This window comes from Heterodontus francisci, unplaced genomic scaffold (assembly GCF_036365525.1).
Source record: "Heterodontus francisci isolate sHetFra1 unplaced genomic scaffold, sHetFra1.hap1 HAP1_SCAFFOLD_43, whole genome shotgun sequence".
NCBI lineage: Eukaryota > Metazoa > Chordata > Chondrichthyes > Heterodontiformes > Heterodontidae > Heterodontus > Heterodontus francisci.
In genome coordinates, this window is record NW_027141852.1 from 19,076,527 (window position 1) to 19,148,615 (window position 72,089).

The window sequence follows — 72,089 nt, forward strand, 5'->3', positions numbered from 1 at the left end:
TTATCATTTACATGCTGCTCGAAGATTTTTGGGTTTCCTTTCATGTTGACTGTCAGTCCATTCTCATAGAAATAGAGAATAAGCAAATATAGAAGATGTAAGTATTTCTCATCCTTGATGAGGTGGAACTTTCTTATGTTGTGGGTGGTAATGACTTGGCCCACGAGTGTGGTGGAAGCAGAGACAATCAATGATTTGAAAAGGAAATTAGATGGATACTTGAAGGAAAGAAACTTGCAGGAGGAAAGGGATCGAGCTGGTGAGTGGAACTGACTAGATTGCTCCGGGGAGAGCCAGCATGGACGTGATAGGCCAAACGACCACCTTCGATGCTGTAAATTACTCTGTGTTGTTTCTCAAATTCAATCCACTGGTGCTTGGGAAATAATCTCAAAATAAATTGTGCAACTGGAAAATCAGAACCAAGGCAAGGGACGCATCAGGAAGCAAAATTGCTGAAACCCGGAATTGAAACTGGAACCTTCAGATCTTCAGTTCAACGCTCTCCCAACTGAGCTATTTCAGCCCTACATTAACAGTGGCTTGTTGTCCTTGTTTTAGAAGGAAATACATACATTCAAGTTTTCCAAAAAATTAAAGAACACAACATGTGAGTAATATTCCCCATTGCTTTCTCAGTACTGATGGATTGTGAAGCGGGAGACAGCCAGAAGTGCCACTGAGCCGCACAGACCCCGAGCCGAGAATGAAATGAGATCAAATTCAATCTTTCATAGTGAGATGTTGCTGAGAGGTAAGAGTCCTGAATCAAAGCGAGACTTGCTCATTTCAAACACTCCCTGTGCTCTCTGCTCATGAAGCCTTAAAAAAGGGAAAAACAGAATGGCACTCAAACTCACAACCCTGCCATTAAAAGTCTCATATTCGACTGACAGAACTGTCACTTCTATTCGGTCTCTTATTGGATGGATGCAACTCCAACGCAGGGGTGGCATTCAAATCCTCCCATGGGTCCACATGTCAGACTGAGTTCCATGTTGTAGACTCAAGTAAAGGAAATCTGCTCACTTCCAAAACTATCAGCGAATTGAAGCTGATTACAATCAACATCATCAGAGGTCAGAACTACCTGGTGAAAGAAGACACCCTGAAGAAGGATCCACAATTATTCAAAGGCATCGACAAAGTGAAAAACAAGAAAATCGATGAGTCAATGCAAGCCAAACAACAGAAACACTGAAGAATTCTTTTCCATTCCAGTCCAGAACCCAGTCCTGTTGTTTTTGGAGTCAGGTCACAATTGCAGCAACAACTTTATATTCCCACTTGGCCATCTGGACATTTAGTTAATTGCAATTTTGTCGACAAGCTCTTTGAATCCAGTTGTCTGGTCCTTCAGCCAGCTCCGGATGGAAGTCAATTCCACCTTCTGCAAGGCTGAAACCAATAGATAACCTTAATCTAAAAACGCCAGCAGACCAGGGCTCGTCCGGGACTTGAACCCCGTATCGCTTGCATGTTAATTAACCATACCCCCGAAGCAAGAATCATACCCCTAGACCAACGAGCCACTGACAAGTCAGGCTTTATTAGCTGCTGTGGAATTTCACTGGAACCCCCCAGCCAATCATCCATTTTTTTTCAGATCAAAGCAACATCCTGCAAATGCTGAAATAAAAACAGAAAGTGCTGGAAATGTTCAGCAGCTCTGGCAGCATCTGTGCTGTGAGAAACACAGTTAATGTTTCACGGCACCCACCTTTTGTTTCAGCCAACCTTTCAGACTGCTTCTGTCCATCCAATCTCACTTTCTATTCTATCCACATTCTAACCATTCACTACGTTACTACATTTTTCATGAATTCCTCATTTCTTTTATTAAAGACAATTTTGTATTTCTGGCCTTTGCTTCAGACACCACCACAAGTGGAATCATGTCTCCATCTACCCAATCAAACCACTTCGCTGTCTCATCACATTGCAATGTTTCTTTAACCCTGACAGACTGTGGAGTTTCTGCTGCTTGATTGCAGTTCTTGCTTCCCGCCAGCAGATGTCACCTCACTCCAATACAGTGAAGTTTACAAATGTGAGAGAGACACAACAGGAAATAATTGTTCACATTATAGTGAATGTGTGGGATTTAGAAATACTAGGAGTGGAGACGAGTTATTATTGCACTCTGCTATTACATCTTTTATAATGGACTCCAGCATTTTCCCCACGACTGATGTCAGGCTAACCGGTATATAATTCGCTGTTTTCTTTCTGCCTCTTTTTTTAAATAATGGAGGTACATTAACTACCGTCCAATCCATTGGAACTGTTCCAGAGTCGATAGAATTTTGAAAAAAGACCAGAAATGCATCTGCTATTTCAAGGGCCACTTCCTTAAATACTCTGGGATGTAGATTATCAGGCCCTGGGGATTTATCGGCCTTCAATCCCATCAATTTCCCAAACATTCCCTACTAATACTGATTTCATACAGTTCCTCCTTCTCACTAGACCCTATGTTCCCCAACATTTCTGGGAGATTATTTGTATCCTCCTTTGTGAAGACAGATCCAAAGTATGTATTTAATTGGTCTGCCATTTCTTTGTTCCCCATTATAAATTCCCCCGTTTCTGACTGTAAGGGGCCCACATTTGTCTTCACTAATCTTTTTCTCTGCACATAGCTATAGAAGCTTTTACAGTCAGTTTTTATGTTCTCTGCTAGCTTACTCTCATACTCTATTTCCCCCTTCTTAATCAATCCTTTTGTCCTCCTCTGCTAAATTCCAAACTGCTCACAATCTTCAGGTTTGCTGCTTGTTCTGGCCATTTTATATTTCTCCTCCTTGGATCTAATACTTTCCTTAATTTCTTTTGTAAGCCACTGTTGAGCCACCTGTTTTACTATTGCACAGACAGGAATGAACAATTGTTGTAATTCATCCATGCGCTCTTTAAATGCTAGCCATTGCCTATCCACTGTCAACCCTTTAAGTAACGTTCCCCAATCTATCATAGCCAACTCCCGCCTCATACCTTTATAGTTTCCTTTGTTTAGATTCAGGACCCGAGTCTCGGAATCAACTCTCTCACTCTCCATCTTAATGAAGAATTTTATCATATTATGGGCGCACTTCCCCAAGGGACCCCACACAACAAGATTGTTAACTAATCCTTTCTCATTACACAATACCCAGTCCAGGATGGCCTGTTCTCTAGAGTTGTTATACACCTCTATCAATTCTCCACTCAATCTCCTTTGAGAAAGGCAGAATAATCCTAGCTTTTCCAACCTAACCTTGTAACTAAAATCCCCCATCCCTGGATCCATTCTGGTAAATCGCCTCTGCGTCCTCTCAAGGACCCTCACATTCTTTCCAAAGTCTGCTGAGCAGAACTGGAAGCAACACTCCAATTGGGGCCTAACCAGAGTTTTATAATGGTTCAGCATAACTTCCCTGCTTTTGTACTCAATGCCTCTATTTATAAAGCCCAAGATCCCATATGCTTTGCGAACCACTCTCGCAATATGACTTGCCTCCTTCAAAGATTGATGCACATGAACCCCAAGTCCCTCTATTCCAGTACACTCTTTAGAACTGTGCCATTAGGTATATATTGCCTCTCCCTATTCCTTATGCCAAAATACATCACCTCACACTTGTCACTATTAAATTCCATCTGCCACCTGTCTGCCCATTCTGCTAGCCTATCACTGTCCTGTTGCAGGCAGTTCATATCATCCTCACTGTTTGCCACTCCTCCAAGTTTGGTGTCATCGGCATATTTTGAGATTCTACTCTGTATTCCAAGAGCCAAGTCAATTACCTTGAGCAAAAAAAGCAGTGGTTCTAGCACTGACCCTTGGGGAACACCACTGCCGACTATCCTCCAGTCTGACAAAGAACCATTTAATAAGACTCGCTGTTTTCTGTCCTTAAACCAATTTTCTATCCAATTGGACACTGACCCTCCTGTACCACGAACCTCAATTTTGTTAACCGCCCTTTTATGTGGAACCTTGTCAAACATTTCCTTAAAATCCATATAAACAACATTCACTGCATTCCCTTCATCAACCTGCTCTGTTAGTTCATCAAAAAATGCAGTTAGATTAGTCAAGCATGAACTCCCATTTATAAATCCGTGCTCACTCTCCTTAATTAACTCGAACCTCTCCAAGTGACTGTTGGTTTTTTACCCTGATTATTCTTTCTAAAACCTTACCCACCGCTGCTGTTAATCTAACTAGCCTGTAGTTACCCGGACTGTCCTTACACACTTTCTTGAATAAGGGTGTCGCATTTGCCACTGTTTAATCCTCTGGCACCTCCCCCGTATCCAGGGAAGATTGGAAGATTATAGCAAGCCCTTCCGTTATCTGCATCCGCATTTCCTTTCGCAACCTGGGATGTGAGCCATCCGGACCAGGTGATTTATCTTCCCTAAGCACAGCCAGCCTTTTTAGCACCTCCCTCTCCTAATTTGTACTCTCTCCATTGCCTCTACTTCCTTCACTTCAACTGATATTTTGTCAAATTCCACTTCCTTAGTGATCACTGATGCAAAGTACTCATTAAGTAGATTAACATTGCCCTGCACCTCTAAGCTTATATTATCCTTTTTGTCCCTAATAGGCCCGACTCAACCTCTTACTACCCACTTATCATTTACATGCTGCTCGAAGATTTTTGGGTTTCCTTTCATGTTGACTGCCAGTCTATTCTCATAGAAATAGAGAATAAGCAAATAGAGAAGATGTAAGTATTTCCCATCCTTGATGAGGTGGAATTTTTTATGTTGTGGGTGGTAATGACTTGGCCCACGAGTGTGGTGGAAGCAGAGACAATCAATGATTTGAAAAGGAAATTGGATGGATACTTGAAGGAAAGAAACTTGCAGGAGGAAAGGGATCGAGCTGGTGAGTGGAACTGACTAGATTGCTCCGGGGAGAGCCAGCATGGACGTGATAGGCCAAATGACCACCTTCTGTGTTGCAAATGACTCTGTGTTGTTTCTCAAATTCAATCCACTGGTGCTTGGTAAATAATCTCAAAGTAAATTGTGCAACTGGAAAATCAGAACCAAGGCAAGGGACGCATAACGAAACAAAATTGCTGTAACCCGAAATTGAACCAGGAACCTTCAGATTTTCAGTTGAACGCTCTCCCAACTGAGCTATTTCATCCCTACATGAACAGAGGCTTGGTGTCCCTGTTTTGGAAGAAAATTCATACATTCAAGTTTTCCAAAAAATTAAAGAACACGACATGTGTGTAATATTCCCCATTGCTTTCTCAGTACTGATGGATTGTGAAGCGGGAGACAGCCAGAAGTGCCACTGAGCCGCACAGACACCGAACTGAGAATGAAATGAGATCAAATTCAATCTTTCATAGTGAGATGTTGCTGAGAGGTAAGACTCCTGAATCAAAGCGAGACTTGCTCATTTCAAACACTCCCTGTGCTCTCTGCTCATGAAGCCTTAAAAAAGGGAAAAACAGAATGGCACTCAAACTCACAACCCTGCCATTAAAAGTCTCATATTCGACTGACAGAACTGTCACTTCTATTCGGTCTCTTATTGGATGGATGCAACTCCAACGCAGGGGTGGCATTCAAATCCTCCCATGGGTCCACATGTCAGACTGAGTTCCATGTTGTAGACTCAAGTAAAGGAAATCTGCTCACTTCCAAAACTATCAGCGAATTGAAGCTGATTACAATTAACATCATCAGAGGTCAGAACTACCTGGTGAAAGAAGACACCCTGAAGAAGGATCCACAATTATTCAAAGGCATCGACAAAGTGAAAAACAAGAAAATCGATGAGTCAATGCAAGCCAAACAACAGAAACACTGAAGAATTCCTTTCCATTCCAGTCCAGAACCCAGTCCTGTTGTTTTTGGAGTCAGGTCACAATTGCAGCAACAACTTTATATTCCCACTTGGCCATCTGGACATTTAGTTAATTGCAATTTTGTCGACAAGCTCTTTGAATCCAGTTGTCTGGTCCTTCAGCCAGCTCCGGATGGAAGTCAATTCCACCTTCTGCAAGGCTGAAACCAATAGATAACCTTAATCTAAAAACGGCAGCAGACCAGGGCTCGTCCGGGACTTGAACGCCGGATCTCTTGCATGTTAATTAACCATACCCCCGAAGCAAGAATCATACCCCTAGACCAACGAGCCACTGATTAGTCAGGCTTTATTAGCTGCTGTGGAATTTCACTGGAACCCCCCAGCCAATCATCCATTTTTTTTCAGATCAAAGCAACATCCTGCAAATGCTGAAATAAAAACAGAAAGTGCTGGAAATGTTCAGCAGCACTGGCAGCATCTGTGCTGTGAGAAACACAGTTAATGTTTCACGGCACTCACCTTTTGTTTCAGCCAACCTTTCAGACTGCTTCTGTCCATCCAATCTCACTTTCTATTCTATCCACATTCTAACCATTCACTACGTTACTACATTTTTCATGAATTCCTCATTTCTTTTATTAATGACAATTTTGTATTTCTGGCCTTTGCTTCAGACACCACCACAAGTGGAATCATGTCTCCATCTACCCAATCAAACCACTTCGCTGTCTCATCACATTGCAATGTTTCTTTAACCCTGACAGACTGTGGAGTTTCTGCTGCTTGATTGCAGTTCTTGCTTCCCGCCAGTAGATGTCACCTCACTCCAATACAGTGAAGTTTACAAATGTGAGAGAGACACAACAGGAAATAATTGTTCACATTATAGTGAATGTGTGGGATTTAGAAATACTAGGAGTGGAGACGAGTTATTATTGCACTCTGCTATTACATATTTTATTACGGACTCCAGCATTTTCCCCACGACTGATGTCAGGCTAACCGGTATATAATTCGCTGTTTTCTTTCTGCCTCTTTTTTTAAATAATGGAGGTACATTAACTACCGTCCAATCCATTGGAACTGTTCCAGAGTCGATAGAATTTTGAAAAAAGACCAGAAATGCATCTGCTATTTCAAGAGCCACTTCCTTAAGTACTCTGGGATGTAGATTATCAGGCCCTGGGGATTTATCGGCCTTCAATCCCATCAATTTCCCAAACATTCCCTACTAATACTGATTTCATACAGTTCCTCCTTCTCACTAGACCCTATGTTCCCCAACATTTCTGGGAGATTATTTGTATCCTCCTTTGTGAAGACAGATCCAAAGTATGTATTTAATTGGTCTGCCATTTCTTTGTTCCCCATTATAAATTCCCCCGTTTCTGAATGTAAGGGGCCCACATTTGTCTTCACTAATCTTTTTCTCTGCACATAGCTATAGAAGCTTTTACAGTCAGTTTTTATGTTCTCTGCTAGCTTACTCTCATACTCTATTTCCCCCTTCTTAATCAATCCTTTTGTCCTCCTCTGCTAAATTCCAAACTGCTCACAATCTTCAGGTTTGCTGCTTGTTCTGGCCATTTTATATTTCTCCTCCTTGGATCTAATACTTTCCTTAATTTCTTTTGTAAGCCACAGTTGAGCCACCTGTTTTACTTTTGCACAGACAGGAATGAACAATTGTTGTAATTCATCCATGGGCTCTTTAAATGCTAGCCATTGCCTATCCACTGTCAACCCTTTAAGTAACGTTCCCCAATCTATCATAGCCAACTCCCGCCTCATACCTTCATAGTTTCCTTTGTTTAGATTCAGGACCCTAGTCTCGGAATCAACTCTCTCACTCTCCATCTTAATGAAGAATTTTATCATATTATGGGCGCACTTCCCCAAGGGACCCCACACAACAAGATTGTTAACTAATCCTTTCTCATTACACAATACCCAGTCCAGGTTGGCCTGTTCTCTAGAGGTGTTATACACCTCTATCAATTCTCCACTCAATCTCCTTTCAGAAAGGCAGAATAATCCTAGCTTTTCCAACCTAACCTTGTCACTAAAATCCCCCATCCCTGGATCCATTCTGGTAAATCGCCTCTGCGTCCTCTCAAGGACCCTCACATTCTTTCTAAAGTCTGCTGAGCAGAACTGGAAGCAACACTCCAATTGGGGCCTAACCAGAGTTTTATAATGGCTAAGCATAACTTCCCTGCTTTTGTACTCAATGCCTCTATTTATAAAGCCCAAGATCCCATATGCTTTGCGAACCACTCTCGCAATATGACTTGCCTCCTTCAAAGATTGATGCACATGTACCCCAAGTCCCTCTATTCCAGTACACTCTTTAGAACTGTGCCATTAAGTATATATTGCCTCTCCCTATTCCTTATGCCAAAATACATCACCTCACACTTGTCACTCTTAAATTCCATCTGCCACCTGTCTGCCCATTCTGCTAGCCTATCACTGTACTGTTGCAGGCAGTTCATATCATCCTCACTGTTTGCCGCTCCTCCAGGTTTGGTGTCATCGGCATATTTTGAGATTCTACTCTGTATTCCAAGAGCCAAATCAATTACCTTGAGCAAAAAAAGCAGTGGTACTAGCACTGACCCTTGGGGAACACCACTGTCGACTATGCTCCAGTCTGACAAAGAACCATTTAATAAGACTCGCTGTTTTCTGTCCTTAAACCAATTTTCTATCCAATTGGACACTGACCCTCCTATACCAAGAACCTAAATTTTGTTAACCGCCCTTTTATGTGGTACCTTGTCAAACATTTCCTTAAAATCCATATAAACAACATGCACTGCATTCCCTTCATCAACCTGCTCTGTTAGTTCATCAAAAAATGCAGTTAGATTAGTCAAGCATGAACTCCCATTTATAAATCCATGCTCACTCTCCTTAATTAACTCGAACCTCTCCAAGTGACTGTTGATTTTTTACCCTGATTATTCTTTCTAAAACCTTACCCACCGCTGCTGTTAATCTAACTAGCCTGTAGTTACCCGGAATGTCCTTACACCCTTTCTTGAATAAGGGTGTCGCATTTTCCACTGTTTAATCCTCTGGCACCTCCTTCGTATCCAGGGAAGATTGGAAGATTATAGCAAGCCCTTCCGTTATCTGCATCCGCATTTCCTTTCGCAACCTGGGATGTGAGCCATCCGGACCAGGTGATTTATCTTCCCTAAGCACAGCCAGCCTTTTTAGTACCTCCCTCTCCTAATTTGTACTCTCTCCATTGCCTCTACTTTCTTCATTTCAACTGACATTTTGTCAAATTCCACTTCCTTAGTGATCACTGATGCAAAGTACTCATTAAGTAGATTAACATTGCCCTGCACCTCTAAGCTTATATTATCCTTTTTGTCCCTAATAGGCCCGACTCAACCTCTTACTACCCACTTATCATTTACATGCTGCTCGAAGATTTTTGGGTTTCCTTTCATGTTGACTGCCAGTCTATTCTCATAGAAATAGAGAATAAGCAAATATAGAAGATGTAAGTATTTCCCATCCTTGATGAGGTGGAATATTTTATGTTGTGGGTGGTAATGTCTTGGCCCACGAGTGTGGTGGAAGCAGAGACAATCAATGATTTGAAAAGGAAATTGGATGGATACTTGAAGGAAAGAAACTTGCAGGAGGAAAGGGATCGAGCTGGTGAGTGGAACTGACGAGATTGCTCCGGGGAGAGCCAGCATGGACGTGAAAGGCCAAATGACCACCTTCTGTGTTGCAAATGACTCTGTGTTGTTTCTCAAATTCAATCCACTGGTGCTTGGGAAATAATCTCAAAGTAAATTGTGCAACTGGAAAATCAGAACCAAGGCAAGGGACGCAAAAAGAAGCGAAATTGCTGAAACCCGGGATTGAACCAGGGACCTTTAGATCTTCAGTCTTACGCTCTCCCAACTGTGCTATTTCAGCCCTACATTAACAACGGCTTGGTGTCCTTGTTTTGGAAGAAAATACATACATTCAAGTTTTCCAAAAAATTAAAGAACACGACATGTGAGTAATATTCCCCATTGCTTTCTCAGTACTGATGGATTGTGAAGCGGGAGACAGCCAGAAGTGCCACTGAGCCGCACAGACCCCGAGCTGAGAATGAAATGAGATCAAATTCAATCTTTCATAGTGAGATGCTGCTGAGAGGTAAGAGTCCTGAATCAAAGCGAGACTTGCTCATTTCAAACACTCCCTGTACTCTCTGCTCATGAAGCCTTAAAAAAGGGAAAAACAGAATGGCACTCAAACTCACAACCCTGCCATTAAAAGTCTCATATTCGACTGACAGAACTGTCACTTCTACTCGGTCTCTTATTGGATGGATGCAACTCCAACGCAGGGATGGCATTCAAATCCTCCCATGGGTCCACATGTCAGACTGAGTTCCATGTTGTAGACTCAAGCAAAGGAAATCTGCTCACTTCCAAAACTATCAGCGAATTGAAGCTGATTACAATCAACATCATCAGAGGTCAGAACTACCTGGTGAAAGAAGACACCCTGAAGAAGGATCCACAATTATTCAAAGGCATCGACAAAGTGAAAAACAAGAAAATCGATGAGTCAATGCAAGCCAAACAACAGAAACACTGAAGAATTCCATTCCATTCCAGTCCAGAACCCAGTCCTGTTGTTTTTGGAGTCAGGTCACAATTACAGCAACAACTTTATGTTCCCACTTGGCTAGCTGTGCATTCAGTTAATTGCAATTTTGTCGACAAGCTCTTTGAATCCAGATGTCTGGTCCTCATGCCAGCTCTGTTTGGAAGTCAATTCCACCTTCTGCAAGGCTGAAACCAATAGATAACCTTAATCTAAAAATGCCAGCAGGCCAGGGCTCATCTGGGATTAGAACCCTGGATTTCTTACATGTTAATCAATCACATTCCCTAAGCGAGAATCATGCCCCTAGACCAACGAGCCACTGACCAGTCTGGTTTCTTTAGCTGCTGTGGAATTTCACTGGAACCCCCCAGCCAATCATCCATTTTTTTTTCAGATCAAAGCAACATCCTGCATATGCTGAAAGAAAAACAGAAAGTGCTGGAAATGTTCAGCAGCTCTGGCAGCATCTGTGCTGAGAGAAACACAGTTAACGTTTCAGGGCACTCACTTTTTGTTTCAGCCATCCTTTCAGACTGCTTCTGTCCATCCAATCTCACTTTCTATGCTATCCACATTCTAACCATTCACTACGTTACTACATTTTTCATGAATTCCTCATTTCTTTTATTAATGACAATTTTGTATTTCTGGCCTTTGCTTCAGACACCACCACAAGTGGAATCATGTCTCCATCTACCCAATCAAACCACTTCGCTGTATCCTCACATTGCAATGTTTCTTTAACCCTGACAGACTGTGGAGTTTCTGCTGCTTGATTGCAGTTCTTGCTTCCCGCCAGTAGATGTCACCTCACTCCAATACAGTGAAGTTTACAAATCTGAGAGAGACACAACAGGAAATAATTGTTCACATTATAGTGAATGTGTGGGATTTAGAAATACTAGGAGTGGAGACGAGTTATTATTGCACTCTGCTATTACATCTTTTATAATGGACTCCAGCATTTTCCCCACGACTGATGTCAGGCTAACCGGTATATAATTCGCTGTTTTCTTTCAGCCTCTTTTTTTTAAATAGTGGAGTTACATTAACTACCGTCCAATCCATTGGAACTGTTCCAGAGTCTACAGAATTTTGAAAAAAGACCAGAAATGCATCTGCTATTTCAAGGGCCACCTCCTTAAGTACTCTGGGATGCAGATTATCAGGCCTTGGGGATTTATCGGCCTTCAATCCCATCAATTTCCCAAACATTCCCTACTAATACTGATTTCATACAGTTCCTCCTTCTCATTAGACCCTATGTTCCCCAACATTTCTGGGAGGTAATTTGTATCGTCCTTTGTGAAGACAGAACCAAAGTATGTATTTAATTGGTCTGCCATTTCTTTGTTCCCCATTATAAATTCCCCCGTTTCTGACTGTAAGGGACCCACATTTGTCTTCACTAATCTTTTTCTCGACACATATCTAGAGAAGCTTTTACAGTCAGTTTTTATGTTCTCTGCTAGCTTACTCTCATACTCTATTTCCCCCTTCTTAATCAATCCTTTTGTCCTCCTCTGCTAGATTCCAAATTGCTCACAATCTTCAGGTTTGCTGCTTGTTCTGGCCATTTTATATTTCTCCTCCTTGGATCTAATACTTTCCTTAATTTCATTTGTAAGCCACAGTTGAGCCACCCTTCCTGTTTTACTTTTGCACAGACAGGAATGAACAATTGTTGTAATTCATCCATGCGCTCTTTAAATGCTAGCCATTGCCTATCCACTGTCAACCCTTTAAGTAACGTTCCCCAATCTATCATCGCCAACTCCCGCCTCATACCTTCATAGTTTCCTTTGTTTAGATTCAGGACCCTAGTCTCGGAATCAACTCTCTCACTCTCCATCTTAATGAAGAATTTTATCATATTATGGGCGCACTTCCCCAAGGGACCCCACACAACAAGATTGTTAACTAATCCTTTCTCATTACACAATACCCAGTCTCGGATGGCCTGTTCTCTAGAGGTGTTATACACCTCTATCAATTCTCCACTCAATCTCCTTTGAGAAAGGCAGAATAATCCTAGCTTTTCCAACCTAACCTTGTAACTAAAATCCCCCATCCCTGGATCCTTTCTGGTAAATCGCCTCTGCATCCTCTCAAGGACCCTCACATTCTTTCTAAAGTCTGCTGAGCAGAACTGGAAGCAACACTCCAATTGGGGCCTAACCAGAGTTTTATAATGGTTCAGCATAACAACCCTGCTTTTGTACTCAATGCCTCTATTTATAAAGCCCAAGATCCCATATGCTTTGCTAACCACTCTCGCAATATGTCTTGCCACCTTCAAAGATCAGTGCACATGAACCCCAAGTCTCTCTATTCCAGCACACTCGTTATAACTGTGCCATTAAGTATATATTGCCTCTCCCTATTCCTTATGCCAAAATACATCACCTCACACTTGTCACTATTAAATTCCATCTGCCACCTGTCTGCCCATTCTGCTAGCCTATCACTGTCCTGTTGCAGGCAGTTCATATCATCCTCACTGTTTGCCACTCCTCCAAGTTTGGTGTCATCGGCATATTTTGAGATTCTACTCTGTATTCCAAGATCCAAGTCACTTACCTTTAGCAAAAAAAGCAGTGGTTCTGGCACTGACCCTTGGGGAACACCACTGTCGACTATCCTCCGGTCTGACCAAGAACCATTTAATATGACTCGCTGTTTTCAGTCTTTAAAACAATTTACTATCCAAATGGACACTGACCCTCCTAATCCATGAACCCCAATTTTGTTAACCACCCTTTTATGTGGTACTTTATAAAATGCTTTCGTAATATCCATATAAACAACATCCACTGCATTCCCTTCATCAGTATTCTCAGATAGTTTATCAACAAATGCAGTTAGATTCGTCAAGCATGAACTCCCATTGATAAATCCATGCCCACTCTCCTGAATTAACTCAAACATCTCCAAAGGACTTGATTTTTTTCCCTGACCTGTTGATCTCATGCTGATTGCAAGCTCACCATCGAACATGTATTTGGCAATGTGACCGTCATCCATTTGGCCCAGTCAACAGAGTCACCGCTGACTCAAGAGGGCAAACATGCTGCGGATCCCTGCACGCTGGTGTACTTCCGCATTCGGCACTCTGTCCTGCCAGGAGATGCCCAGTATCCATCTGAGGCAGTGGAGGTGGAAGCTGTTCAGCCGCTTTTTGTGGCTTGTATAAGTTGTTGATGCTTCTCTACTATAAAGGAGGGTGCTGAGAACACAAGCCTGGTACACGTGGAGCTTTGTATTTTCGGTCAGTTTGCTGTCGGTTCACACTTGTCTTCTCAACTTTGACATGACAGCTGCAGCATTGGCAATCCTGGTGCTGATTTCAGCATCAAGGGCCAGATTGCTGGTGATTGTTGATTGAAGGTATGTGAAGCTGTTGACAACCTCCAAAGTTAGGTTGTCGATGTTGATGGAAGGTGGAGTCTCTCCGTCCTGGCCCGTAACTTTCATCTTCCTGATGCTGATTGTCAGTCCAAACTCTTTGCAGGCCAGTGGAGAACCGATCTACAAGCTGCTGTGACTGAACTTCATTATGGGATGTCAGCACAGCATCATCAGCAGATAGCAATTCACAGACTAGGAATTTACCCACTTTGGTCTTGGCGCACAGTCTTGCCAAGTTGAACAGCTTGTCGTCAGCTCTGATGTGCAGGTGAACACCTATATCTGAGTAATTGAAAGTGTACAATAGCAGCATGGAGAAGAATATGCCAATTATAAAGGATGTGATAACTAGACAGTTCGAAAATGATGACATGATTGAGCAGAGTCAACATAGATTTATGAAAAGGAAAACAGGTTTGAAAAACCTGTTGAGATTTTTGAGGATGTTACCTGTAGAACAGATAAAGGAGAACCAGTGGATGTGTGGTATTTGTATTTTCCTTTGGTAAGGTCCCACACAGGAGGTGAGTAAACAAAATTAGAGCACATAGGCTTGGGGATAATATACTGATATGGATTGAGAATTGGTTAACAGACCGAAAAAAGAGAGCGGGAATAACGGGTCCTTCTCAGGATGGCAGGCTGTTACTATTGGGGTACTGCAAGGATCAGTGTTGGAGCCACAGCTGTTAACAACCTATATAAATGATTTGGATGTGGGGATTAAATGTAATATTTCCAAGTTTGCAGATGACACAAAGCTCGGTGAAGTGTGAGTTGTGAGGAGGGTGCAGAGAGGCTTCCAGGGGACCTGGAGAGGCTAAGTGAATGGGCAAGAACATGGAATATAATGTGAATAAGTGTGAAGTTATTCACTTTGGTAGAATAAACAGAAAGACAGAGTATTTCTTAAATGGTGAGAGGTTGGGAAGTGTCGATGTCCAAAGGGACCTGGGTGTCCTTGTTCCTGAGACACTAAAAGCTCTTGTGCAGGTGCAGCAATCAATTAGGAAGGCAAATGGTATGTTGTACCCACACGAGGGGTCATGAGTACAGGAGTAAAGATGTCTTGCTGCAATTGTATGGAGCCTTGGTGAATCCGCACTGGAGTATTGTGTACAGTTTAGTCTCATCTTATGAAGGATACACTTGCCAGAGAGGGGGTGAAACAGAGGGTCAACAGACTAATCTTTTTTTTGCATTTATTTCATTTCATCTCAGTTTGTTCAGTTTGCTTACCTACTGTTTTTTTTCAGGTTTGTACTTCCTGCTGTTCAATATTCAGTCCATTAACACCTAATCTGTACGAATGCTTTGTCTTTCAACACACCATTAACATATTGTTTGCCTTTGCTGCATGACCTTTTGGTCAGCTATGTGGCCTTGTCCAATCTACACCTTCTCCTTTGTTATCTCCTGCCCCACCCCCACCCCACTTGCTTATAACCTGTGACTTTTCTAATATATGTCAGTTCCGAAGATGGGTCACTGACCTGAAACGTTAACTCTGCTTCTCTTTTCACAGATGCTGCCAGACCTGCTGAGTGGTTCCAGTATTTCTTGTTTTTATGTCACCAGACTAATCCCTGGGATGGTGGGATTGTCTAATGAGGAAACTGGGCCTGTATTCCTTAAAGTTTCGAAGAATGAGAGGTGATCTGATTGAAACTGACAAAATTCTTACAGGGCGTGACAGTGTGGATGTAGACAGGATGTTTGCCCTGGTTGGTGAGTCTAAAACCAAAGGACATCGTCTCAGAATAAGGAGTAGGCCATTTAAAACTGAGATGGGTGGCATTTCTTCACTCAGACGGTGGTGAATCATTGGAATACTGTGCCCCAGAGGGCTGTGGCAGCTCAATCATTGAGCATGTTCAAGACAGAAATTGATAGAAATCTTGATACTCATGACATCAAGGGATATGGGGATAGCATGGGAAAGGGGCTTTGAGGTAGGTGATCAGCCATGATCGAATTGAATGACAGAGCAGGCTCGACGGGCTGAATAGCTTACTCCTATGTTCCTCTGTTCCTAAGAGAGTTGGCGCCAGCGCGCAGCCCTGCTTTACCCCACTGCTGATCTTGAAAGCGTCTGATGTTGCTCCATTGTAACTGATGGAACTGTGCATGTTCTCGTGGAAAGAAGAGATGATGCCCAAGAGGTCAGGAGGGCAGCCGATGTTCCATTGCAGTTTGAAGAGGCCGTCTCTGCTGACAATATCAAAGGCCTTAGTGATGTTAATAAAAATGTGTGAGGCTCTGTGGCGCAATGGATAGCGTGTTAGAGCAGGGGAAAAAAAATCGAGGAGTGACGTCACAATGGAGAGTGAGAGCAGGGAAACAGAGAGCCGCTGGGGTGAGGATACAGGATTTGGTTCTTTCTTCGGTGCAGTGGAAGGAGCTGTTTGGTGAGGATCTGGTAAGCTGTGACATCACAGGCAAGCAGGTAGTTGATTGGTTTGGAAGAACCGACCTGCTTGATGCGCATCTGGTAAGTGATTAAGAACCATTTTAGTCCTAACGTTTAAAATAGTAAACAAACTAGTGGTAAGTTTAATAAAATATGCAATAAAATGAATAATTGAATAAAATATTTAAGTAGTTAATTGAAACACGTTAAGGATGACAGGATAGGTGATGTGTCACAGCTGCAGCATGTGGGAGTTCCTGGATGCCAGTGTGATCCAGGGCAAACACGTCTGCAGTAAGTGTTTGTGGCTCAAAGAGGGAGAAAAAAGGAATGTAGTGGTAGTAGGGGACAGTATAGTAAGGTGGATTGACTCTGTTCTCTGCAGCAAAAGCAAGAGTCCAGACGGCTGTGTTGCCTGCCGGTGCCAGGATTCAGGACATCTGCTCAGGGCTGGAGCGAAACATACAATGGGAGGGGGAGGATCCAGTCGTCGTGGTCCATGTCAGTACCAAAGACATAGGCAGGACAAGGATAGAGGTTCTGCAAAGTCAGTATGAGGAACTAGGCACCAAATTAAGAAGCAGAACCTCAAAGTTAATCATCTCTGGATTATTACCTGAGCCATGTGCAAATTGGCATCGGACAAATAAGATTAGAGAAAGTAATGTGCGGCTGAAAGACTGGTGTGGTAGTAGTGGGTTCTGGTTTGTGGGGCATTGGCACCAGTACTGGGGAAAGAGGTGGCTGTACCGTTGGGACGGTCTACACCTGAACCGTGCTGGTGCCGGTGTTCCAGCGAGCCACATAACGAGGGACGTAGAGACGGTTTTAAACTGAATAGTGGGGGCAAGGGATCAAATTTGGGAAGATATGGTGAATCAAGGAGGAGAGACAAGGCAAGAGAGAAAGGTATAAATATGGGAAATGATAAACAGACTGTGACAGGAAGGGACAGAATGTACAAATCTAAGAGTAAATCGACAGATAAGGCTAGAGGTGACAAAAATAATAAAAGGACAAAACTAAATGCTCTGTATCTGAATGTATGGAGCATTTGAAACAAAACAGATGAACTGGGAGCACAAATAGAATAAATAAGTACGATCTGATAGTCATTACAGAGACATGGCTGCAGGGCGACATAGATTGGGTTGAGAATATTGGAGGTGACATGGCATTTTGGAAGGACAGGAAGCGAGGAAAAGGTGGCGGGGTAGCTCTGTTAATTAATGATGGTATTAGCGTAATAGAGAGGGAAGACCTGAGTTCTGGAGATCAGGATGCAGAAGCAGTTTGAGTACAAATGAGAAATCATAAAGGCAAGAAGTCACTTGTGGGAGTGGTGTACAGGCCACCTAACATTAACCACACTGTCGGATGGGAGATAAAGGAAGAAATAATGGCAGCTTGTCAGAAAGGTACTGTGATAATTATGGGGGATTTTAATCTACATATAGATTGGAAAATTCAGATGGGCAGAGGTAGCCTAGATGAGGAATACATAGAATGTTTTGGGGATAATTTCTTGGAACAATACATTCTGGAGCCAACCAGAGAGCAGGCTATACTAGACCTGGCATTGTGCAACGAGATAGGATTAATTAATGACCTCATAGTTAAGGTGCCCCTAGGTAGTAGCGATTATAATATGATTGAATTTTACATTCAGTTTGAGGGAGAGGAGAGTGGGTCCCAGACTAGTATTTTAAATTTAAATAAGGGCAATTATAAGGTCATGAAAGCAGAGCTAGCTAAAGTGAACTGGCAAATTAGGTTAAGGGATAAGTCAATAGAGATGCAGTGGCAGACATTTAAGGGGATATTTCAGAATACACAGAATAGATACATTTCAACGAGAAAGAAAAGTTCCAAAGGTGGGACTCACCATCCATGGTTCACGAAAACAGTTAAAGATACTATCAAACTTAAAGAAAAAGCCCATAATTGTGCAAAGGTGGGAGGCAGGTCAGAAGATTGGACAGAATATAAAAAAAACAGCAAAGAATGACTAAAAGATTGATAAGGAAGGTAAAATTAGAGTATGAGAGAAAGCTCGCAAGAAATTTCAAGACAACTAGTAAGAGTTTCGATAGATATTTTAAAAAGAAAAGAGTTAACAAAGCGACTGTTGGTCCAATAGAAAGTGTGTCTGGGGAATTAATAATGGATAATTAAGAGATGGCAGATGAATTGAACAGATACTTTGCATCGGTCTTCACTATTGAGTATACAAATAACATCCCAGTATTAGCCGTATATCAGGAAATTGAAGGGATGGAGGAACTCAAGAAAATTACAATCACCAGGGAAGTGGTACTAAACAAATTGTTGGAGCTGCGGGTTGACAAGTCGCCAGGTCCTGAATTGGCTAGTGAGATAGTTGATGCGCTGGTTTTAATATTCCAAAATTCCCTAGATTCGAGAAGGTTCCGTTAGATTGGAAAAGAGTGAATGTAACTCATTTATTCAAAAAGGGAGGGAGACAGAAAGCAGGAAACGACAGGCCAGTTAGCTTAACATTTGTCTGAGGGAAAATGTTTGGAGCTATTACAGAGGATGTTATAGCAGGGCATTTAGAAAAAATTAAGGTAATCAGGCAGAGTCAACATGGTTTTTTGAAAGGGAAATCATGTTTAACCAATTTATTGGAGTTCTTTGAGGGAGTTACATGTGCTGTGGATAAAGGGGAACCAGTGGATGTATTGTATTTTGATTTCCAGAAGGATAAGGTGCCATATCAAAGGTTATTGCAGAAAATAAAAGCTCATGGTGTCGGGGGTAACATATTGGCATGGATAGAAGATTGGCTAGCTGACAGGAAACAGAGAGTCAGCATAATTGGGTCATTTTCTGGTTGGCAAAAAGTAACGAGTGGTGTGCCACAGGGATCTGTGCTGGGGCCTCAACTTTTTACAATTTATATAAATGACTTAGATGAAGGGACCGAAGGTATTGTTGCTAAATTTGCTGATCACAAAGATTGGTAGGAAAGTAGGTTGTGAAGAGGACATAAGGGGGCTACAAAGGGATATAAATAGGTTAAGTGATTGGGCAAAGACCTGGCAAATGGAGTATAATGTGGGAAAGTCGGAAATTGTCCACTATGGCAGGAAGAATAAAAAAGCATATTATCTAAATGGTGAGAGATTGCAGAGCTCTGAGATGCAGAGGGATCTGGGTGTCCGAGGGCATGAATTGCAAAAGGTTAGTATGCAGGTCCAGCACGTAATTAGGAAAGCTAATCGAATGTTATCATTTATCACCATGGGAATTGAGTACAAGAGTAGGGAGGTTATGCTTCACCTATGCAGGACATTGGTGAGACCTCTTCTGCAGTACTGAGTACTGTACTGGTCTCCTTATTTGCGGAAGGATGTAAATGCATTGGAGGTAGTACAGAGAAAGTTTACGAGACTAATACATGGAATGGGTGGGCTGTCTTACGAGGAAAGATTGGACAAGCTAGGCTTGTCTCCGCCAGAGTTTAGAAGAGAAAGAGGCGACATGATTTGTTATTTAATTTATTAATTAACAAATTAGCTATCCTCCAGTCTTCCGGTACCTCACCCGTGGCTAACGATGATACAAAAATCTCTGCCAGCGCCCCAGCAATCTCCTCCCTTGCTTCCCATAGCATCCTAGGATACATCTGATCAGGCCCTGGGGATTTATCCACCTTAATGCGCTTCAAAACCTCCAACACCTCCTCCTTTGTAATGTTGATATGCTGCAGGATATCGCTGTTCCTTCCTTGAACTCACTAGCTTCCATGACCTTCTCCACGGTAAATACAGACGAGAAATATTAATTTAAGACCTCGCCCATTTCGCGTGGCTTCACACATAGATTGCCACACTGATCCTTAAGGGGACCTACACTCTCCCTAGCTACCCTTTTACTCTTAATACACTTATAGAATCTTTTAGGATTCTCCTTTATCTTATCTGCCAGGGAAATCTCATGGCCCCTTTTCGCCCTCCTAATTTCCTTCTTAAGTATACTCCTATATCCCCTATACTTCTCGAGGGACTCGCTCGATCCCAGCTGCCTATACCTGACGTATGCCTCCTTCTTTGTCCTGACCAGACCCTCAATATCCCTCGTCAACCAAGGTTCCCTAAACTTGCCAGCCTTGCCCTTCCATCTAACAGGAACATGCTGGCCCTGAACTCTTCCTATCTCACTTTTAAAAGCCTCCCACTTGCCAGACGTCCCTTTACCTGTAAACAGCCTCTCCCATTCAACTTTTGAGAGTTCCTGTCTGATGCCATGGAAATTAGCCTTCCCCCAATTTAGGACTTCAACCTGAGGACCAGTCCTATTCTTTTTCATAACTATCTTGAAGCTAATAGAGTTATGGTCACTGGTCCCAAAGTGCTCCCCCACTGCCATATCAACCACCTGCCCATCCTCATTTCCTAAGAGGAGATCGAGTGTAGCCCCTTCTCTAGTCGGGCCATCCACGTACTGCTTCAGAAAACTATCCTGGACTCACTTAACAAATTCTTCCCCATCTGATCCCTTAGCACTAAGGCAGTCCCAGTCAATATTAGGGAAGTTAAAATCACCTACTATTACAACCCTATAATTCCTATACCTATCTGTGATTTCCCTACATATATGCTCCTCCACTTCCCTCTGACTATTGGGGGGCCTATAGTATAATCCCATCAAAGGGATCACCCTTTTATTATTTCTAAGTTCTACCAGTATGGCCTCACTGGACATTCACCCCGGGATATCCTCTCTAAGTACTGCCGTGATGTCCTCCCTAATCAATAGTGCAACTCCCCCTCCTCTCTTACCTCCACCTCTGTCACGCCGGAAGGATCGGTACCGCGGAACATTGAGCTGCCAGTCCTGCCCATCTCTCAACCACGTTTCCGTAATAGCTACAATACCACAATCCCATGTACCGATCCATGCTCTGAGTTAATCTGCCTTACCTGTAAGGATACTTGCATTAAAGTAAATGCAGTTTAGCCCACCAGACCTTCCACGCTCCCTGTCCTGCCCCTGCCTGGCCTGCCTACTGGACTTGCTTGCTTTAACCTCTCCATTTGCCTCAACTACCTCATCGGAGAGACTACTACTTTGGATCCCACCCCCGCTGCAAGACTAGTTTAAACCCTCCAGTGTATTGCTATAAAATCTCCCAACAAGGATATTGGTCCCCTTCCAGTTCAGATGCAACCCGTCCCTCTTGTACAGGTCACCTCTGCACCAGAAGAGATCCCAATGATCCAAGTACCTGAAGCCCTCCCGCCTTCGCCAGTCTTCAGCAATGCATTCATTTGCCGAATCCTCCTATTCCTACCCGCACTAGCACGTGTCACAGGGAGTAATCCTGAGATTACAACCCTAGAGGTCCTGCTCTTTAACCTTTTGCCTAACTCCCCATATTCACTTTGCAGAACCTCCTCTCTCTTCCTGCCTATGTCGTTCGTACCAATATGGACCACGATCTCTGGCTGCACACCCTCCCCTTTCAGAATTTCCGGCAGCTGCTCCGAAACATCCTTGACCCGAGTATTAGGGAGGCAACATACCATCCTGGAGTCTCGTTTGCGGCCACAGAAACGCCTATCTGCACCCCTTATGATAGAATCCCCTATCACAATAGCTCTACCACCCCTTTTCCTCCCCTGCTGTGCAGCAGAGCCCTCCGTTGTGGCACGGACCGCGCTGTTGCTCTTTTCCCCTGGGAGGTCTTCCCCCCAACAGGAACCAAAGCGGTGTATCTGTTTGAGAGGGGGATGGCCACAGGGGACTCCTGCACTACCTGCCTGCTCCTACTATTCCATCTGGTGGTCACCCATCCCTTTTCTGCCTGTGCATCCATTACTTGCGGTGCGACCACCTCACTAAACATGCTATCCATGACACCCTCAGCTTCGTGGATGCTCCACAGTGAAACCACCCGCAGTTCCAGCTCCATAATGCGAGTAGCCAGTAGCTGCAGCTGGATACACTTCCTGCACACATGGTCGTCATGGAGACTGGGAGGGTTCCTGAATCCCCACATAGCGCAGGAGGAGCATATCACGGGGCTGAGCTCTCCTGCCATGACTTACCCTTAGATTAATTGGTTACTCCCTTAATTAAAAAATACTAATGACACTAGGGGCCTTGTTCTACCCACTACAATCTAAAGTCCTTCATAAGCTACACTGAATAAAAAAACACTTTAGTAGTACTCATCTTATCAGCAGAGGTTTTTTTTCAAGTAAAAAACTTTGCCCTTTTCTTCAAGATATTTAAATACACTAACAGCAGTGACTCACCAAACAATCACCTTGCAGCTCTCCTCTGACATCACAGTTGGCTTCTTTTTTTTCAAAACTCCAGCACACTGGAAGATCTCCACTCCACTCCTGGAAGGTAAGAGACTGGGCCTCGATCCTCGGATTGGATTTATAGGCTCCGCTCTCAACATTCTCCTCATATCGGTCCATATAGGTCTGCTCCGCTCCGCTCCTCTCCGCTCCCGGAAGGTAATTCACCAGCTTTTGCAGAAAAGTAGGTCTTCAGCTGTTGCAGTACCTGTTAGAAAGATAGTCTAAGCTATTCTGAAGTCATCTTAAAATGTCATCTACATGGAAGCAGGATTTTAAAGGATAAGATGTAGTTTTTAAAAGTCACTTCAATCTTGTTAATAAAAAGTCAGATGTAAATTTAAGAACTCTGATCAGGCTATGCTAAAAAGTTACATACAATTAAGAAATAAAATACAACATTTAAAATGTCTGAACTCCCTCTGAAAGTTGACAACTGCTGCTGCCGGAGTCTTCCTGGAATAGTGGAGCTGTTGTGTCAAAAGAAAAGTCCTTCCCGAGCAGCCCTGAGCCTGTTGGTACCGGCTTTAATCCAACCCAGGTAAAAATCAGGGTACATTGTGGGCAATGAGCCCAAATTGCTGAACTACAGGTCCCTGTCACTTTAAAGAGTGGGCTGGTGCGATTATGATCAGAGGCTCCTTCTAAGCACATTTCTCACCACCACAACTTCCAGATGCTGGTGTTAGTGTGTGCATGTACTAGCAGTTGCAGTGCTGTTCAGACCTCAATAGCAGTGAAAGTCTCAGAGTTCACCGCTATTGGGGCTGTAAAATCCAGGCCAATATCTCACAGTCCTGTTAGATTTGCTCTCCCTCTGTACAAAATCAAACTCCACACATTGTCTTTCACTCACTCCTGTTTCCAGCCCTGATGGTGCAGAAATCCCCTCTCAAAGGTACACAATCCAGTTGATTTCTGATCAAATACCTCCTTCCTCATTCAATAGAGGAAACAGAGACATGAACAGGAGTCAGGTGCAAGAAAGTTTCACCAACAGAGCAAAGAAAGGCACCAACAAAAGTCACACCTACTTTCCAAATCATTTCATTGGAATATTCTTTCACTTGTTTTGTCGGATGACTGCAATAAATCTGAAAATGAGCACCATGAGGTTTGTGTTCACTCGTCACTTGTTCTCCTGTGTTTGTCTGTCAGGTTTGTAATTCAGTTTGTATTGGATATTGAAGAGCATCTCTTTTCAAGATGATTACACATTGTACTGTGTTTAAAGCAACCAACTTGGAAAATGGCAGAAAATGAATGTTTCAATACCTGTGTGACCAGATTCTTCCAATGCTTTTCAACAGTTAGATTGATGATTCTTGTAATCTGTATCCTGTGGAGAATGGGAGAGGAGAATAAAAACATGGTGCATGAACAGGACAGACTGTGTAAAATGGGAGCACAGAAATACTGCCACCTCATTGAAAGTTAATGAGATTTATTCGAAGTCAGACACCTGTCCACAATGAACAAGTGAATACATTAATTGTCCACTTTCAATCTAAATGGGACTGAGGTTCCAACAGAGAAGTTTTCTGGAAAATACCTGCTGCAGTTTTAAAACTGATGAACTGGAACATCTCATACTAACTTTCAAATAACTGTCGTGATTGTATAGTTCCCATAGTGGAAAGAAGGAGTTGTTTATAAATATAAGCAGAAAGACACATTTGTGGATTGGCGAATGAACTTTATCTTTCTGAAATGTATTTGTCCATTGGTTGCAGGTCACTGGAAATTCTTTTTTACATTTCAATTGCAGCAGCAGTTAGCAGCAAAATGTCTGATTAATCAGAGTAGTGGGTCTGGGAAACACTTAAACAGCCGTGACCCTGTAAAACAGAACTCCAAGTAATAGTTTAAATAAGGCACTGAACTGACAGAGCAGTAAAGGCCTGCTCAGGTCAGGAAAAAAAACCCGACACGAACCTGACAGAACCACATTGGACCCGAGCCTGACCCGGCCCGAGTATCTCCATTTATTCCCACGCCCAAACTAACCCGAGCCTTACCCGACCACCGGAATGTTCACTTTATCTACCTCCCGATTCCGTATCTGCAGGAAGCTGCAGCTTGAGCGCAATGACGTCATAGAGATGCTCACTTGCTCACTGCGCAGACTCAGAGTTTCCCTCCTTAATGACCCGGACTCCCGGCTTTGGTTGGCTTTTCAACTTTTGACACTTATTAAACTCAACTTCCCAGCAAAGTTAAATGTAATTCTTACTGTGTGTGTCCGACACGGACTCAGACCAACCTGGACCCAGCCTGACCTGAACCTGACCCAACCTGACCCGAGCCCGAAAGCCAGAACCGGAAGAGCGACCCGACATGACCCGAACCCGACACAGGTCGTCGGGTTCAGGTCGGATTGCAGGCCTTCACAGTGTGGAGGTCAGATGAGGATTGAATTAATTTCAATCACTGAATCTAAACAAGAAGTAAATCTGTCAGGAATGGAACACTTTGCTTTATCTGTGAGCTTGTGGCACAACGGTAGCGCGTCTGACTCCAGATCAGAAGGTTGCGTGTTCAAATCACGTCAGGCTCAGTTGTGTTTTACAGCAGCTCAAGTTCCTGGATTTTATATCAGAAGAGAGTTCGATCGATTGGAATGTTCAGTGAATGGTTGAATTTCAAGATCAACTTTAATAGATTAAAGTCCTGATTTCTGGTTCCGTTCCATTTCCATGCTCAGTTCTTATTTCACACTGTTTTATATCAGAACAATGTTTCAGGGATGTGATGTGTCCATTGTTTGTACAATCGCTCTGTCACCCAGTGTGAGAAATAAAACACAAACCGCCCAGCGTGCAGCTCAAACCCATACCTGGCTCTGTCTATAGGCCGCTTAGTTCAGTTGGTTAGGACGCAGTGTTGGTAACAACAAGGCTGTGGATTTGATCCCCATGTGCGCTGTCACATGGTCAGTCAATAATTTGACACATTTTTGTTACACTTAAAATCCAACTTTTGGATGCAAACAAGTTTACATAAAATGTCAAAGGGAATTTATTTTGAATAACATCCATTGTATCTTTGTCACTGATCTGGAGTAACACAGAATTCTTTCCAATTATCTTCCGTTTGCTGATAAACGTTGAACTCGTGGCCTGTTCTCGTTAATGGTCACGAGCAACAAAAACAGACAGAGCAAGTCTGACCACCCAGAGATGTGGAAAAGGCTTCAGTTTGGGGCAAATGCAGCAAATCAAATGTTCACCCGGCCCCGAAAGATTCAAAAACTGGGGAAAAGGACACAGGGAGATAGACAATAAGCTAAATCAGACAATGTAAATATTTCCCATCCTTGATATCTCTCTATTCCAATCCAACCTTCAGAGTTGGGTAAATAATTTCAGTGTAAATTGTGCAGCTCAAGAGTCAAAACCAAAGGGTGATGCAGAATAAAGGAGAACTGCCAAAACCCCAGATTGAACCAGGGATCTTCAGTCTAACACACTCCCAACTGAGCTATTTCAGTCTCACAGGCTTGGGATGATAAGTGGCAAGTAACATTCGCACCACACAAGTGCCAGGCAATGACCATCTCCAACAAGAGAGAATCTAACCATCTCCCCTTGACATTCAATAGCATTACAATCACTGAATCCCCCACCATCAACATCATGGAGGTTACCATGGGTAGCCATACAAATAACGTGACAAGAAGAGCAGGTCAGAGGCTTGGAATCCTGAGGTGAGTAATTACAGTGCACCTGTTGGCTCCACCCCAGGGGCTGAATTTGTTCTGTAAACCATGAAGCAGCTTCCTCTCAAATCCCAGGTTTATGAATAAATCCTCTTACAAAAGCCCCAAAGTGTGATATATTCCTCTCACTCATCCATGACTCCTGACTCCCCAAAGCATGTCCACCATCCACAAGGCACAAGTCAAGAGTGTGATGGAATATTCTCCACTTGCCTGGATGGGTGCAATTCCAACTCAAGAATCTCAGCACCGCCAGGACAAAGCAGCCCGCTTGATTGGCACCCCATCTGCAAACATTCACTCCCTCCACCATCGGAACACAGTTGCAGAGTCTGTACCGTCTACAAAATCCACTGCAGCAATGCACCACAACTCCTTAGACAGCACCTTCCAAACCAGTGACCTTTACCACCTAGAAGGGCAAGGGCAGCAAATACAGGGGATACCACCACATGCAAGTTCCCCACCAAGCCACACACCATCCTGACTTGGAACTATATCGCCGTTCCTTCACTGTCGCTGGGTCAAAATCCTGGAACTCCCTTTCTCACAGCACTGTGGGTGTACCTACCCCACATGGACTGCAATGGTTCAAGAAGGCAGCTAACCACCACCTTCTCAGGGGCAATAAATGCTGGCCTAGCCAGCGATGCCCACATCGCATGAATGAATGAATAAAAAAGTGAAGTATCCCTTGTGTCATTGTTTTGGTATAAAATATAACCCTGGTGGAATTGCCCCTCCCAATCACACCTCACTTCATAGAACATAGAAAATGGAGAAAATTTATGGCACAGACTGAGACAATTTAGCAATCGTGTCTGTGCCAGCTGAAAAAGAGCGATCCAGCCCAATCCCACTTTCCAGGTCTTGGGAATGGGATCTGAACAGATCTCAGAGCTCACATTATGTGAATGTTCTGTTGAAGTATTGGTGAGCTGATATACCAGGGGAGATTCACACTGTTAGACACAGTGTGAAATACATTCAAGTATTTATAAAACATTACAACATGTGAGTAATATTCCCCATTGATTTCTCAGCACTGATGGATTGTGAAGTGGGAGACAGCCAGAAGTCCCAGTGATCCACACTGACCATGAGCTGAGAATGAAATGAGATAAAGTTCAATCTTCAGCAGCGAGATGCTGCAGAGAGGTAAGAGTCCTGAATCAAGGAGAGACTTTCTCATACTGCTGTTGAATCTCATTTCAAACACTCCTTGAACTCTCTGCCGAGGAATTCAGAGCTGGAGAATGGCTGTAAAATCAGCCTAAAAAGGAAATAAAAGACACCCACCGTGAGGCTCAAACTCAAAAACTTGAGATTCAGAGTTTCATGCTTTCATCGACTGAGCTCACCAGGCCTGAGACAGTGTCCCCATCCTGTCTGTTATTGGACGGTGCAGCTGTTTGCTCCACTCCAGGGACTGAATTTTTTCTGTAAACCATGAACCAGCTTCCTCTCAAATCCCAGGTTTATCAGTAAATCCTCTTAAAAAGCCCCAGAGTGTGATATATTCCTCTCACTCAACCAGAATAAAAGTTGCATCTTTTGCTCTTTTTACCTTCCAAACATTGACTTCTATTTTTCTCAGCATTTATTTCTCTCTCTTTTTTATATTGTGCATTTCCTAATAAACATTTCATTTCAATTATTTATGAGGGATGAAATGAACAGAAGAGATTTTCTGCAATGGTACCAGGGGTGTGGGACAGAGTGAGTGGTTTGGATCTGGAATACACTGCCTGAGAGTGTGCTGGAGGCAGATTCAATCGTGGCTTTCAAAAGGGAATTGGATAAACACCTGAATAGAGAAAATTTGCAGGGTTGCAATGAAAGGGCAGAGGAGTGGAATTAGCTGATTTGCTCTTGCAAAGAGCTGTCATGGACATGATGGACTGAATGGTCTCCTTCTGTACTGTAACCATTTGATTCCTTGATTCTAACTCTGTCAAAGTTGTTCTGAACTTGCTCTGCTCCAAGGAGAACAACCCCATCTTTTCCAGTCTCTGCACATAACTGAAGTTATGAGGAACCATGGGGAACCCACTGTAAACCTTCCTCCAGACAGAAATACAACTGTTCACCACCACACTGTGACCCAGCTGTTCACAATATATATCAATGATTCGGAGGTGGGAACCAAATGTCGTATTTCCAAGTTCGCAGATGACACAAAAGTAGGTGGGAAAGTGTGTTGTGAGAAAGATGCAAAGCAGCTTCAAGGGGATTTGGACAGACTTAGTGAGTGGACAAGAAAGTGGCACATGGAATATAAAGTGTAAAAATGTGAGGTTATCCACTTTGGTAGGAGAAACAGATGTGCAGATTATTTCTTAAATGGTAAGAGTGTGAATGTACAAAGGGGCCTGGGTGTCCTTGTCAATAAGCGACTGAAAGCTAACATGCAGGTGCAGCAAGCAATTCAGAAGACGAATGATATGTTCGCCTCTATCACAAGACGATTTGAGTACAGGAGTAGTGAAATCTTGCTTCAATTGTATATAACCTTGGTTGGACTGCACTTTGGAATACTGTGTGCAGTTTTGGTCCCCTTACCTGAGGAAGGATATCATTGCCATCGAGGGAGTGCAATGAAGGTTCACCAGACCTGTTCCCGGGATGGCAGGACTGTCCTATGAAGAGAGATTGGAGAAACTGGGACTGTATTCTCTAGAGTTTCAAAGAATGAGAGGTGATCTCATTGAAACTTACAAAATATTTAAAGGGATAGACAGGGTAGATGAAGTTTTTCCTCCGGTTGAGGAATCTAGAACCAGGGGACACAATTTCAACATAAGGGGAAAGCCACTGAGGACAGAGACGAGGAGAAATTTCTTTACTCAGAGGGTTGTGAATCTTTGGAATTCTCTACACCAGAGAGCTGTGGAAGCTCAGTCATTGAGTATGTTTAAAGCAGAGATTGACAGATTTCTAAATACAAATGACATAAGGGATATGGAGATAGTGTGCGAAAAAGGCATTGAAGTGGATGATCAGTTATCATCATATTGAATGGTGGGGTGGTCTCGATGGGCTGAATGGCCTACTCCTGCTTCCATGTTCCTATCAGTCTGCAAACTTCATATGCATGCTGTCATTGTCTCTTTTCTTCCATGGGCTTCAGTTTTACTGGCAGTCTAGTATGTGACATCATCAAGAAGGTTTTCAATAAGTTAAATAAGGAGAAATTGTTTCCAGTGGCAAAAGGGTCAGTAACCAGAGGATGTATTTATCAGGTAATTGAGAAAAGAACCAGAGGCGAAATGAGGAATGATTTTTTATACAGTGATGTGTTGTGATCTGGAATGCACTGTCTGATCAGGACTTGAAAGCAGATTCAGTCGTAACTTTGAAAAGCAATTGGGATAAATACTGGAAGGAAAAATGCACAGATTACAGGAAAAAGCTGAGCAGCAGTTCTAATTGGATAACATAACCAAAGAGACAGCACTGACACAATGGACCAAATGGTCTCCTTCTTTGGGTATCATTCTATGGTTTTATGAACATAATGTTGATACAATTCGCTGAGTTGGAAGGGAAGTGAACCCAGATTCCGGGTATTCTGAACACCAGACCCAAACCAACTGAACAAGCCTGTTGTTTAATCTCTGTTTTTCACACCAGCTTCTCCTCGCTCTTTATGTGTTTCCTGCCTGGTCTGTTCCTCTGACCTTCATTCCTGACACTCTATTGAGAATGGCCAACTCACTGCACCTCTCACTCACACCATCACTCCACCCCTTCACCCACTTCCAAACCTCTCTGTTGAACAGCAACTCACCTCTGCTCCATTAATATAACAGGAAAACATTTTCAAACAGACATTTCCAGACAGTGAACGTTCCAGTAAGACAAGGTAAAGAGCAGATTCATTCACTTTGAACACAGAGAGAGCAGCTCTCCCTGTTCAGGCTAAGGAGCAGATGTAGTTTCACTCCCATTAGTCTTAGAGATATGGGCCAGAATTTTAAGGGACCGTTGGAGACGGAAATGGAGGCTGGGAAGGGGGAGGGGGGGGGTGTATAAAATAGGGATGGAAGACGTCGGACCGGATTTTTCTGTCGGCGGCTGACATGGAGGGCAGACTTCGCACATCCACTCGGCAAGAAGGCATTTAAAGTATTTATGAGTCCAATTGTCAGCAATTTTATTCACTGGATCCAATTGAACTAATTGTGCACGGGAACCACGGGGCTTCAGAGCCTCGCCTGGTTAAAGGAGGTGACTGGGAGGTGGGAGCTGAGTGTTGGCTTCACTGGGAAGCAATCGGGTGAGGCAGCGTAACTTGGCATTAAGGGTGGAGGGGGAAAGGGCATCGGGAAACACTGTCAGGAGTGGGGGCCAATGTGCCAGCTCTGCAGGGGGAGCCACACCAGGGTACCTTTGGGGCAGTGCCACCTCATTGAGGGAGACAAGTGAGGTAAATGTGGCTGGGTGTTGTTTACTGTGAAGGCCTTGCACTCAGGGAGGGGCAACCTGTCATGGACCTCATTCAAGGCTCACATTGAGGAGGAGGAGGAATAGAGAGGAAGGGAGGGAGGCGCAGGCACCAGCAGGGGCACCACAGCAGCTTGGGGGCCCACAGGAAGGCCAGCCTCGAACAGGAGGCTGGAGAAGGAGGCAGAGGAACACGTCAGCTGAGGTTCAACTACCTGCAGATGTCCGAGTGACAGTGTCTCCACAGACTGCGCCTCTGCACGGAGGTCGTCACTGATCTCTCTGCCATGATGCAGCTGTGCCCCATGGGACTTGGTGGGCACCTGATACCAGTGTCACTGAAGGTCACTGTGCCACTGAACTTCTGCACCAGCAGATCATTGCAGGGATCCACTGGAGATATGTGTGGAATCTCACAGTCTTTGGTGAATCAGTGCATCAAGGAGGTCACCAATGTCCTGTTCAGGAGGGCCGGTGACTATGTGCACAGCGATCCAAACAGTCAAGCTGAGAGGACTATAGGATTCGGGGCCATCACTGGATTCCCCCAGGTGTAGGGTGTCACCCCATGTGACCATCAAGGCTCCTGCAGACCAGCCAGCAGCCTTCAACAGGAAGGGATTCCACTTGCTCAGTGTGCAATTGGTCTGCAACCACTGCAAATGGATCCCATAGGTGTGTGCACAAATCCCGGGAAGCAGCCACAACGCCTGCATACCAAGGCACTCCCAGGTGCCAGAACCTTTCCGCGGCCCCATCCGCTTTCAGAGATGGATCCTTGGAGAGAAGGGCTACCCACTGAGGACATGACTACTGACGTCGGTGAAGAACCCACGCACGGATGCAGAGGAGAGGTACAACACCTGCTGCGGGTCAACCCGAGCGACCATCAAGGAGGCCATTGGTCTCCTGAAGATGAGATTCAGGTGCCTAGATCGATCCAGTGGAGCCCTTCAGTATGTCCCGGCGAGGGTCTCACATATCGTGGTGGTTTGCTGTGCACAGCACAATCTGGCATTACAGAGGGGTGAGGTGTTGACAAGTGAGGATATCGTGGAGTGTGATGTCTCCTCTGATGATGAGGATGTGGAGGAGGATGCTGCCCAAGCAGTGCCTGATGAAGAACCTCAGGCACAGCAGGAAAGGGGCAATGAGATACACACAAGGGAGACATGAGACACCCTTATACATTCAAGTTTCCTTTGAGGCTTACCACCTTCTGGAACCACAGCAATAAAGTCTTAGCTTTAAGCAGCCCTGTTGTCACGTGCTTCCTTCTGCACTGCAGCATCCAGGTACACATCGCACAGTGACAAGACCGAAGCTTTGTGAACTCAGGGCTTGGTCCCTCACTTCCAGCCCCTTGGGAGGAAGGGTTTAAATGAAGTCCCAAAGGGCATCAACAATAGGAAGGAGACATAGTGAGAGAACATCATTTCTTTCTTCCGTGTGACAACAAATGCAACCCGATCCATCTGGAATGCACATTCACCATGAACCCAAGTGAATCTAGGTGCTCTTCTGAAATCTTTTCCGCATGCTCCTACGTGGTGCTCCCCCTGCTCTGTCAGCTGAGGTGGAGACAGGCTGCTGACCTTGCTGCCCCATGGCTTGGGATGACATTGGTTGCCGTCCTCTTGCTGCCTGAGGCCTGGAGGGCCCCGGCACACTGAGGGCCTCCTGCACAGGTACAGGGACCCCCCCTCTGTCATCGAGGGTGATGGAGGCAGGCACTGGCATCACTTGTGTCACTCGCAGAGTGGCTTTGGAGCTACTGTCCACACCAGGAGCACCCTGAGAGGAGACCCCAGATGTAGCAGCCAGCTGCTCCTCCCCCTTATAAGACACACTTGTACCTCGCTACTGACCTGAGAGGGATGTGGACCTGGTGAAGAGTTCAGGTGCCTCGTCCCCCCTCTCGCCTTGTCACCGCTGGATGGAGCTCATGGACAAAGCGATGGAGTGCAGGTCTGCACACATCTCCGGCAGCCACTGATTGGTCGGCTGGATCTGGCTCTCCATCAGAGTCACCAATCTCTCAAGGAAGGAAGCCAGACACACCCCCATCAGAGACAGTGCAGCATGCAAGGCCTGGATGGACTCCTCCATCATCCGAACTTGGGTACATATAACCTCCGGCAACTCTGACAGATGTTGCCTGACCTCTTGCTGCAGCTGCAGCATTTCCCGTGTTGCTGGTGACACCAGAGGCACGTCATCAGCCTGGGACTCAGCATGGGCCTGGCCTCCCACAGACTTCCAACTGCCAGTGGCCTCGGCTGTCACAGCCTCCGTCAGCTGCCCGGGCCTGTCTGTGACGTGCTCACCAGCTTGTGTGCCCAAATCTAACAGCGAGTGGATACCCACCGAGTGAGGGTTTCTGTGCTGGTGGAGGCTGCAGGGGAATGATGTGACGCTGCACCCTCTGAGGCTCCCTCCTCCTCCTCAGAGGTGTCTGGCTGTCCCCCAGTCTCTCCAGCTCTTCGCTCTTGTCGTTCATCCTAGCCTGCATGTGAAAACAGGGACATTGAAGGGTTAGAGTCTGCCCATCGTGACATTCCAACCACCCCTACTGTGCAGCTCCATTGATGCAGTGGTGAACAGATGAGCAGTGTGGCTCCTTTGCAGCAGATGCACCCTTGTGCCCCAGGAGATGTTCACTCACTCTCTTAGGTAGGTGTCCCTGTCTCTCCATCAGCGATGGAGCAGCTGCTTTGCTGCCCGGCCTGTTCCATGGCCTCCTCCTCCATCGGGATGACGACATGGAGATAAGGCATCCACTGCCAGTCTTGACACGCTCTTTCCGATTGTGGGCTGTCTTCTATTGCAGCCACTATGATCAACAAAGTTCGTCTCCCGGCGGGGACAAGCCCAACATCTCTGATGGTGATAATCCAACAGTCCATGATGTGGACACACATATTCCTCCTGCATGTGGCCCCTCTCGAGGGACTGTGTGAGTTTAGACAATGACTGACGTGCACCTCCCACCGAGATGCAGCCAAGCCTCAGGCAGCGTGTCCTGCTGCCCTTCCCCAATACACATGACTGGTTGGTCACTCCTTTCCACCAAACACTCCCTCTCACTCTGCCATGCGCAATGTCCAAAGGGTCCAAAGTGTTTTGAGTTTGCGCCTGAGCAGCCCGGATCCGGTCATTGACCCACTTCTTGCACTGGATCCATGTCTTGGGGGTGACCCCACGGCTGCTGACTTCACCTACTATCTCAAAGCAGCTTTGCTTGGTCAGGTGGACAGGTCTCCACCTCCCATCCCTGGGGAAGAGGATCTTCCACCTATCTGTTGTCACCTGGAGGCGAACCTGCAGGAAGGCATCACCAAGCCATTGGACCATGGTCACTGTAGGCTCGCATTCAGCTCCTTACCTATCAGGCAGCAGAGACAGCAGAACGGGTCCTGGGGCATCAGTGACAGCAGAACGGGTCCTGGGCAGCAGAGGCAGCAGAACAGGTCCTGGGGCAGCAGATGCAGCAGAACAGGTCCTGGGGCAGCAGATGCAGCAGAACAGGTCCTGGGGCAGCAGAGGCAGCAGAACAGGTCCTGGGGCAGTAGAGGGCTCTCAGGAAGACACTCCTTTAAACCAGGCAGCAGTGAATGCAGGTCTGGCAGTCCTTTCAATATGGTGCCAGCACCTGCCGTTGTGTCAGATGTCGGTGCCATCGGTGCCTCGTTCCCTACCTCTGGTCCTTGTTTACATGGGCCCCACGCCTCCCCTTCATTAATTGGTCGGCTGCTCCGTGATCGGGGTCGGCCGGCCACATTTCACTCGTGTGGTGATGACACCCGCTTCCGGTGCCTCTGCCGAGAGCCGCACCGTTAGTTTAAAATTCAGCCCATGGGGTCAAGAGTGGAAAATCTCCCCTCTGATTCCCTCTACTTAAACTGATGGAGACACCAAATTAAAACTGATGAAACCAGGGATTGTATCCTGGTTCTTCAATCTAGTGTTCTCCCAACTGAGCTATTCCATCCTCACTATGAACTCATCTTCATTGGAGACAAATATAACTCCAGGTGGAATTTCCCCACCCGTTCATTCCTCACTTCAGGGGAATGGGACCCGACCAGATCGCGGAACTCAGATTATGTTAATGTTCTGCTCTTGATATCTTAATATTATCTTGCGTTTGAGACACTTTTAATCAGGTTCACGGACAAATTCTTCCATCATCCCTTCTCCCACATTCTCTCTCTCTCATTCATTCTTTATTCCTCACAGTCCAGAAAGGGTTAGGAATCAGAGCTCACCCCCAAACCCTCTGCACACAGATCTCTGTCTGTTACCCTGTTTGATCCAAGAGACCAGTCAATAAATTACACTCTTTATAAACACAGAAAGCTGCCTCAGAGTGTTGGACAGAGATAAATACACTGAAGTCTTTTGAAAAAAGTTCATCTTACGGGTTGTTACTGAGCCCACAGAGCAGGACGGGCCCAGGCTCCAGCCCCAGCCTTTGCTGTGTTAGCTGATGCCACCTGGTGTGATACTGAGCCACACGGAGCAGGAAAGGGCCTGGTTGTATTCATGGCCTGTGTTGAGTTAACTGATCCCACTCAGTGTGGTAGGAGCCACACAGAACAGAATGGGCCCAGGCTCCTTCCTCAGCCTGAGGGATGATAGTTCTTCTCACACGTTGTTGCACAGAGCCCCACACAGAACAGGGAAATCTCAGGCTCCATCCCCGGCCTGTGGTATTTTACTTCATCGCACCTGGTATGGTACGGAGTCCCAAGAGCAGGAAAGGTCCAGCTTCCATCTCCGGCCTGTGCTGAATTAGCTGATCTGACCTGGTTGGCACTGAACCGCAATCGGGGAAGGATGGGCCGAGACTCCATGGCCTGTGTTGTGTTAGTTATTCTCATTTGGTGAGGTACTGAGCACCATATAGAGCAGGATGGGCCTGTGCTCAGTGAGCTGATCTCACCTTGTGTGGTCCTGAGACCCACACACAAAGCAGGACAGGCCTAGGCCTCATCCCCGGCCTGTGTTCAATTAGCAGATCTCAGCCAAAAGATTTTGATAAGGTTTCACACAAGACGCTTCTCTATAAGATTAAAGTCCCTTTTATCAGTGGTAATATATTGATCTGGATTGGGAACTGACTGGCAGATGTAGGCAGAAAGTAGTTACAGATGGATCTGGATCTGTTTGGAGACCAGTTACCAGTGGTGTCCCACAGGGATCGGTGTTGGGTCTGTTGCTCTTTACTATTTTTATTAATGATCTGGATGTAGGTGCAGGGCGCACCATCTGTAAATTTACAGATGATTTGAAGATCTGTGCGAGTGTTTAGACTGTAGACGATGCTCGACTGTTTCAGGCTGATCTTAATGTGTTGGGAGATTGGGTTCATGACTGGTAAATGATGTTTAATTTGGGTAAGTGCAGTGTTATTCATGTGGACTGGGCGAATGCTCAACATTCATACACCCTTCAGGGAAAAACATTAAAGCAGGTGGAGAAAGAAAATAATTTTGAGCAGAGATCTGGATGTTCTAGTGCACAGATCTCGAAAGGTACAGCAGCAATGCTGTGAAGTGATAGTTGGAGCAAATAGAGGGTTGGGCTGCATTCAGAGGACAATTGAGTATAAAATGAGGCATATTCTTTCATGGGATGTGAGCGACACGGGCAAGGCCAGAATTTGTTCCCCATCCCTAATTGTCCTTGACAAGGTGGCGGTGAGCTCCCATCTTGAATTGCTGCACTCCATGTGGTGTGGGTACACCCACAGTGCTGTTAGGAAGGGAGATCCAGGATTTTGACCCAACATCAGTGAATGAACAGCGATATATTTGCAGATCAGATGGTGTGTGACTTGGAGGGGAGCTTGCACATGGTGGTGTTTCCATGCATCTGCAGCCCTTGTCCTTCAAGGTGGTGGAGGTCTTCGGTTTGGAAGGTGCTGTCTGCGGAGCCTTGGTGAGTTGCAGCAGTGCATCTGGTAGATGGTACACACTACTGCCACTGTGTGTCAGTGATGAAGGGAGTGAATGTTTAAGGTGGTGAATGGGGTGACAATCAAGGTGGCTGCTTTGTCCTGAACAGTGTCGAGTTTCTAGAGTATTGTTGGTGCTGCACTCATCCTGGTTTGTGCCTTGTAGATGGTTGACAAGTTTTGGAGAGTCAAAAATCACAAAATTATTGCAGTGCAGAAGGAGGCCATTCGGCCCATTGTGTCTGCATAGAATCATAGAACATAGAAAGTTTACAGCACAGGCAGGCCAAAAAACGAGCCACCCAGCTGAATCCCATTGTCCAGCATTTGAACCGTAGCCCTGCAGGTTCAGGTACTTGAGGTGCACATCCAGACTCCTTTTAAATGAGTGGAGGGTTTCTGCCTCAGCTACCCTTACAGGCAGTGAGTTCCAGACTCCCACAGCCCTCTGGGTGAAAAAAACCTTTCCTCATCTCCCCTCTAATTGTTCAACACATCACTTTAAATCTATGCCCCCTAGTCACTGACCTCCCTACTAAGGTAAATAGACCCTTCCCATCCATTCTATCCAGACCCCTCACAATTTTGTACATTTCAATCAAATCTCCCCTCAGCCTCTTCTATTCCAAGGAGAACAACCCCAGTCTATCCAATCTTTCCTCATAGCTGCATTTTTCCAGTCCTGGCAACATCCTCGTAAATCTCCTCTGTAACCTCTCTAGTGCAATTACATCCTTTCTGGAATGAGGTGACCAGAACTGCACACAGAACTCAAGTTGTGGCCTAACTAATGATTGATACAGTTCCAGCATAACCTCCCTGCTCTTATATTCTATACATCGGCTAATAAAGGAAAGGATTCCATAAGCCTTCTCAACCAACTTATCAACCTGTCCTGCTACTTTCAGGGATTTGTGGACATTCACTTCAAGGTCCCTCACTTCCTCTACACCTCTCAGCATTCACCCATTAATTGTGTATTCCTTTGCTGTGTTTGACCTCACCAAAGGCATCACCTCACACTTCTCCAAGTTGAGTTCCATTTGCCACTTTTCTGCCCACCTGACCAGTCCATTTCTCCAGCTCTCCTAATGAGAATTTCACCACGTGCCTTGAGCTGAGTTACTCATCACAGAATTCCCACTATCTGATTTACTCTTGTAGCCAGAGTATGTATATGAATGGTCCAGTTAAGCTTTTGTCAATGGTAACCCCCAGGATGTTGATGGTGGGGGGATTCAGCGATGGTAATGCTGTTGATCGTCAAAGGGAGATGGTTACATTCTCTCTTGTTGGAGATGGTCATTGCCTGGTACTTATGTGGTGTGAATGTTACTTGCCACTTAGCAGCCCAAGTCTGAATGTTGTCCAGGTCTTGCTGCTTCTGGACACGGACTCCTTCAGTATCTGAGATGTCCCGAATTTGTCCTTTTATGAAACCTTGGTCAGGACTCACTTGGAATATTGTATCCAGTCTTGGTCTCCTCACATGATGGGTGATATTGAGGCTTTGGAAAGGGTACAGAGGAGAGACATTCGACGAATTCCCAGTATAAGACATCTTGGTTATCAAGTTAGACTAAAAGAGTTGGGACCCTACACCTTAGAGAAACCTAGACTGAGGGGTGATCCGATTGAGGTTCATAAATAATGAAGAGTCCAATTTAGCATGGGAGAGGAGTCATAACTTTATATTGGAAAAGGCCAGATGGCACCCGGATCACATTAAATTTCATTTTCAGTGGTGGGTTAACGTACCAGGATGGCCGAGTGGTTAAGGCGTTGGACTTAAGATCCAGTAGACATGTGTCTGCGTGGGTTCAAACCCCACTCCTGGTATCTGTGCTGATAAAATGTTACTTATTCTTTCCCTAACTTTTGCCTTGCACCATCATCTCTTCTGTCATTTAATCACTCTTGCCTTCCAACTGATCACAGCTTCCTATTATTTGATCTGCCCCAGCACCGTTCCTTGGCTCTGCGCTTGCTTATAAACAGGTAAATCTTTAACTTAATCTCCTCTGTACCCTGACAATGACCTTCTCATCCTTCCTGGATTGTGGTTCCTCATAGGATCCGCTGCCTCTCCGACTCCCCTCCAGGTAACTGAAGGCCCTGAGCCTTGGTCTCGCTTTATACGCTAGCTGGTAGTTGATTCCTTGCAGGTCTGCCACCGCTCAGGAGAAGATCAAGACCCAGATCAAGCAAAGTATCAAGAGGAATGTGAACAAAGGCTCCCTGGTGCAGAGCAAGGGACAGGGCGACTCCGGCTCCTTCAAAATCAGCAAGAAGGAAAACCCAGGGAAAAGTGGGAAAGAAGGTGAAGAAACCAGCAGCCAAGAAATCTTTAGTGAAGAAACCAGCAGACAAGAAATCTTCAGTGAAGAAACCAGCAGACAAGAAATCTTTAGTGAAGAAACCAGCAGACAAGAAAGTGACAACAAAGAAAGTAACAGCCAAGAAAACGAGCAGCAAGGCGGCGGCAACGCCAAATAAGGCGGTGAAGAAAGCAGTGCTTCAGAAAAAGTCTCCTGCGAAGAAGGTCAAAAAAGTCAAGAGTGCGGCGGGCGGAAAGGCGCTGAAGAAAGTGCAGACATGGAAGAGCAAGGTCACGCCGAAAGCAGCGAAGTCTCAGAAAGCAGGGTCTGGAAAGAAGTGAAAGCGCGGGAAACTTGTAAACATCTGATCACAAAGCCTCTTCTCAGAGCCACCCACATCTCTCAGGAAAGAGCTGATCCCCTGATCAAATGATCCCTGTCCAGGCCCCGCCTGCAGATTCCACATGGAAATGATTTGGAGTAAATCCAGGATCCCTGGTGACTCCCCTCCACCCAGCCCTTTCCCCACTCTCTGTAATAAAACAGAGGGATATCCGGCCCTCACCCTAACTGGGGATGTGTTCGGTGCAGTCTCAGTTCACAAATTCAGGGGGAGAGTCTGTAAGACAGTAACACTGGCGGAGAAACCCCACCTCACAACTCAAACCCCAACACATGAGTTTCTCCAATTCAGCTGGAGTCGGGTGACAACAGGAGCTGGGATAGGCTGTGATCGGGAATGTTAGGAATGGATTTGTTCAGGGAGGAATGTACCTGGAATCTCCGAATATAATAGTTCCTTATTTCCCCAGATGACACATTCTGCAGTGAGAGTGAAAAGTCTCTTCACTGCTTCACATTTACTAATTGTTTGGATCTGGATGAATAATGAGTCAGAGAGTAATGACAGGATCTGAAGCTTCTCTCACACCAGCCCTTGAATGACTCAGTGTGAAGTGTCCAATGTGTGAAGCTACTGCCAGGGTTTGTCAATCTGAACAGTTTCAGCTCAGTTCCTGGGGGCCTGGAATCCCCACAGTTTGACTCTGTCTCTGATTGGTCACCCGCTTCTCAATCCAATTCTTAACCAATAGGAGAATCACATATAAGTAAATAGAAGTTCTCATTGGCTTAGAATTTCCAATTGGAAAAAGCCCGGCAATTCCAGAGCAGGAAGGAATTGAAGTGATGGAAAATTTCAATTTTCAGGCAACAATTTTAAAACCTCTCATTTTATGTTCTGTTTTACTGTATTTACCGTCACAAAATCCTGACGCGATTTTAGGAATCGTTTTCATTTGTCAATCTGTTAACTGTAAGCGGCGGGAGGAAGGTCCGGTTGAGCAATTTAAAACGGGACAAATATCAGCTTCCACTCTGTAAAAGGAACAAATTAGCGATTAACCGCTTCTCACAGGCTTCTCGGGGACTGACAGAAACGAGCGGTTTCTGATCCTTTCTCCTGAAAGAGGCGGATAATGCTGCAGGGAGCAATGAACTGCCCTTCACTTTCTGGCTGCTAATACACCACTGACTTTAAACAGTTCAAACAGCGACTGATGCTTCTGCCGGAAAATGAGCAGATTCACCAGAATGATCCCGGTCCATCATGGCCAAAGACATCCAGCTGGCCCGCCGCATCCGCGGGGAACGCACCTAAAACCCAGCTTCAGTAACAAGTGTAACAAGGGCTCTTTTCAGAGCCACCAAATCAGCAAAGGAAAGAGCTGCCATCTCTGTTCATCATCAAACCCATTAGATTGGAGGGGCGGCCACATGGTTTCTGTTTTGTCACATCACTTTCCCGAAAGGCCTGTCGGACTGAGAGCTGATCTGGAATTTAGAAAGCAGCATTACCGGAGACTCATTGCTGCTCAGCACAATCTCAACCCCGCTCCTGGGATCCGTTAGCTGGCATTTGGGGAAAAGAAATGGATCCCAGTTTTATTTGGAAGGCATTAATGGAGCCGGGTCCGTTCACATGAGGGTTATTTACAAACATTACCCAATGAGTTCACTAATATTTGAATCCATTGGAGATTAGTACACAGGATATGTAAGGCAGCTCGGTCACTCTGACTGAAACCGCCAGTTCCCCAGGGTTGCAGACCCTGACACTGCGGGGAGAGAATCCCCGACTCTCTCCCGCCGCCGGGGGAAACAGACAGCTCTGTGTCCGGAGAATAGGGAGGGTCGGGGAGAAGGTACATATTAAAGCGCTGCAGGAGACTCAGCTCCTGTGTGTGCACAACTCGCACTGATTCCGTCCTCTGGGAACAGTGCGGTCTAAACAGATCAGGTTAGGAGAGAAACACACAGCCCGAGAATGGCCTCTTGCTTCCTGCATTTACTCTGTTCCGGGAGCAGATTCTCATTGAGAAGCGGCGCTCAGATCACCAGAGAGAAAAAAAAAACACAATTCAAACTGTCCAAATGAAAAACAGAGAATTAACCCAGACACTTCCATTATTAAATTAATTCATCAGCTCTGAACCAGTTCCCGTTAATGTGCCGGGATAATCTCGGGATTTATCAAATCGAAGGCAGCGGGATTTATTAAATTGTTGATTCTGACACCCTGTAGTTCACTTCTTCACTTAACTAGAGGGGGAGATGTGTGAGCAGAGAAACAGAGCGAAATCCAGAGAGGGAACTGAAAACACACCTGGACAGATGTGAAACAGGTCAATCCACTGTTCCAATAACTCCATCTCTGACTCCCTCCTGACAGTAACCAGCCCTTTCACAGAGACTGTGAGTGGCTCTGAAAAGAGCCTTTGGTTTATTAGATGACATTTTGGCCGCTTTACTTTTTCTGGGAGCTCTTGAGTGCTGGTTTTCTTGGGCAGCAGCACGGCCTGGATATTAGGCAGCACCCCGCCCTGAGCGATGGTCACTCCTCCCAGCAGCTTGTTGAGCTCCTCGTCGTTGCGGACGGCCAGCTGCAGCTGTCTGGGGATGAAGCGGGTCTTCTTGTTGTCCCGGGCCGCGTTACCGGCCTGCTCGAGGATTTCAGCGGTCAGATACTCGAGCACAGCAGCCAGATCGACCGGGGCTCCGGCACCCACACGCTCAGCATAGTTACCCTTTCTCAGGAGCCTGTGAACACGGCCCACCGGGAACTGCAGTCCAGCCCGGGAGGAGTGAGACTTGGCCTTGGCCCGAGCTTTCCCGCTGGTCTTTCCTCTTCCAGACATTTCCACAATCTCACAAATACTTTCACAAAGAATGAATAATTTCCTTAGCATTGATAGCATATCGCAGGCAGTCAAGATGGCCGAGCGGTCTGAGGTGCTGCGTTTAGGTCGCAGTCTCCAGTGGCGGCGTGAGTTCGAATCCCTCTTCAGACAAGTTGTGTTTTGACTGAACTGGAGGCGTTTGGGAGCAGCGGCAAAAAGCAAAGAAAAAGCAGGAAAGAACATGGACAAAAAAAATGACAATGGATCCAAAGATGTTGCATTAAAACATTGTAGTAAGAGGCAACTAAACAAACAGCAGGGCACATAAAAGATCAAAAATGTAACCTTTGTATCGGGGTGGAAGGTGTTGCCAATATCCTTAATGAATACTTTACTGTTTTCCCGAATGAGAGGGTGATGCAGATATTGTTATTAAGGAGGAGGAGTGTGAAGTATTGGACGTGATAACTTAAGGAGAGAGGAAGTCTTAATGGGATGAGCATCCTTGAATGTGGATAATTCATCAGGACCAGATGAAATGTACCCCAGGCTGTTGAAAGAAGCCAGGGAAGAAATAGTGGAACAAAAACAAGAAATGCCGGATTCACTCAGCAGGTCTGGCAGCATCTGTGGAAAGAGAAGCAGAGTTAACGTTTCGGGTCAGTGACCCTTCTTCGGAACTCCTGTCATTAATGCCAATCTCTGACATGATAATCAGGTTTTATTTCCTACATTTCATTTCCTGGTATGTTAGTGCGTGTTTTCTTTTGTACCTGTCAGTGCCTGGGAGGAGAGAGTCAGCTTCACTTTGTAGCCGTGAATTTCTGGTGTGAGAATGTGGGTTTTTACGCTGTATGTTTCAGTTTTTGGTTTGTGACTGTTTCTGCTATTGCTATGTGAGTTAACTTTGTGGAAAGAGATGCAGTGGTTTTTGTCGATGTTCATCCCAAGCAGCTCTGTAGCACAGGAGTCTGTGCTCTACGGGCTATTCCCAGGGACGCACACCGAGACAAACATCAACTGCTGCTGGAGGACTATCAATTCGGTGAAAGACGCCCTTTGGTCTGCCCGAAACTTGCTAGTCTTCCAGCACAAAGAGTTGTCCATGACCGAATGTTGCAGACTGGCACATTCCAAGGTCCAGGACTACGTGCTGAGGGACGCACTAAAACTTGGGGCAGCCGCAGCAAAGGCTCAATGTGGAAAGACCACAGTGTAAGGTCCCCTCACCAAGCTGAACGGAGGAGCTGGATCCATGGGAAACCACTCGAACTGTAGCCAGAAAATATTTGTTTGCTGTAAAATGTACATGGCATGACAATGAAATGGAAGGGTTGTGAGGCAACGCACTCCTGTATTGAAGGAAATTGATCTCCTTTGCACTCTTTGTATTGTTTGACTTGGTGCTTTTTGGAACTGTTTTGTAATGTATTTTTTTTTACTGATTTTTATGAATAAAGTATATTTTGGAAATTAATAAAAGAAAGTCTGGCAGAGGTAAAGGAGGCAAAGGACTGGGCAAAGGCGGAGCAAAGCGGCACCGCAAAGTGCTTCCTGATAATATCCAGGGCATCACCAAACCAGCAATCCGCCGCCTGGCTCGCCGTGGTGGGATCAAGCGGATCTCGGGTTTGATCGATGAGGAGACTCGCGGGGTGTTGAAGGTTTTCCTGGAGAATGTGATCAGGGATGCGGTCACCTACACTGAACACGCCAAGCGCAAGACGGTCACTGCCATGGATGTGGTGTACGCTCTGAAACGGCAGGGCCGCACTCTCTGCGGATTCAGCGGCTGAACAACTCGACCCTTTCCAGCAAACACAACAAAGGCTCTTCTAAGAGCCACCCACCGCCTCACAGAGAGAGCAGTGACCTAGAAACGGGAGCTGGGATAGGCTGTTTAGAACTGTCTGGAATAAATCTGTGCTGTGTTCGGGATACAAAACTAGAATCCCCAAATTTGACATTTCATTTGCAGCAAGGATGTGCAGTGGATTTGATTTTCTAAACGGGCTGTGTAAACAGTGCACGAGGCTCTACAGTTAGTTATTTCCCCAGTCCACACATACCCTCAGTGAAAAGCCACATCACTCCTCCAGAATCACTCATTGTTTTCGTAGAATTTCAAAATGATTTCGCTGCAATGAGGGAATCCGGGAGTTTTGCAGCAGCCGTTAAATCGGTCACTGGAACCAGACCCACTTGTGATGTTATTTCCCCCGAGACGGTGTTTCCTGCACTGAAACTGACAGGGTTTGTGAAACTGATCAGTTTCAGCTCATTCATTCAGGGACCTGGCATTCCCGCAGTTTGAGCCCGCGCTATCCAGAGCCCACTTCTGAGTGGTCACCCTCTTCCCATTCGTTTGTCTGAACCAATTGCCGAGCCTCGAATTAGAAAATACAGCAAATCATTGGCTTAAATTATCGTCCTGGCAGAAAGGTTGAATTCAAAAAAGCCGCCAATTTCAGTGTTGGGCAGAATCGAATTACTCAACGAATCTCAATAACGAATTGGCAGCACATTTTATACTTTCCCCGATTTTCCTTTCCATCGATTGGGGTGCTAATTCACTCGGGTGTGTTTGCTAATACTAACTGTAATCCTCAGATCCATTTAACATTTCAGTAATCCTATTAAATACAAAAGGAATTTTATGATTGAATTTCCATTGGAAGATAGTGAATTAGCACCCCGATCGATGGATAGGAAAATCGGGCAGAGGATAAAATGTGCTGCCAATTCGTTATTGTGATTTGTTTATATAACTGACCAGGACTGACTTCACCCGAACGCAGCTACTAGCTCCCACCCCACTGACCGCTCTCCCCCCTCTGCAACTCGCTTTCTCTCCATCCTCCCTACTGGCGAAATTCTGCACTCTGGCTGTTCGCTCTCCGCACCCCCACCCCCCACCCTGTCCCAGCCCAGCCCACAGCTGCTAGCTCTGGCCGTGACACTCGCTCCCACATTTCTTCACCAGGCGCCACCTGTCGAAGCAGGAGGGCCGCAAGGAGTGACAGGGCGACGTAGGAGTGAGTGGCTGAGAGGAGGGAAGCGGCACGGCCTGGAGCGAGTGGCCAGAGAGTGGGGTGGTGCGAAGCGAGGAACAACCGGCCAGGGGAGTGGGGGGTTGGGGGAGCAGCGAGGTCTGGAGCGAGCGGCTGAGGGGGGGAATCGTCGAGGCCTGGAGTGAGTTGCCGAGGGGGGAGAGCTACAGCTTCAAAATCTCCCATTCAGCCACTTCCTCCAGCCAAGTGGTGGGGGAACGGGGTGGCTAGATACCCAATGACGCTTTCTCACGCATGCACGAAGATGGATTTGTTGCGGAAATGTGATGATGTTGGCGCTGCAAAATGCGCGAGTATCTGACCGCTGAAATCCTCGAGCTGGCCGGTAACGTGGCCCGGGACAACATGAAGACCCGCATCATCCCCAGACACCTGCAGCTGGCCGTCCGCAACAACGAGGAGCTCATCAAGCTGCTGGGAGACGTGACCATCGCTCAGGGCGGGGTGCTGCCTAATATCCAGGCCTTGCTGCTGCCCAAGAAAACCAGCGCTCAGAGCTCCCAGAAAAAGTAAAGCAGCCAAAATGTCATCTAATAAACCAAAGGCTCTTTTCAGAGCCACCCACAGTCTCTGTGAAAGGGCTGGTTACTGTCAGGAGGGAGTCAGTGATGGAGTTATTGTAACAGTGGATTGACCTGTTTCACATCTGTCCAGCTGTGTTTTTTAATTTGCTCTGTTTTTCTGCTCACACATCTCCCCCTCTAGTTCAGCGAAGAACTGAACTACAGGGTGTAGAATCAACAATTCCCAGGATCGGGGGTGAGATTGTGCTGAGCAGCAATGAGCCTCCAGTAATGCTGCTTTCGAAATTCCAGATCAGCTCTCAGTCCAACAGGCCTTTCGTATTTTAAATATCACAACAGAGCTGAGCGGGGGTGAGCGCAGCCTCAGCTGCACCGAATCTCAGGGGCTCTCACGACCCCAATCAGAGCTGCCAGGCCTGGCGGACGTGCAGCAAGGACCCCGGGGGAGGGAGGGTGCACCATTAAAGTGATGGTGCAGCACCTCCCCCATCCTCGCCGCCACTTCCCGGTTTCTTCTCCCGTTTATCTCAACATTAAGAAGACGCTTTTGCTCTGGACTACACTGGTTATAAAGTAAGACCCGACTTTGTCTCTGAAAGTGATGAATAGCAGCAACAACAGCAGAATCCAACCCCTGCAGTTACATGTGAACTTGCTGATGTTGCAGCAGATTGAATGACTGAGTGAATCCCTTCCCACACACATGGCAGGGGAACGGCCTCTCCCCAGAGTGAATGTGTTGGTGTTTCAGCAGATCATTACTGCTTTTCAAGCTCTTCTCACAGTCAGGACATTGAAAAGGTCTCTGATCAGTGTGAACAAGTTGATGTTCAGTGAGGTTGGATGACTGAGTGAACCCCTTCCGACACACGGAGCAGGTAAATGATCTCTCCCCAGTGTGAACTCACTGGTGTTTCAGCAGGTTGACTCTGGCTGGGTTCAGTTCTACACTCACTGGTTCCTCTCTCTCTCCTCCCCTGAAGGTGCTGATTCTGACTGTATGTACGTGCTCTCTCCCCCTCCGACCCTCCCTGTCCAATGTAGTATCTCCCAGTTTTGGTGATGTGCTCTCCCTGACCTGTCTCCATTTCTCCTTCTTATACAGACTTGCCCTGACTGTCACTATTTCATAGAATCATGCAGCACAGAAGGAGGCCAATCGGTCTTTTGTGCCTGTGCTGAATCTGTGAAAAAAATGATGCAATTAGACCAACCCCCTGCCTATTTCCCCATAGTCCTGGAGAAATTCACTTTTAAATATTTGTCCAATTCCTTTATGAAAGTTATAATTGAATCTGTTTCCAGCACCCTGTCAGACAATTCATTCCAAATCCGAATCAGTTATTGGGTAAAAAGATCTCTCCTCACCTCCCCTTGACATTTTTGGCCAACAATCCCAGCTTCACCACCCTGTCCAGAGAACTGAAACCCCTCATCTCTGGTATCATTCTCGTAAATCTCCTCCGAACTGTCTCAAAAGCTTTGATGTCCTTTCTGAAACCTGTTGCCCAGAACAGGACACATTACTGCAGCTGAGATCGAGCCAGCGACGCCCACATCCCACGAACGGATAAAAAAACGCTCCCTGCCAAATCCCCAATTCTTATTCATTTAGAGACGCTCCCTGCCCAATCCCCAATTCCTATCCATTTACAGACGCTCTCTGACCAGTTGACCTTGCTGGCGGGCAGTTTCGGGACGCCTCACAGGGAAAAGCTTCACCGCCACCCGCAGGGACACAAACGGGATTGTTCCATCCTATTGTGGCTTTGACGCCCTGCTCCAGCTGTGTGCACCCGCTACGGGCGCGGTCTCCCTGCACTTTGTGAATATTCCGCTCCAGCTGCAGATGGAGGTCAGCCACTACCGCGCCTGCTCCTTCTCAGAGACAAGGCAAATTCTGGAGCGCAGAGCATTCTGGGTACCACAACTGTCATTAATGCCAATCTCTGACATGATAATCAGGTTTTATTTCCTACATTTCATTTCCTGGTATGTTAGTGCGTGTTTTCTTTTGTACCTGTCAGTGCCTGGGAGGAGAGAGTCAGCTTCACTTTGTAGCCGTGAATTTCTGGTGTGAGAATGTGGGTTTTTACGCTGTATGTTTCAGTTTTTGGTTTGTGACTGTTTCTGCTATTGCTATGTGAGTTAACTTTGTGGAAAGAGATGCAGTGGTTTTTGTCGATGTTCATCCCAAGCAGCTCTGTAGCACAGGAGTCTGTGCTCTACGGGCTATTCCCAGGGACGCACACCGAGACAAACATCAACTGCTGCTGGAGGACTATCAATTCGGTGAAAGACGCCCTTTGGTCTGCCCGAAACTTGCTGGTCTTCCAGCGAAAAGAGTTGTCCACCACCGAATGTTGCAGACTGGCACATTCCAAGGTCCAGGACTACGTGCTGAGGGACGCACTAAAGCTTGGGGCAGCCGCAGCAAAGGCTCAATGGGGAAAGACCACAGTGTAAGGTCCCCCCACCAAGCTGAACTGAGGGGCTGGATCCATGGGAAACCCCTCGAACGGTATCGGAGAAATTTTGTGTGCTGTAAATGTAAAAATGTATATGGCATGACAATGAAATGGAAGGGTTGTGAGGCAACCCATGATTGTACAGAAGGTAACTGATCACCTTTGCACTGTTTGTATTCTTTGACTTGATGCTGTTTTAAACTGTTTGGGAATGTAATTTTTACAGATTTTTATGAATATAGTATATTTTGGAAATAAAAAAAAATGTGAGTTTCACCACATATCTGTCAACAACATTATGTGAACATCAGCTTTTGTCCAGATCTATCAGTTTCTGATATAGAGTCATAGAGTTATACAGCACAGAAACAGGCCCTTCAGCCCATTGTGTCTGTGCTGGCCATCAAGCACCTAACTATTCTAATCCCATTTTCCAGTATTTGGCCCGTAGCCTTGTATGCTATAGCATTTCAAGTGCTCATCTAAATACTTCTTCAATGTTGTGAGGGTTCCGGCCTCCACCACCTCTTCAGGGAGTGCGTTCCAGATTCCAACCCCCCTCTGGGTAAAATTTTTTTCTTCAAATCCCATCTAAACCTCCTGCCCCTTACCTTAAATCTATGCCACCTGATTATTGACCCCTCCGCTAAGGTAAAATGTTTCTTCCTATCTAACCCATCAATGCCCCTCATAATTTTGTAAACCTCAATCTTATCTCCCCTCAGCCTTCTCTGCTCTAAGGAAAACAACCCTAGCCTTTTCAGTCTCTCTTCATAGCTGAAATGCTCCAGCCCAGGCAACATCCTGGTGACTCTCTTCTGCACCCTCTCCAGTGCAATCACATCCTTCCTATTGTGTGGTGCCCAGAACAGTGCACAGTACTCCAGCTGTGGCCTAACTAGCATTTTATACAGCTCCGTCATAACCTCCCTGCTCTTATATTCTCTGCCTCGGACGATCTATATTGGCCTGTAATCTAAGGCTTTCCTCCTCACTATTTACGACACCACCAATTTTCGTGTCATGTGTGAGAAAGGGTTTGATTCTATCCCTATCAGTATCCGTTACATGCATGTGTTTTTAATCTGCACCCCCTCTATTTTATTCTCTGTACTTGTCAGCCTCTTGTAGGTGAGTCTGTGTTTTGCTCTTTATCTCTCAGTCTTCGAAGTATGAGCCTGGGTTTGGACCTAATTTTCTTTGTACCTTGCAGTATGGATATTGAAGAGAGGTTTTTACACATTAACTGCCAAATCCTGATAAGTGATTTTTGGGTTTCACACAGTATCTGTCAGTTTCTTGTCCAGGACTGTTGGTTTTACTCTGTCCCTGGCATTTGCTGGTTTGTTAGTGTGGGGTTTACACTGTACCTGTCAGTTTCTCAGATGTGAGTGTTGGTTTCACTTTGTATAGAATCATAGATCACAGAATACTTACAGCACAAAAGGAGGTTTCAGCTCATCGTGCTTGTGCTGCCTCTCTGCACAAGCAACTCAGCTCATGCCACATCCTCATGTATTCCATGAAAACCTGAATTTTTTTTCCCTTCAGATAATTATCATATATCCTTTTGAAAGCTATGGTTGAATCTTCCTCCGTCACACTCTCAGGCAGTACATATCAGATCTTAACCATTTGCTGCATAAAAAAGGTTTTTCCTCATGTTGCCTTTGGTTCTTTTCCCATTCACCTTAAATCGGTGTCCTCTGCTTACTCAGCCATGAGTAATATTTCCCATTGCTTTCTCAGCACTGATGGATTGTGAGGTGGGAGACAGCCAGAAGTCTCACTGAGCCGCACTGACTCCCAGCTGAAAAAGAAATGAGATAAAGTTCAATCTTTCACAGCGAGATGCTGCAGAGAGTTAAGAGTCCCGAATGAAAGAGAGCGTTTCTCATACTGTTGTTGAATTTCATTTCTAACACTCCTTGTACTCTCTGCTAATGAAGCCTAAAAAATGGAAAAACTAAATGGCGCTCAAACTCACAACCCTGAGATTAAAAGTCCCATGATCGACAGACTGAACTGAATATGTCACTTCTACTGTACCTCTGTTTGGATGGAGGCAACTGTATGCAAGGGCAGCTTTCAAATCCTCCCATGGGTCCACACGTCAGACTGAGTTCCATGTTTAGGGCGGCACAGTGGCGCAGTGGTTAGCACCGCAGCCTCACAGCTCCAGCAACCCAGGTTCAATTCTGGGTACTGCCTGTGTGGAGTTTGCAAGTTCTCCCTGTGTCTGCGTGGGTTTTCTCCGGGTGCTCCGGTTTCCTCCCACGAGCCAAAAGACTTGCAGGTTGGTAGGTAAATTGGCCATTATAAATTGCCCCTAGTATAGGTAGGTGGTAGGGAAATATAGGGACAGGTGGGGATGTGATAGGAATATGGGATTAGTGTAGGATTAGTATAAATGGGTGGTTGATGGTCGGCACAGACTCGGTGGGCCGAAGGGCCTGTTTCAGTGCTGTATCTCTAAACTAAACTAAACTTGTAAACTGAAGCAAAGGAAATCTGCTCACTTCCAAATCTATCAGCAAATTGAAGCTGATTACGATCAACATCATCAGAGGTCAGAACTACCTGGTGAAAGAAGACACCCTGAAGAAGAATCCACAATTATTCAAAGGCATCGACAAAGTGAAAAACAAGAAAATCAATGAGTCAATCCAAGCTAAACAGAAACACTGAAGAATTCCATTCCAGACCAGAACACAATTAGAGACATTTTTTGTATTCCAAGCTGGGCATTAGTATTTAATAGTTGATCTATAATTTTGAATATATTTGAATTTCTTTATTCATTTGGCACTGCTGAACACGAAGCAGTCTTAAATCATTTAATTTTTTTTTGTAAAATCTGACTTACCAGATTAAAATATTAGATCAAGGGAGAAATTTCAAAGATTACTGGACCAGTAATCCAGAGGCCTGGACTCCAGATCCAGTGACAGCCAGGACGTCAAGGCGGGAAACACTCCGCACTAGTCTGCAGTGAGCGATTCCATCCAAGGGAGAGCACAATCTCTTTAATACAAGAATGTATATTTTATAATAATTAATCACTCAAGACCTTCCTGGTCTCTGCATCTCACCTGCTCTCTGGATAAACTTGCAGAAAGTATTTCAACCTGTAAAGCAGGAGTCTAGGGAATGTATAATGATATTTTCTAGCCTTCGGGCAATATTTTAATCAATACAGTGTGGGACAACCTGTCTGGGCACAACTCCATGACTTTCTCTTTAACTAGTGACCTCACAATCACTAAAGTCAATGGTAACAATCTTCAGCTCATCACCTCCGGTACGTAGCTCAAATCTTAATGCACATTTAAACAACCTTTCAAGTCCAGTTACAGTTTTTGTTGCCTTACCTGCACAAGCTTAAAAAGTGAAAAACGGAAGCAAGTTTAACTGAACATTCTGGTGGTCAGTTCGGGCACGGGAATAAAATGAAAGGACTAGGACCAGGTCAGATGTGGTGCTGTCAGGCTTGGGTCGGGTTTCATTTGCTGACCCGAGCAGGCCTTTAGTTACTGTTTCAACCTTATATTCCCACTTGACAATCTGTATATTTTGTTCATTTCAATTTTGTCGACAAGCTCTTTGAATCCAGTTCCCCGGTCCTCAAGCAGGCTCAGTTTGGAAATCGATTCCGCTTTCTGGAAGGCTGAAAGCAATCGATGACCTTAAACTAAAAATGGCAACAGAGAAGGGCTCATCTGGGATTTGAACCCAGGACTTCTCACATATTAATCACTTATATACCCAAAGCGAGAATCATACCCCTAGACCAACGAGCCACCGTTGGCATGGTTTTTATTCGCTCCTGTGGAATTTCACTGGCACCCACAGCCGATCATGCATTTTTTTCAGATCAAAACAATATCCTACAAAGCTGAAATAAAAACAGAAAGTGCTGGAAATACTCAGCACCTCTGACAGCATCTGTGGAGAGAGAAACAGAGTTAACATTTCAGGGTTTTCACCTTTTGTTTGAGCCATCTTTTCAGACTGCTTCTGTCCATCCAATCTCACTTTTTACTCTATCCACATTCTAAGGGTGGTGCAGTGGTGAGCACTGTAGCTTCACAACTTCAATGACCCCGATTCAGTTCTGTATACTGCCTGTGTGGAGTTTGCAAGTTGTTTATGTGGGCTTCCACAAGGTACTCTGGTTTCCTCCCACAACGAAAGACTTGTGGGTTGATAGATAAATTGACTGTTGTAAATTGGCCCCAGGGTAGGTGATAGGAGAAATGTGGGGATGTGGTAGGGAATTCTGGGTCAACATAGGATTAGTATAAATGGGTGGTTGATGGTCAGTGCAGACTCAGCGGGCCAAAGGGGCTATATCAGTGCTGTATATCTCTATAACCATTCTCTAAGCAAATGCATTTTTCATGAATTCCTCATTTCTTTTATTAACGACAATTTTATATTTCCGGCCCTTGCTTCATACGATACCACAAGTGGAATCTTGTTTCCATCAACCCGATCAAACCCCTTCACTATTTCCTCATATTGCAATTTTTCTTTAACCCTGACAGACTGTGGAGTTTCTGCTGCTTGATTGCAGTTCTTGCTTCCCGCCAGTAGATGTCACCTCACTCCAATATAGTGAAGTTTACAAATGTGAGAGAGACACAACAGGAAATAATTGTTCACATTATCGTGAATGTGTGGGATTTAGAAATACTAGGAGTGGAGACGAGTTATTATTGAATTTGTCAAACCAAACATATGTTATAATGTTGTGTTAAATCTGTCACTCTGTTGTCTTGATTCTGAGAGTGACATAGACTCATCGAGTCATTGGGTCATTTGTGGTATAGAAGGAGGCCATTCGCCCCATCGAGTACAGGCCAGCTCTCCATGGAGCGATCCAGTCAGTCCCACTCGTCTGCTCGATCCCCCTAGCCCTGTAAATTTATTTCCTTCAAATGCCCATCGAAATTCCTTTTGTAACCAACGATTGTCTCCACTTCCTCCGCCCTCGGGGGCAGCGAGTTACAGATCATTACCAATCACTGTGTAAAAAAGCTCTTCCGCACATTCCCCCTGCGTCTCTTGTCCAAAACCTTCAATCTGAATCCCCTAGTCCTTGTACCAATAGTTAATGGGAACAATTTTTCCTTGCCAACTTATCTAAAACTGTCATAGCCTTCGACACCTCTATCCATTCTCCCCTCAATCTCCTTTGATACAGGCAGAAAAAACCCTGTTTTTCTAACCTAACCTTGAAACTAAAACCCTCCATCCCTGGAACTATTCTAGTAAATCTCCTCTGCATCCTCTCAAGAATCCGCACATCCTTTCGAAAGATTGGTGAGCAGATCTGGATGCAACTCTCCAATTGGGGCCTAACCAGAGTTCAGCATAACAACCCTGCTTTTGTACTCAATGTCTCTATTTATAAAGCCCAAGATCCCACATGCTTTGTTAACCACTTTCGCAATATGTCTTGATAACTTCAAAGAATGATGGATATGTACTCCAGGTCCCTCTATTCCAGCACACTCTTCAGAACTGTAGCATTGAGTATATATTGCCTCTCCCTATTTCTTCTGCTAAAATGCATCACCTCACACTTGTCACTATTAAATTCCATCTGCCACCTTTCTGCCCATCCTACTAGCCGATAACTATCCTGTTTCAGGCAGTTCATATCATCCTCACTGTTTGCCACTCCTCCAAGTTTGGTGTCATCGGCATATTTTGAGATTCTACTCGATATTCCAAGATCCAAGTCATTAATCTGTAGCAAAAAAAAGTATTGGTTCTAGCACTGACCCTTGGGGAACACCACTGTCGACTATCCTCCGGTCTGACCAAGAACCATTTCATATGACTCGCTGTTTTCTGTCCTTAAACCAATTTCCTATCCAAATGGACACTGACCCTCCTAATCCATGAACCTCAATTTTGTTAACCACCCTTTTATGTGGTACTTTATAAAATGCTTTTGTAAAATCCACATAAACAACATCCACTGCATTCCCTTCATCAACTTTCTCAGATAGTTTATCAAAAAATGCAGTTAGATTCATCAAGCATGAACTTCCATTTATAAATCCATGCCCACTCTCCTTAATTAACTCAAACCTCTCCAAATGACTTGATTTTTTCCCTGACCTGTTGGTCTTGTGCTTATAGCAAGCTCACCACAGAGCATGTATTTGGCAATGTGACTGTCATTCATTTGGCCCAGTCAACAGAGCCGCCTCTGACTCAAGAGGGCAAACATGCTGCGGATCCCTGCACGCTGGTGTACTTCCTCATTCGGCACTCTGTCCTGCCAGGAGATGCCCAATATCCATCTGAGGCAGTGGAGGTGGAAGCTGTTCAGCTGCTTTTCTTGGCTTGTATAAGTTGTTGATGCTTCTCTACTGTAAAGGAGGGTGCTGAGAACACAGGCCTGGTACACATGGAGTTTTGTATTTTCGGTCAGTTTGCTGTCGGTTCACACCCGTCTTCTCAACTTTGACATGACAGCTGCAGCATTGGCAATCCTGGTGCTGATTTCAGCATCAAGGGACAGATTGCTGGTGATTGTTGATCCAAGGTATGTGAACTGTTGACAACCTCCAAAGTGAGGTTGTCAATGTTGATGGAAAGTGGAGTCTCTACGTCCAAGTCTCTACGTCCAAGTGGAGTCTTGCCAAGATGAACAGCTTGTCGTCAGCTCTGATATACAGGTGAACACCCCCATCTGAGTCACTGAAAGTGTACAATAGCAGCATGGAGAAGAATACACCAATTATAAAGGATGTGATAACTAGACAGTTAGAAAATAATGATATGATTGGGCAGAGTCAACATAGATTTATGAAAAGGAAAACAGGCTTGAAAAAACCAGTTGAGTTTTTTGAGGATGTTACCTGTAGAACAGATAAAGGAGAACCAGTGGATGCTTTGGTAATGTCCCACACAGGAGGTGAGTAAACAAAATTAGAGCACATAGGATTGGGGATAATATACTGGTGTGGATTGAGAATTGGTTAACAGACCGAAAACAGAGAGCAGGAATAACGGGTCCTCCTCAGGATGGCAGGCTGTTACTATTGGGGTACTGCAAGGATCAGTGTTGGAGCCACAGCTGTTAACAACCGAAATAAATGATTTGGATGTGGGGATTAAATGTAATATTTCCAAGTTTGCAGATGACACAAAGCTAGGTGAAGTGTGAGCTGTGGGAAGGATGCAGAGAGGCTTCCAGGGAACCTGGAGAGGCTAAGTGAATGGGAAAGAACATGGCAGATGGAATATAATGTGAATAAGTGTGAATAAGTGCAGTTGGCTGCCATGTGACCAGATTTGCCACAGGTGCGGCAAACTCTGGGCTGCCCAGCGTAGACCAAGAAGCCTCGATACAGGAAACCCCTCCACTTCCACTTTGGTGGAATAAACAGAAAGACAGAGTATTTCTTAAATGGTGAGAGGTTGGGAAGTGTTGATGTCCAAAGGGACCTGGGTGTCCTTGTTCATGAGACACTAAAAGCTCTTGTGCAGGTGCAGAAATCAATTAGGAAGGCAAATGGTATGTTGGCCTTCACACGAGGGGTCTTGAGTACGGGAGTAAAGATGTCTTGTTGCAATTGTATAGAGCCATGGTGAAACCGCGCTGGAGTATTGTGTATAGTTTGGTCTCCTCATCTACGGAAGGATATACTTGCCATAGAGGGAGTGAAACAGAGGGTCACCAGACTAATCCCTGGGATGGTGGGACTGAAACTGGGCCTGTATTCCTTAAAGTTTCGAAGAATGAGAGGTGATCTCATTGAAACTGATAAAATTCTTACAGGGTGTGACAGTGTGGATGTAGATAGGATGTTTGCCCTGGTTGGTGAGTCTAAAATCAGGGGACCAAGTCTCAGAATAAGGAGTAGGCCATTTAAAACTGAGATAGGGTTGAATTTCTACACTCAGACGGTGGTGAATCATTGGAATTCTCTACCCCAGAGAGCTGTGGCAGTTCAATCATTGAGCATGTTCAAGACAGAAATTGTTAGAAATCTTGATACTCATGACATCAAGGGATATGGGGATAGCACGGGAAAGGGGCAGATAGAGGTAGATGATCAGCCATGATCATCAGGCTCGATGGGCTGAATGGCCTACTCCTATGTTCCTCTTTTCTTAAGAGAGTTGGCGCCAGCGCGCAGCCCTGCTTTACCCCACTGCTGATCTTGAAAGTGTCTGATGTTGCTCCATTGTAACTGATGGAACTGTGCATGTTCTCGTGGAAAGAAGAGATGATGCCCAAGAGTTCAGGAGGGCAGCCGAGTTTCCATCGCAGTTTGAAGAGTCAGTCTCTCCTGACAAGTTCAAAGGCCTTGGTGATGTTGTTCAAAATATGTGTGGCTCTGTGGCGCAATGGATAGCGTGTTGGACTTCTAAATAATGATAAAGAAGGCATTCAAAGGTTGTGGGTTCAAATCCCACCAGAGTCAGATTTTGGACCAGAGACAGAAGAGCACAACGGAACAGAGTAAACAAGTGTGTCAAAAGCACCGACTCAGAGACAGAGCGAGAGAGGTGGAGCACGGCAGGAGCGGAGCAGGGGTAAAAAAAATCAAGGGGTGACATCACAATGGAGAGTGAGAGCAGGGAAACAGAGAGCCGCTGGGGTGAGGATACAGGATTTGGTTCTTTCTTCGGTGCAGTGGAAGGAGCTGTTTGGTGAGGATCTGGTAAGCTGTGACATCACAGGCAAGCAGGTAGTTGATTGGTTTGGAAGAACCGACCTGCTTGATGCGCATCTGGTAAGTGATTAAGGTCCATTTTAGTCCTAATGTTTAAAATAGTAAACAAACTAGTAGTAAGCTTAATAAAATATACAATAAAATAAACAATTGAATAAAATAATTAAGTAGTTAATTGAAACACGTTAAGGATGACAGGACAGGTGATGTGTCACAGCTGCAGCATGTGGGAGCTCCTGGATGCCAGTGTGATCCAGAGCAAACACATCTGCAGCAAGTGTAGTATCTGTTCTTATCAGTGCTTATTTGATTGAGAAGAGACCATGATCATTGCCTTTTGATCCTGGGGGAACTTTGAGTAAAATGGCTATAACCAATTTTCGAGTTTCGGGCCAGGGAGTGCGCAACACTGTTCGGGTGGTCGTGAAGGACAAGGAAGGAGATGCACCAGTCGATCGCACCATCTTCATCAAGAAATTTCTCTTCGATTGCTGCGGATTTCAAGCGACGGACGTCTTCTGCCTGCAGGATTTCCCCAGCAGTGGATACTTCGACGTGACGTTCCGGAACGTGGCGGGATGCATCAAGTTTCTGAAGGCGTTCAAGGTGAAAGGGGACCGGGCGCCACTGTCGATCCTCACAGCGGAGCCGCTCTTCACGCTTCCGTCACAACGGTACCGGGTGGTGACGATTCACCTCTACAACCACCATGTTCCGGTGGTGGATGTACTCACCTTTCTCGCCAGGTACGTCGAGGTGGCCGGCAGCAGCACTGATGTCAAGGACCCCTTTGGGATCTGGACCAGCAAGCGGCAGGTCAAGGTGACCTTGAAGGTAGATCCCAGTGGAGCCATCAGCCACCCTCCCTCCAGCTTCGCTATCGGGGGAAGTCGAGGCTTCTTGGTCTACGCTGGGCAGCCCAGAGTTTGCCGCACCTGTGGCAAATCTGGTCACATGGCAGCCAACTGCAGCACGGTTGTTTGCAAGAACTTCAAGGAGGAAGGCCATCAGACCAAGGACTGTAAGCAGATGAAGTGTTGCAACTTGTGCGGTGCGGCAGGCCATCTCTACAAGACCTGCCCCAAACGTTGCCTCAGCTATGCTCAGGCGGCAAGGTCCAAGGAAAGGCCGGGAGAAGGTTCGACGAAGGCGTCCGCTGTTCGAAAGGAGATCAGCAACCTTCTCCACAGCGAGGAACTTCAACCTGAGAAGGAAGGGGAGGCAGCTGAAACCAACGACCCAGCACCTATCCAGCGCCCGGAAACCCCTCCTCCACAGACAGAATCAATGGAGGAGGAGGCAGCAGATGGACAAACAGGTCAGTGGCAAGTGGTCCAGAGGAAATCCACAAAGAAAAAACATCCCAAAGCCACCACCCAAACCAGTGGCAAGAGGAGGCTCTCTTCTGAATCAGACTGCAACAACTCCTCTTCACTGGACGGGGAAATGCTGGAGCGACAGCCCCTTCAAAAGAGGCGGCAGAACTCCGAGATGGATGATAGAGCATCCCAGCCCCCGGGCACTGGAAGCTGTGATGGGCCCGGCGTGCCTCAACCCCAATGCCCCACACGTAACGACGTGGCCAACGCATCTCAGCTCCGGGACACCGGGAGCAAAGACACGTCTGGCGCAACTGAGCTCCTGGAGACCGGGAGCTGTGATGTTTTCGAGGAGGAACAGATGGAAGCAGCTGAGGACAACCCAATCCTCTCTGCCTACAAGACCCCACCCCGATGTCACCCGAGCGGCACAAACCCGACATGAAAAATCAGGAGGGGTTTCTGAGCCCAACCAACGTGAAACTGCTTGCGCATACGATGGGTATGCAGGAACATCCCGAAGGGGAAGGACTGGGACTAGCGAGGACAAATGGTATGGGAAGCAACAACTAATTTTTAGTAAAAAATGGGTGTACGAATTGCTTCCATTAATGTGCGTCGCATTAAATCTACTACGCGATGTGTTTCAACCTTGGATTACCTTGCCAAGGTCAAAGCTGACCTACTGTTTCTGCAGGAGTGTGGAATACCACACCTCAGCACCTACAGGCAGTGGTCGCGATGGTGGTCCCATGGGCCATCGATCTGGTCGGGGGGTAATGACTGCCGTTCCTCCGGCCTGGGTATTCTGCTGCGGGGAGGTAACTTCACCATCTCCGAAGTTAAGGAGGTGGTGGGCGGCCGCCTCCTCGTAGCAGACGTGATGTACAACAACGCTCCGCTCCGGTTGATCAACGTGTACGCCCCGGTACAACGCAGCGAGCGGCTGACCGTCTTCCAGCAGCTCCCACTGCTGCTGGCGACGTCCAGGCCGGTCATCCTAGGCGGTGACTTCAACTGCATCATCGATGCGGCTGGACGATCCGGCAGTGACGACAGCAAACTGGACGCTACGTCCAGATTCCTAATAGAAACAGTTAAAGATGCCAAACTGCACGACGTCTTCAGCAAACCTGCAGACGGAGCGCAGCGCAGATACACATGGTCAAGATCGGACGGGTCTGCCCGTTCCAGGATTGACTTCCTGTTTGTGTCCCGTGCTGTCACGGTCGGATCCACCGACGTCAAGCCGGTGTTCTTCTCCGACCACTGCCTCTTACTGGCCGACTGTCACTTGCAGGACGACCAGCGGGTTGGCAGAGGGACGTGGAAGCTCAATGCGACACTGCTGACCCCAGAGAACGTTGAGGAACTCAAAAGGGATTACAAAGGTTGGAGGACCGTGAAACCCCTCTTTGAGTCTCCAGTTCACTGGTGGGAAGCGATTAAGGAGAACATCAAGAGGTTCTTCATCCACAAAGGTGCTCAGAAGGCGAGAGAGAGACAGAGGGAAGTGTCCCGACTCGAGAAAATTATGCAATATCTACTCCGGTTGCAGTCAATGGGGTTCGAGGTCAAGGAGGACCTCCAAGAGGTGAAGAGCCAGCAGGCCTCGTTCTTTGTCAAGGAGGCCTCCAAGATCATCTTCCGGTCCAGAGTCCGCTCCATCGAGCAGGATGAGACGTGCTCGCGTTACTTCTTCCAAAAGGTACACAGAGAGAGCTCTGTTATCAGCAGCCTGAAGGAAGAAGATGGCTCGGTAACGTCTTCGCAGTCCGATTTACTAAGGATCAGCAAATCCTTTTATGCTGGGCTGTATAACGCGAAGCCCACAGACAGCAGAGCCTCCCAGTCCTTCCTGTCATCTATCACAGAGGTCTTAGATGACAGCAGGAGGGAGAGAGTGGACAAGCCGCTAACTCTGGACGAGCTGACAAAGGCCGTCGAGTCTTTCGAGACGAATAAAACTCCCGGGAGCGACGGCTTACCGGTCGAGTTGCACTCGGCCCTGTGGGACTGGGTCGGCCCGGACCTGCTGGAAGTATACGAGAGTATGCTCCTGGCCGGCAGCATGTCAGAATCCATGAGAAAAAGCATCATCACCCTCATTTACAAGCAGAAGGGGGAGAGGGCAGAAATCAGAAATTGGCGGCCCATCTCACTGCTTAATGTTGATTACAAGATTCTGTCCAAAGTCATAGCCAGTCGAGTCAAGTCTACTCTGGAGTTGGTGATTCACCCCGATCAGACCTGTACTGTACCCGGCAGGAAGATCTCTGATAGTCTCCCGCTACTCAAGGAAACGATCGCCTACGTACGGGACAGGAGGGTGGACACCTGCCTCATCAGCCTGGACCAGGAGAAGGCTTTTGACAGGATATCGCACACCTGCATGATGGACGTGCTTTCCAAAAAGGGGTTTGGGGAGAGAATCTGTAATTGGATCCAACTGCTCTACACAAACATCAGTAGCGCAGTCTCAATCAACGGGTGGGAATCTGAAAGTTTCCCGATCAAATCTGGAGTCAGACAGGGCTGCCCTCTGTCCCTGGTCTTGTTTGTTTGCTGTATTGAACCCGTTGCTGAGTATATTAGGAAGGATGCGAGCATAAGAGGGGTGACAATCCCAGGCAGCAGAGGCACTCAGGTCAAAACCTCCCTGTACATGGATGACGTCGCCGTTTTCTGCTCGGATCCGCTGTCCGTGCGCAGACTGATGAGTATCTGCGACCAGTTCGAACTGGCCTCGGGAGCCAAAGTTAACCATGGCAAGAGCGAGGCCATGTTCTTTGGCAACTGGGCTGACCGATCCTTTGTCCCCTTCACCGTCAGGTCAGACTACCTGAAGGTGCTGGGGATATGGTTCGGAAGGGCCGGGGCGTGCACCAAAACATGGGAGGAGCGAGTAGCCAAGGTACGACAAAAGTTGGGCATGTGGGGGCAGCGATCTCTCTCCATTGTGGGTAAGAACCTGGTCATCGGGTGCGAGGCGCTCACGTTGTTGCTCTACGTGGCGCAGGTCTGGCCCATACCCCACTCCTGCGCCGTGGCAGTCACCCGAGCCATTTTCTGCTTCATCTGGGGATCTAAAATGGACCGGGTCCGGAGGGACACGATGTTCAAATCTCTGGACAAGGGCGGGAAAAATGTACCCAACGTGGCCCTCATCCTGATGACCACCTTCGTGTGCGGCTGCATCAAGCTGTGTGTAGATCCCCAGTACGCAAACTCCAAGTGTCACTACGTGCTGAGATTCTATCTGTCCCCGGTGTTGCGAAGGATGGGCCCGGTCACATTGCCGCGGAACGCTCCATGCAGTTGGGAGGTGCCGTACCACCTATCCTTCGTGGAGCAGTTTCTGCGGGAAAACACCTTTGACCACCGGTCCATCAGGCAGTGGTCTGCACGGAATGTCCTCAAGGCCCGACGGGAAAAGGAAACGGTGGATCATGTCGGCTGGTTCCCTGAGCAGATCGTCAAAGTCATTTGGTGGAATGCCTCATCACCAGAACTTTCAAACAAGCACCAAGACGTAGCTTGGCTGGTGGTGAGAAGGGCCCTCCCCGTCAGATCCTTCACGCACACCCGAAGTCTCGCCCCCTCCGCACTGTGCCCCCTCATTGGCTGTGGTGGGGAAGATACGGTCGCCCACCTCCTCCTGGAATGTGCCTTTGCAAAGCAGGTGTGGAAAGAGATGCAGTGGTTTTTGTCAAGGTTCATCCCAAGCAGCTCTGTAACACAGGAGTCTGTGCTCGACGGGCTGTTCCCAGGGACGCACACCGAGACAAACATCAACTGCTGCTGGAGGACTATCAATTCGGTGAAAGACGCCCTTTGGTCTGCCCGAAACTTGCTGGCCTTCCAGCGCAAAGAGTTGTCCACCACCGAATGTTGCAGACTGGCGCATTCCAAGGTCCAGGACTACGTGCTGAGGGACGCACTAAAGCTTGGGGCAGCCGCAGCAAAGGCTCAATGGGGAAAGACCACAGTGTAAGGTTCCCCCACCAAGCTGGACTGAGGGGCTGGATCCATGGGAAACCCCTCGAACTGTATCGTTAATATTCTCAATTGCTGTAAATGTAAAACTGTAATTGACATGACAAATGTGAAACGGAAGGGTTGGGAAGAAACTCATGACAGTATTGAAGGAAACTGATCTCCCTTGAAATGTTTGTATTTTTTGATGCTGTTTTAAACTGTTTGGCAATGTAATTGTTACAGGTTTTTATGAATAAAGTATATTTTGGCAATAAAAAAAAAGTTTGCGGCTCAAAGAGTGAGAAAAAAGGAATGTAGTGGCAGTAGGGGACAGTATAGTAAGGTGGATTGACACTGTTCTCTGCAGCAAAGAGCAAGAGTCCAGACGGCTGTGTTGCCTGCCGGTGCCAGGATTCAGGACATTTGCTCAGGGCTGGAGAGAAACATACAATGGGAGGGGGAGGATCCAGTCGTCGTGGTCCATGTCGGTACCAATGACATAGGCAGGACAAGGTTAGAGGTTCTGCAAAGTCAGTATGAGGAACTAGGCAGCAAATTAAGTAGCAGAACCTCAAAGTTAATCATCTCTGGATTATTACCTGAGCCATGTGCAAATTGGCATAGGACAAATAAGATTAGAGAAATCAATGCGTGGCTCAAAGACTGGTGTGGTAGTAGTGGGTTCTGGTTCGTGGGACATTGGCACCAGTACTGGGGAAAGTGGTGGCTGTACCGTTGGGATGGTCTCCACCTGAACCGTGCTGGTGCCGGTGTTCTAGCGAGCCACATAACGAGGGAAGTAGAGACAGTTTTCAACTGAATAGTGGGGGCAAGGGATCAAATTTGGGAAGATATGGTGAATCAAGGAGGAGAGACAAGGCAAGAGAGAAAGGTATAAATATGGGAAATGATAAACAGACTGTGACAGGAAGGGACAGAGCAGACAAATCTAAGAGTAAATCAACAGATAAGGCTGGAGGTTACAAAAATAATAAAAGGACAAAACTAAATGCTCTGTATCTGAATGCATGGAGCATTCGAAACAAAACAGATGAACTGAGAGCACAAATGGAATAAATAAGTACGATCTGATAGTCATTACAGAGATCTGGCTGCAGGGCGTCATCGATTGGGATGTTAATATTGGAGGTTCCATGGCATTTAGGAAGGACAGGAAGCTTGGAAAAGGTGGTGGGGTAACTCTGTTAATTAATGATGGTATTAGCGCAATAGAGAGGGATGACCTAAGTTCAGGAGATCACGATGTAGAAGCAGTTTGAGTTGAGATGAGAAATAATACAGGCAAGAAGTCACTGTGGGAGTGGTGTACAGGCCACCTAACATTAACCACACTGCAGGATGGGGTATAAAAAAAGAAATAATGGCAGCTTGTCAGAAAGGTACAGCAATAATTATGGTGGATTTTGATATCCATTTAGACTGGAAAATTCTGATGGGCAGAGGTAGCCTAGATGAGGAGTCCACAGAATGTTTTTGGGATAATTTCTTGGAAAAATAAGTTCTGGAGCCAACCTGAGAGCAGGCTATACTAGACCTGACATTGTGCAATGAGATAGGATTAATTAATGTCCTCATAGTTAAGGTGCCCCTAGGTAGTAGCGATCATAACATGTTTGAATTTTACATTCAGTTTGAGGGAGAGAAGAGTGGGTCCCAGACTAGTATTTTAAACTTAAATAAGGGCAATTATAAGGGCATGAAAGCAGAGCTAGCTAAAGTGAACTGGCAAATTAGGTTAAGGGATAGGTCAATCGAGATGCAGTGGCAGACATTTAAGGAAAATTTCAGAATACACAGAATAGATACATTTCAACGAGAAAGAAAAATTCCAAAGGTGGGACTCACCATCCATGTTTAATGAAAACAGTTAAAGATACTATCAAACTTAAAGAAAATGCCTATAATTGTGCAAAGGTGGGAGACAGGTCAGAAGATTGGACAGAATATAAAAAACAGCAAAGAATGACTAAAAGATTGATAAGGAAGGTAAAATTAGAGTACGAGTGAAAGCTAGCAAGAAATATAAAGACAACTAGTAAGAGTTTGGATAGATATTTTAAAAAGAAAAGAGTTAACAAAGTGAGTGTTGGTCCTATGGAAAGTGTGTCTGGGGAATTAATAATGGATAATTAAGAGATGGCAGATGAATTGAACAGATATTTTGGATTGGTCTTCACTATTGAGGATACAAATAACATCCCAGTATTAGCTGCAAGTCAGGAAATGGAAGGGAGGGAGGAACTCAAGAAAATTACAATCACCAGGGAAGTGGTACTAAACAAATTGTTGGAGCTGCGGGCTGACAAGTCGCCAGGTCCTGAAGTGGCTAGTGAGATAGTTGATGCGCTGGTTTAATTTTCCAAAATTCCCTCGCTTCGGGAAGGTTCTGTTAGATTGGAAAGTAGCGAATGTAATTCATTTATTCAAAAAGGGAGGGAGACAGAAAGCAGGAAACGACAGGCCGGTTAGCTTAACATCTGTCTTAGGGAAAATGTTAGGAGCGATTACTGAAGATGTTATAGCAGGGCATTTAGAAAACATTAAGGTAACCAGGCAGAGTCAACATGGTTTTGTGAAAGGGAAATCATGTTTAACCAATTTATTGGAGTTCTTTGAGGGAGTTACATGTGCTGTGGATAAAGGGGAACCGGTGGATGTATTGTACTTCGATTTCCAGAATGATAAGGTGACATATCAAAGGTTATTGCAGAAAATAAAAGCTCATGGTGTCAGGGGTAACATATTGGCATGGATCGAAGATTGGCTAGCGAACAGGAAACAGAGAGTCAGCATAAATGGGTCATTTTCTGGTTGGCAAGAAGTAACGAGTGGTCCACAGGGATCTGTGCTGGGGCCTCAACCTTCTACAATTCTCGAAATGACTTTGATGAAGCGACCAAAAGTATGGTTGCTAAATTTGCTGATGACAAAGATAGGTCGGAAAGTAGGTTGTGAAGAGGACATAAGGGGGCTACAATGGGATATAGATAGGTTAAGTGACTGGGCAAAGACCTGGCAAATGGAGTATAATGTGGGAAAGTGGGAAATTGTCCACTTTGGCAGGAATAATAAAAAAGCATATTATCTAAATGGTGAGAGATTGCAGAGATCTGAGATGCAGAGGGATCTGGGTGTCCTAGTGCACGAATCGCAAAAGGTTAGTCTGCAGATACAGCACGTAATTAGGAAAGCTAATAGAATGTTATCATTTATCGCCAGGGGAATTGAATACAATAGTAGGGAGGTTATGCTTCAGCTATATAGGGCATTGGTGAGACCTCTTCTGCAATACTGAGTACTGTACTGGTCTCCTTATTTATGGAAGGATGTAAATACATTGGAGGTAGTACAGAGAAGGTTTACTAGACTAATACATGGAATGGGTGGGCTGTCTTACGAGGAAAGATTGGACAGGCTAGGTTCGCATCCACTAGAGTTTAGAAGAGAAAGAGGCGACATGATTGCAACATACAAGATCCTGAGGGGTTTTGACAGGGTGGATGTGGAAAGGATGTTTCCCCTTGTGGGAGAATCTAGAGCTAGGGGTCACTGTTTAAAAATAAGGGGTCACCCATTTAAGACAGAGATGAGGAGCAATTTTCCCCCTCAGAGGGTCGTGAGTCCTTGGAATTTTCTTCCTCAAAAGGCGGTGGAAGCAGAGTCTTTGAATATTTTTAAGGGAGAGATGGATGGATTCTTTATCTGCAAGGGGGTGAAAGGTTATCGGAGGCAGATGTAAATGTGGAGTAATCAGTTCAGCCATGAGCTTATTGCATGGTGAAGCAGGCTCGAAGGGACGAGTGGCCCACTCCTGCTCCTAATTCGTATGTTCATATGTAAAGACAATGTAGAGTGGTCTGTACTGTTCACAGTACTTCTCCTGTAACTGCCGAAGTGAGACAATCATGTCGACTGTCGATCTACCAGCTCTGAAGCTGCACTGAGACTCAGGATAGATGTGTGATGCCAGGGTCTGCAATCTGGTCAGAGCAATGCGAGCAAAGACCTTCCCCACAATACTTAGCAAGGAGATGCCTCGCTATTTGCTGCAGTCACTGCGATTCCCCCTTATTGTTGTACAAGGTGACAATGTTTGCATCACGCATGTTTTGAGGTGCAGATCTTTCCTTCCAACAGAGACACAGAAGTTCATGGAGATGCTGCAGTAGAGCCGCTTTTCCACTTTTGATGATTCCAGGTGGAATACCATCATTTCCCGGGGCTTTACCACTGGCAAGATGGTCAATGGCTTTGTTGAGCTCCACTATGGTGGGGTCACTGTCCAGCTCCTCCATGACAGGGAAGTCTGGAATGGCACTGAGAGCCACTTCAATGACAATATTCTCCGTTATGTAGAGTTTAAGGTAATGCTCCACTCACCTTTCCATCTGCTTGGTAACAGATGATTCCACTTTGACACCGCACTGAGACCTTGAGCATTTTTGTCTGAAAGAGCCTGATCGAGGATGTTGAGGAACTCCTGGGTCCTTTCTGGATCAGTGGTTCGTCAAGTGTTGATCTGAGGACGACGTTCTTCTTGGATGGATGAGGCTTCCTTGGCTGAAGCCTGACCTTGTTACACACCAGGGAGTGGTCAGTGTCACAGTCAGCGCTGTGATAGCTGTGAGTGATGAGGACACTGCTGAGGGTGGTATGTCTGGTGATGATAAGGTCTAGCTGGTGCCAGTGGTGTGATCTCAGATGTCTCCAGGACACCCTGTGGCACAGCTTGACCTGGAAGTAGCTGTTCATCACACAGAATCCATGGTGACAGCATAGCTCCAGCAACCTCTGTCCATTTTCATTCATCTTGAGAATCCCCAGGTGCTCTATGATCGTTGGCCAAGCTGTAGTCAGTACCCAAGCTTGCGTTGAAGTCTCCTAGAAGGTACAGTCCCTTAGTGCTGGGAATTCTACTGATGGCAGTATCAAGTGTCACATAGAATTGATCCTTGACATCTGGGGTGGAGGTGAGTGTCGGGACATAGATGCACATGAGATTAACTGGGCCCACGCTTGTTGACAAGTGAAGAGTAAGAAGTCTCTCTGAGCCTACTGTGGGTTGTTCACTCATCTCAAGTGGCGTGTTTTTTACTGTGAAAACCACTCCATGCTCACGAGTTGCCTCTTGGGCTTTCCCCTGCCAGAAGAAGGTGTAGTGTTTCTCTTTGACGGATCCACTTTGAACGAGTCTAGTTTCTTGCAGCTCAGCAATGTCCACATTGAGCCTTGTGAGTTCCTCGTCGATCACAGCTGTCTTGTGTGTGTCATCAACCTGCAGAAGGTTGTCAGTAAGGCCAGGACACATGGTCCTGACATTCCAGCTTGTGATGCAAAGGACTGGTGTCTTCTTTGTTGAGCTTGTTTTTCTTGGTGCATTGATTATCGATCCGACTGTTGAGAGATGACTCTCTAAGCTCCAAGCACCCATTGAAGCAAGCAGGTCGTTGCTTCACAGCACCTAACTGACTGGGGGCTGCCCAGCTTGGAGTGGGTGGTAGCTATCCAATGAGATGCGATGATCTCTTCAACTGTCAGAAGTAACCCCTGGTGCTCATACTCTGCACCAATTGAGTGAGAGCTTATAATCGGTAACCGTTTCTTCCCGTGTTGTGCTAATGTTTAAGCACAAATAGTGTCCTCGACACGGCACATTAGTACTGAACACAAAATGGCTCCTTTGGTCATGTGTTAATTATAAAATGGCTTTCTTGACCTTGTTAGTTATTACAATGGAAACATTATAAAAATGGTCAAATTAAACTAAGATCGAACTACCCAAGCTTACCTGCATCCTCCAGTCCTCTGGCAACATTCCCATATTTAAGGAGGATTGAAAGATTGTGGTTCGAGTCTCTGATATTTCCACCCTTACTTCCCTCAGCAACCCAGGATGCAGCCCATTCAAACTGGGTGACTTTTCTACTGTGAGTGCTGCCAACCTTGTAATTGTCTCCTCTTTATCTATTTTCATCCTGTCCAATTTCTTCACTTCCTCCTCCTTTACTGTGACATTTGCAGCATCCGCTTATTTTGTGATACTTAATTAGTGCCTCAGCCACACCCTCTGCCTCCATAGGATCTCCTAATTGACCCACCCTTTCATTGACTGTCCATATGTTGGTAAAAGATTTCAGTGTTCCCAGTTATGTGACCTGCTAATCTTTTCTCATACATTCTCTTGCTGATCTCATTTCCTTTTTCAGGCTCTCCTCTGCACTTTCTGTATTCTGCTTGTTTCTCTACTGCATATGAATCCTCACATGAATGATTTTTGAACTATTTTGTTGAAGGATTGAGTTTTGTAAATTTCTCCCTAGCTCCCCTCATGGTCAGGCAGAAAGTTTAACTGCTGTGTTTTCAAACAGCAACAGCTTTATTTGAAAAGCCATTGGGACAGGATTCCGGGTTTTAATCCAGTCACAAATCTGGTTCTGATGTCTTGTGGCTCCAGCTGTCACATGACCTGTAAGAGGATGACCTCATCATTGGCCCAGTCATGGAGCTGTGGGTTGATGCTTAAATTGTTGCAAAATAATTTTCCAGAAGGACAATCAAAATGAATCGATATATAAAAGGTAGATTTTGTGAATTTGTGCTCCCAGTGGAAATCCCTGCAGAGTCTGCTGGTTTTCATATCCCCAATTCCCCACAGGAAGCTCTGTGTCGGAATCTGTATTCATTATATCAATATTATACAGAATCATTTCATGGGAGACCCCAGTGTGAATTGTAGACAGGTGGTTCAGTTTTAACTTTCAAATTAACACAGAAGCAAAATACTGAAGATGCTGGAAATCTGAAATAAAAACAGAAAATGCTGGAAATACTCAGCAGGTCTGGCAGCATCTGTGGAGAGAGAAACAGAGTTAACGTTTGTGGTCTGTGACCTTTCATCAGAACTGGGCTGAAATTGTCTGAGGGCCAAGTGGCCTCTTTCTGTGCCTTAAACTTTCAATGAGTCTAAGATTCTATGAGATTGTGGAATCAATTTCAGGGTCGATGACATTGCACTCTGTAAGGATAGGAAGATGGAGATTATTAAGTACAGTGCAAGAATATAGATGCTTTTACATTATTTTAATCAAAATTGATTCAAACTTTGTGTTCACGAATCCTAGCTTTTGATCACATTGACACTGATAACAATGGAAAAAGCAAGACTTGCATTTCACGACCACAGGACATTGCAAAGCCTTTTCCAGCCAATGAAGGACTTTCCAAGTGTAGTCACTGTAGTCATGTAGGAAACATGGTGGCCAATGTGCGCACAGCAAGCTCCCAGAAACAACAACGTGATAAAAACGAGATAATCTGTTTTGAAGTGATGTTGATTCAGGGTTAAACAATGACCAGCATCCCAGAAATAATTCCCCTTCTATTCTCTGAAATAGTGCCATGGTACCTTTAACATCCACGTGAGAGGGCAGAGGGATCCTCAGTTTTCTGTCTCACCTGAAAAACAGCATTTCTGATAGTGCAGCACTGCCTTAGTACGGTACTGGAGTGTCAGCAATTTTTAAAGGGCTGTTAGTCCTTTTGGAAAATATTTGAAGGAAGATTAAATTAAATGAAATAAACACATTGCTTTTGCCTCTCTCCCATTCCCCCAATAACAGTTACATTAATTATTTGCCCTTCCCTCCCAAAACCTACCTTTACCATCTGACCTTCCGCCCAAAACTGCACAAACTGTAAACTATAACCCTTCCCACCATCCCCTACACGCATGACATTAATTTGACTCCGTCCCCCCACCCCCACACTGAGAAACTTACCTTCTCCCCCCTCCCCACCAGTGTTGCACCTCATTTGCCCGGGTGGGGCTCCGAAGGCACGGCAGTGCCGTCCACTGGGCTGAAGATCGCAGCGGAACATCAGGAAGTGATGGGATAATAATTAATGCAGGTTTGTGGTCCCGTTGCCGAGCGGTGGAGGTCCCCCACAAGGCCTCGCCGTCGCCGGCAATATCGAGCCAGGCCCTGCCGGCGTTGAGGTCCGTGGCGGGTCTCATCCGGGGCCATCTTCAGGCGGCCCCCACCCCACCCCCACCACAGATCTCGACGTCGAGGGCTCTATAGAATCCAGCCCATTGTTTCTGTCAATCTCAACTCCACAAGGATTTGCCTGTTAATTGTAGAAAAATTAAAGCTCTATAACCTTTTGATAAAAGGGTTCAAATCCATTTCCAAACAAATGATAGTTCTCATTGTATCTAGAACATGTTTTCTTACATACAAACATACCAATTAGGAGCAGGAGTAGACCACTCGGCCCCTCGAGCCTGCTCCACCATTCAATAAGATCATGGCTGATCTGATTGCAACCTCAACTCCACATTCCCACCTGCCCCCGATAACCTTTCACCCCCTTCTTTATCAAGAATCTATCTACCTCTATCTTAAAATATTTCAGAATTTCTGTCGTCCAGCAACTCTCATTTTATTTCCTGGATTTCACCTAAAAAATGTATTTCCACACTTTGGATATCGTGTACTTCATTAATGTTTTTGCTGTCTGGGGATTTCCCTTTAATTATATTCAGTGCTGGTATTTTACTGCCACACACTGACTGAAAGTGTCCCATCTTTCTGCAGGAAAAACACTCAGCTTCTTTGGCGAGGCAGTTTTCCCACTTGTGTCTCTCTCGGCCACACCTACTGCAATTGGTTGCAGCTACCACTAGATGCTCTTCCCGTCTTTCTTGTCTTTTACCACTAATTTTTCCTTTTGTTTTCTTAACAAATTCAATTGAGTCTGCAACTCTCGAGATCAGACTCTCCCTGTCCCCTCGAACAACGGATTGGTTAAACTTTCTAACCTCTGTTTGTCTGCTCAATTGAAACTCTTGCGTTAATGTGAGATCAGCCCTGGACTGTAGATGATCTGAAAGGGTGTTGTCTAATCCCCCGAACACAATCCTGTCTCCATTCAGCTCTTCTCTTATGTTGCCGTATTCACAAAAATCCGTGAGTTTGGACAAGTCATTGATAAATGAATGAATACTCTCCCCTTTCTGTTTTGTACGCTTATTAAATTCAAAATGATTCCTGACAATGCAGCAGCCAGCCGACGTCATCAGAGCGCTCCATGCTCGCACATGCACAAACAGTCTCCTGCGCTCTGAGATGCTGCGCATGCTCAGCCTACGTCTTCCAGGACGAAATGGCGCATGCGTGGGAAAACTCTCTCCCCCCTTTCAGCCACTCACTCCAGGCCGCTCGCTGCCCGCTCCTCGCTACCCTGCTCCCCCGCCCTCCGGCCGCTTGCTACCCCCCCCCACCCTCGCACTGCCCTCTCTCCGTCCACTCACGCCCCGCTTCCCCCCCACGTCCCTCCGGACACTAGCTCTAAGCCATGCTGCTTCCCTCCTCTCGGCCTCTCGCTCCAACATTCGATCATTCTTCACCGCACCACCCGATAAAGCAAGGCGAGCCTCGAGAGGTGATGGGGCAATGTTGGAGCGAGTGGCCGAGAGGAGGGAAGCGGCAGAGCCCATGGCCTGGAGTGTGAGCGGCCAGAGAGCAGGATGGGGGTGGTGGTGGGTGAAGCGGGGAGTGAGCAGTCAGAGAGTGGGATGGGGGGAAGCGGGGAATGATCGTCCGGAGAATGGGATGGCACTGTTTAGAGGGGATTTGAGGAAAAAATGTTTCAATTCGAGGGTGGTTGGAATCTGGAACACACTGCCTGAAGGAGTGGTAGAGGCAGGAACCCTCACAACATTTAAGAAGTATCTAGATGAGCACTCAAAACGCCACAGAATACAAGGCTACGGCCACG

At 45.8% G+C, this 72,089-nt stretch overlaps 3 non-coding genes across 3 annotated transcripts; all 3 read left to right on the top strand.

The window, feature by feature from the left end:
• Positions 1-25,091: 25,091 nt before the first annotated feature.
• Positions 25,092-25,163, top strand: trnaw-cca (transfer RNA tryptophan (anticodon CCA)). Its single transcript has one exon. It is a non-coding gene; the product is annotated as a tRNA-Trp (tRNA).
• Positions 25,164-38,485: 13,322 nt separating this feature from the next.
• On the top strand, positions 38,486-38,568 carry trnal-uaa (transfer RNA leucine (anticodon UAA)). Its single transcript has one exon. It is a non-coding gene; the product is annotated as a tRNA-Leu (tRNA).
• Positions 38,569-56,648: 18,080 nt separating this feature from the next.
• Positions 56,649-56,739, top strand: trnar-ucu (transfer RNA arginine (anticodon UCU)). The gene is given in 2 exon segments: positions 56,649-56,685; positions 56,704-56,739. It is a non-coding gene; the product is annotated as a tRNA-Arg (tRNA).
• The last annotated feature ends 15,350 nt before the right edge of the window (positions 56,740-72,089 follow it).